General features: G+C 42.1%; 1 protein-coding gene across 1 annotated transcript; it reads right to left on the bottom strand.

The window, feature by feature from the left end:
* Positions 1 to 14,557: 14,557 nt before the first annotated feature.
* On the bottom strand, positions 14,558 to 60,006 carry LOC119658941 (inactive serine protease scarface). Its single transcript, XM_038066803.1, has 7 exons — positions 59,581 to 60,006; positions 55,799 to 56,138; positions 43,760 to 43,936; positions 16,016 to 16,711; positions 15,799 to 15,953; positions 15,480 to 15,727; positions 14,558 to 15,413 (listed from the first exon to the last, which is right to left on the bottom strand). Exons 2-7 carry the CDS (start codon positions 56,129 to 56,131, stop codon positions 15,076 to 15,078), a joined length of 1,947 nt encoding a protein of 648 aa, XP_037922731.1. The 5' UTR covers positions 56,132 to 56,138; positions 59,581 to 60,006; the 3' UTR covers positions 14,558 to 15,075.
* Between the last annotated feature and the right edge of the window lie 12,083 nt (positions 60,007 to 72,089).

The following is a 72,089-nucleotide window of genomic DNA, read 5'->3' as shown; positions in this document are numbered from 1 at the left end:
TTAGCAGGGACGGCCTTTGTTTCATTGCAGCCTTTCTGGTTACTCCTAACACATTACATGCCGGATAAAAAAAGGAAACCCGCAACATTGATAGAGAGTGAATGCAATCTAAAAACCCACTGTGCGGGGAATCAACAAAAAATTATAAATACCAAATTAACGATACACAAAATCAAAAATACGAAATTAATGATTCAGAAAATTTCTAATCCAATTTCGAAAGGCTACGCAATTCCTGGAAGTTGTGAAAATTAATTGACTCATTCATTTCCTTTGCATAAACTCTAAAATAATAAATCAGATGACAAAAGATTATTTAAAAATTTGCAATCTTTTAATGGGGAGTCAAATTTGTAAACAGATATCAACAAACTATTTGATAACAAACTACTTGGGTCACCTCATCTAATTTATGGTGACATTAACGATAACACGGAAGGCATTGTTGTGGTCCATTCATCAATTCATAAAACATTTGAAATATTTCTATTTAGCATTTTCTTGGATAAAATAATAAATGCAAAATGTGCCCTTAATAGGGGATTTAAAGATATGGAAATAATTTTTAACAAATTTCAGATATTCAGGGGACAGATACGACTCTAGGGGAGGCGTGGGTATTAAACTATGTGTGAATCTTGAAGTTTATGCTCGGATTAAAGTTTGAATTAAATTGACCCGGGACATAAATCTGTTTCTTCAACCAATTAATGTTAGATAGATTTTTATTTAAGAGGTCGAAGTGATGCACCCCTTCATTCTTGACACACTGAACTTTTCGAGTTTTCAAAGACCCACCATCCACCCACCTACCTTAAATCCAATTGCACTTCTTTGCCTTTCCTTGGTTTCATAATTTTAACGTGTTTGTTTCACACTATCTAAACATTTGCAGAACAAGCCGCTAAACATAATTATGCAAATTAGGGCCGGAAATTAATTAGTGTCGTCACTTTCAATCCTTTGTTTCATTTGGGCGGTAGAGTCGCTTAGCGTAGCGCCAGGAAGGCGTTAAAACCCCAATAAATTTGGTGATGCAGCATTTTGCCAAATGCAATAGTGAAAAAGTGTTGAAATGAATACGAATGCGGGCTCATCGCTATTATATCTATTTGCGAAAATTTACCTTCATTTTGTTTGTTTTGGAGAGACACCAAGTTGCAGCAGAAATTGGGGGACTCCGGTGAATAACGACGTTTTGTGGTCAAAGAACAGATTAGCATAATGTGGTCATTTGTTTTGGTTTCGCCCCCACAGTTTGACACTGATCGCATTTTTTCCATTGAGAAATGCTTAAAGGTTAAGCTGTTGTGTCGTCAGAGAACAGTAATTAGTTCGCGGATGAAATGATTGTTTCAAAAGTGGAAGTGGATGATGAGGTGAGGGTGGAGGAGTGAACAAATATTTTCAAAACAAGGTTGTAAACTATGGAGGGTGAAAGGAGGAACTAGATTCTTTTGGAATAGTTTTGAATTATGAGCGACCTTTCTGTTGGCTGAACATGCTTTTGCTTTTTTCGTAAGGTCTGTGGAAAGCCAATCATATTTGCATAATCACATAATGTATGTCTTCATTACTACTCTTGTGCTATATTGCAACTATCCCAGTGTAAATCATAAATATTGCCTGACTTCAAGTAATTTCTGAAGAACCAGGAACTGGTTACCATTAAGTAACTACTAAGCAAGCAATGCACTTAAGAGACTTCCGAAATCGAAAGAACCTTGATCTCATCATTTTAATCAGGCAAGAAAGCTCTTTTGCTGGCCCGGAGGAAACTACCTTATTTGCGGCACTCGAAACCTATCCTAATTCCTGGGTAAACAACAATTGAGTCTGCCTGATGATCATGTGGTGGTTTGTTTTTGGAAGGATCTACTCTACCTTAAGCAATAAAAGAGACTGGCCGACAAATAGTCCTTTAGAATTAGAATGAACAGGTCAGGCATTGAAGTCGTAACGAGCTCTGGAGTTTTCGCAAAAACTTGTGTGAGAGGAGCCTGATCAATCCCATGACTGACTGGTCTTATCCTGCTGAAATCAGATGTCTTTCAGTTTAAACTCATCCAATTCCGGCAAGAAAAAATCCTGGTTCATAGTCATGTAATGAGCCTAATTGTATTGACTTAAAATAACAAGGGCCGATGATCCCATTTTTTGGAAGGGTACACCATACTGTAACGCTGTCGGAGTGCAGACACCTCTGGTGGAGTTTCCTGGGGTTTGTTGCACTCCATTAGCGCATATTTTGTTTACTGACACATCAACTGAGGAGAAAATGTGCCTGGTCCTGAAAGAAAATGACAGCGACCCGCGATAGCACACAGGTATGCTTTTATAAGCAAGTTGCCTGGCATCATAATGAAATTGGGGCTTCCTTTACAGAGCATAATGTACAGTGGAAGTCTTGACTTTTGTGTTCCTGCAACGGCAACGATGGTGAGCTTTTCAATAATGTGGCGGCCATAGTTATGACTGATCTTGCTGGATCTAATGAAGCAAAAGACATGATTATCAATGCCAGACAAGGTTTTAAGGGATACTTCAATTATGCCGGTTAGAAGGCGATAAGTGCTAAATCAAATTCAGCAACGATGATACCTAACATCGGGGGCCCTTTATGTTCCGCAGGGTCCTCACGGGCAGAATAGGATGAGGATGATCCAGCCTGGAAAGTCTGTAAGGGCAATATCAATGGTAGAAAAAGAAGACGAGGTAGACCCTGCCTAAGATGGAGCGATAGCCTAGGTCAGGACTCCAAACAGCTTTAGGGATATCAACTTAGTGGACCTTGACGCAAAACTGGGATGTCTGTAGTTCCTTACTAAGGCAGGCCTAAACAGGGTTCCGGTTGTTGAGGTAGATATAATGGACGTGAGGATTTCCAAGAGAAGCACCTTGGCAAATGGGTGTCACAGGAATCATACGAAAAATGAACATCATTTTGAGGCTTTGACCATTTTTCGATGGGATCCATCCTTTACACAACCGGACATGACCAATGGCCGGTACAGGGTACCGGTTGTTGAAGTAGATATAATGGACGTGAGGATTTCCAGGAGAAGCACCTTGGCAAATGGGTGTCACAAGAATCATACGAAAAATGAACATCATTTTGAGGCTTTGCCCATTTTTCGATGGGATCCATCCTTTACACAACCGGACATGATCAATGGTTTGAACAGGACGAAGCTCCGCGCAAATTTTTGGTGCCAAAGATGTATCAAAAGAAGAAAATGATGACTGTTTGGGGGGCTGTGAAGGAAACGATTACTATGAATTACCATTCCAGCTATTGATATATGCCACTTTATTGGCAGTTGAAGAAGGACGAGACAGCTTCATCATCAGTTACTTATGAGCATTGAAGTGCAACGCTATGTCTAGCCATTTGCTGCTGAAAGTTATTGCATTGAGCGAAATGTTCCTGAAACGGACGGCAGAACCATTGAACGTGGAAAATAAAGAGGCTGACCGACTGGCTTACCAAGGTCTTGGCTTTACAATGGTGGGACCTGTCAAATTTACTCTGAAGTGTGTGGATTGTACGGCAATGGAAGAGGTGTCTGTTAACCTCTCCACAAGTACTAACCCCTTGCAATTTCATCACTTACCTCAAGTCTGAACACCGACAACATTTTCTGTAGGGAAATTCATCCTCCACCCTTGGAGTCCGTGATGCGTTCTAGAGAGGCGGAAGTCCCGCCTTTGTATGATGTTGAAACCCAGAGGAAGAGTTATCCGGTCTTAGTTGAAAGAAATAAGGTGGTTGAAGTTTTACAAGACCCGAAAATCCAGATGTCTTAACTGTGCTGCTAAAAACTGCTATGGGACCTGCGAGGTCAAAACTCCTTAATGTGTGGAGATAGTTCATACTACGCCAGGGATAGACGATACCCTAAGTGGGTAGAATAGGTCAATAATGTAGAAATTTCCTCAATCAGGAACATTACTGCTACAGAAGTTACTCGTGAGTCAGATAATTATTATAGCCTACTCCAAGGTTTGGACAGCTATGACAGTTTTTTTCCCTCTCTACCGAGTAAAGGGAGCTCAAGTATCAAAAGTACTACTCAGGACTCAAATAGGGTCGCTAGAAGCCTTACCAGTCGACTCAGCTGTAAATCAGTACCTCAGTCAAATCAGGGTAATAATATCGGGCGAGCGCAATGCTGACCACATTGCCTACTACAGTGTACTGAAGTGTACCGTTACGGTGTTGAATGAAGTGCTCTAACTACTCCAAACTATAATTTTATTTTATTGTGTATATATATATTTCGGGAGCACCTTACTCCCTTCATCAGTACAAAGCTACTAGCTACTATCAATTTTTTACTACAATGTCGTCTGTCCTGTGGCCCTCTATGATTCTGAGTGTGGGCCGACTATAAAAGACAATGAATGGCATCTTGCGGTAATGGAGACGAAAATGTTGTGTTGAGCTAGTGGTGTGACACGTTTTGAGCACTTTCAAAATAAGGATATCCGCGATCGATATGGGGTTGCACCGATCGTAGAAAAAACTGCGAGAGAGGCGTCTTCGATGCAATAAATTTATATGAAATGGAATAATTTGACTTCCAATAACTTTGTTTATAATAGCGGAATTGGGTTCAAACTTTCCACTTTGTGCTACATTTTTAGCTATACTGTTGACAAATTTGGTACTTCTAGGATGAACTTCAGAAGGGTTTTCGGGTAAATTTCTAAACCATGGTAATATACTATTATTACCTTTATTTGGGCAGGTATCGGAACGGGATGTATTTTGAGGTCTAGATTTCGTATAGATGCAGCACTGTGACTGTTTTCAGATTTTTCCATTCTTCTCGTTCCCAGAACCTACGAACAAGACCTGTTTCACTTTTTGGGACACAGATTTTGACCTCTCACTTCCTTATGTTTCATCTAATATCAAAAATAAGATCAGTTTTAAAAAGTACTGACCTGGTCCTTTCATTTGATACGTGATCGCACTCTTTAAAAAAAAAAATTACACATTCCATTCGTAGGTATGGAGAACCATCCCAAAGACACACAACACACAATGGCACCACTTGCTGCATATAAAGGGACACGCAGACCAAATGTTTTCACCAAATTTCGTGACAATTGGTTCGAGTAAATCGGCTGTGATTGATAGGCAGACGGAGAGACGGACAGACGGGCACACGGACAAACGAGCAGAGGGCAGACGGGCAGACAGGCAGACGGACAGACGGACTGACAGACATTGAACATATTTTAATAAGGTTTTGTTCCACAATAAACCTTAAAAATCAGATGGGCGAGACCATCCTGGCGACCAAAAGGGGAGAGCTATCCGGAAAACCTAAAAATTCACTGTGAAGGTCCGCCTGCAAATGTTGAACTTCCATCGAAGTGACGTGCTTGAATGCCTACGTGCTTTGCCGGGCTCGGGAACATGAGGGTTGGGTCCAAAGGACACTGTGATCTCTCAGTTGTCGTTATAGAAAAATTCACGTGTTTTTTAACCGATGCATAGGTTCACACCAGATCTTGAAAAATCAACCAACATGAGACCTCGCGTCCACCAATCGTGAGCTAAATTGGAAAGTTCAATTAAAGAAATAATGGCTCGACAGGGCGCCTGGAGCTGTAAGTTTTCGATGCTGAGTGCCGCGTTGTAAGAGGAAGATCCCCAAAAAATCGCATCCATAATCGATGTTCTTCGGCCTCAGATGTATTGTGAGGCGAGGCCTCGGAGGTTGCCTCCCTACTTGACATCCTCAGGCTATCAGGTTAAAGAGCAAAAAAGATAAGAAAGAGAAAGGGGAGTTCTCAAATTAAGGTAGATTTAGCAATACAATCCCGGCCACCATCAGGGAACGCGTTCGACTTGAGGTCATCGCGGAAACTGGTGATAGCGAGTCGATGGGGGCAGAGGTGTCAACAACACCACTCCACTGCAGGCAACGGTTTTAGTACTCGCCGAAGCACTCTCCGTTTTCGCGTTATTGGTTTCAGTGATCGTAGAGATCCCCAATGGAAAATTCGTCTGGAATGTTAGCGGGATTCAGTGAGGCAGGGCATTGCTAGGCTGATTCAAATCAGCATTGGCATCGCCAGCGGACCTGTGAGAAATAAATTGCAAAGGGATTACAAGAACTATGGCAATCGCAGTGAAACACCTGTACTAGAAATTCGAATTCGAAAGTCACTCCAGAGGTGTTCAGAAGGCAACTTACGCGAGAAACTAGCGGAGTTTTTTTTCAGATCACTCAACGAGTCCCAACAGAGTGTCCAGAGAGTACAGTCTCTTGGTGACGGAAGCGAAAAAATACTGGGGTGGACTTTGGGGTTTACCCGGCCAGCATTCTTTGCATGCTGAGAGGATCACCGCCGTAGGCACCCACCATGCCATGCGGATGTTATCGAAGACGAAGTTCGATGAATCATCAACAGCTTGAAGAAGTAGAGAGGGTCTGGTCTGGATCGGGTGCAGAGAAAAAGAGAAAAAGAGAAAAATTGATCAGTATACACAGTCGGTTGGCACATAGCGTAAATCAGGTGATTAGGCGACCGAGCGAATTTCCACGCTTCTCCATTGCGGGAATTACCTACCTTGTCCCCAAAAAGGACACGGTGCAGAACCTCGTGTGTACAAGATCGATTACTTGCTTACCAATTCACTACAAACTCAAAACGTCCATTAATAGTGGAAGGGTCAATGCGCACCTCGAGACAAACAACGTTGTGTTCGAGGAGCAGAAGGGCTGCCGAGTTAGATGAAGGGGTTGCAAAGAGAAACTCATTATCGAGTCGATAGTTGTAGGACAAGCATCTAGAGGTCAAAGAAACCTCTTCAGTTGTTATGCCAAGGCTGTCGCCAGCATCCCGTATATCTGGCTCATCGATGTCCTAAGTCTGTATAGCGTTGATCCGAAACTAATAAAGTTTTTGGCGCCAGTAGTATTCGGATGGAATTTGGATTAGGCAGATTCGGACTACTATGCCTAAATTCCAAATGCATCATCCAAACTCTATCGTGGAGCGGATGAACCTGCCTCGTGACATAGGTGTCAGGGGGTGTGATTGACGTGGCGGCACAACATCATTGTCAAGTTGTCTCGCTGCGGGCTGCCTGACGTACTATTAGTTGACGAAACTGGCCGCTCCGCGTATATTATTAATGTTGCCATCCCCCATAATAGCAACATTGAACGGAAATACATGAAGAAGAAGGTGAACTATGGCCACTGGGTCTGGAAATCAAAGAAATTTGGTGTCTCGAGCGGGTAGTTGTAGTCCCCATAATATTGGCAGCTAGATGTATTGTACCTAAATCCCTCACCGCCTTCTTTGATGTTCTGGGACTCTCTCACAGTCTGGTTCACACCGTGTACCATTCTGCATACGTGCCCGATGTTTCAGACGGATTTTCTCATTACCCCGGCCACCACAATCAGCGCCCCTTTAGTTTTTAAGTAGGTAGGATTGTCCGAATCTAAATGCTCGGCGTTTAGTGCTAGTATTAGGTAAAATATAGATAAAATATCTATAGCTGGGCTGGATTTGTCACAACCAGTGAGTATTCTTTTAATGTTTTTTCTATCCTTTCGGTCGAAGTTGACGAGGGGTTGTTTAGTCGTTTCTCTATAATCAGGTCCTCAAATTCTTGCTTGTCCATAATTATTATAGAATTGTCTTGATCGGGCTTCAGGCGGTAGACAGTTTTCCCTCGGAGGTATTTGATGAGTTGCGTTTCCCCGTAGTCATCAGTGTTCTGTTTACGCCTATATTGCTAGGGCTTCTGATACTAGCATAATTTTTTTATTGTTTTCTCTGGGAACACATGACTAATTTGGACTACCTCACTAGTGGTTTTCCTAAATGTTATTGTAGTATCGGGAGACCACTAGATGCCTAAATGGAGGCTGAGTTGATTGTTTCCTTGTTAGGCTAGGGACTTATTTATCTTCAGGTTAAGGGAATATAGTATGTTATATTTAGTTCATCTTTTCTAGATTTAATATTTGGGTTGGATTTCAAAGTGCATTTATCTATTTGCACGATAATTACCTAATACAAAGAATATCAGAGATGCAGCAGAAACTCTTTTTCCACCTCATTTTTAGTGTTTCTCTGGCTTTATTTTTGCATTTGCCTTTATATACATGACTATGTATGTATGATTTGAACTCAACTGTAATGCATACGCCCCAGACAAATGTAATGTGTTGCACAATGTTTTCCGGACTTTCGTTTTTCCTTTCGTTTCGCATCTGCGTGTATTTCCCATTTTCTTCACAGATTGCAATAAAATCTGATTTTTATGAGATTGGATGATGATATCATCAATTATTACTTTACTCTCTGTAATATTTTTGAAAATAATATTTCGACCAAATTGGGTGAAGGTTTTCCAAGCGGTAAATATTTTGAGGTGTATATGTTTGTTTCTACCATTTCACGAGCTTTTGACTTTTCCATTTCAAGCACTCGAGTTGTAGGTGTAGGTATCTCAAATAGAGTACCCATCTGAAATTCGAAGCTCGTTTTATGATATAAAAGTTCGGGATATGAATTGAAGAACATTGCCTAATTCTTTGATATTGTATCAAGCGCATCCACACCTCATAGTTGCTGGTTTTGGTAACGTGCTTCAATTGCCCCGATTTTCCGGGACGCTTTCTCTCTTCCTCCATCATTTTGGTTCGCGTAGCTCTAGGGTAAGCCATTCATCGGTATTCTTGGGATAATGAGTTTTCATACCATGGCGACGCTACCACGAGGCTTTCCAGAGTCCAAGACGAACAGTGCCGAAAGAGAGAAAGGAATATTTTTTTAAGACTCATCACCTTGCATCAGCCAATCCTTAAAATGTTGGACGTATACCGACAGGATCTATACCTCATACCCATTTCGGAAAATTCCATTATTGACATAGTCACCCTACTTTGATCCAGTTCTTGGAGTTGCGAAGGGAATTTTCCCATCGGGCTCTTTGTGGCTATTTCATATCCAACCAGAAAATGCGTCATTGTTAATATTTTGTTTAGGGATTGAGGGATCCTAAGCCCCATCTACTTGACGTCGGACAGGACCAAATGGTAAGTAGTTTACTTCCTCTTTGTTTTGGTCTACAGATCCCTCGTTTAAAGCTAAGCGTCTAAGCTTCAAAAATAAGCGAAGACCACTTTATAGTTTTGTACCAAAGCAGAGGCAACTGGCCTGAATTATTGGTGGATTTATGTTCAATATAAGTCGCAGTCACGTCATGCGAATTTTATAAATTGTCTAATATCTGTGAACCGCTTCAGTCACGCTGCTCCCAGGGCAAAGGTGAAGCAGCATCTGACGAGTTGACCAAGTCATCTTCGCTTATGCCTTTGTTGATACGGCATGCCTTGCTTTTCCGGAGTATAGTAGAAAAAGTTCAATCTTGATGGGGGGATCATATTTTTTCGAAAGATTTCTTGGGTATTTCCAGGGATTTGGTCTTTCATGAAACATATTTCCAAATGTGGAACGGATAAAGCCACTCACCAAACCCCAGCAAACTCTGCGACGAAAAACAGACTAGCTCACAAGCCATTGTATGGCTTGAAGTTATGTCGGTAGGGGAAAATCGGGGGCTGGAGTGGAAATATTCTTATTTCTTGAGAAGTTAGTCATGAGGAAGTTGAGCTTTTAGTTTGGTGTTGCAGTCTTAACTTTCACCTTATGTGAAATTCTTTCATTTTTTATCACTAGACCTTTCTTTTAGTAGTCTTACTTAGCTAGATGTGATATTCTACTGTTTTAGGAGTGCGACTTCTTCTTTTCTTCAGCCTTTGACCCATTCACAAGTGGGGTCGCTCGTCGTGATCGGTTTTTCATAAGTCACTCCCCGAAATCCACAATCTCGTGTTAGTAGACCGCCGATTAAAGGTGCGTGAGATAACTGAGCCGATAGACATCTCAAAAGGCAGCGTTGGTCATACCCTGCATGAAATTTTCGGGCATGATGTATGCCGCGTTTGCTCACTCCAGGCAACAAGCTGAACCGTGAGACTACTTCAGAGCAGTGTTTGAGGCTGCTTTAGCATAATCCGAAGTAGCTTCTAAGTCGTTTTGTGACCGTCAGCGAAACATCGCTCCACTAGTACACACTAGAGAGCAAGGAACTGTCAAAACAGTGGACGTCACCAGACAAACTTGTCCCAGAAATGCGAAGATTGCCCTACTGGTCGGAAAGGTGATGGTGATGGATCTGCATCGACTGGAGAAGCGAATGATTGGGCTGAGTCCATGCCGAATTGCAGAAAAAACGACGACAGTTGGCGAAGAAAAAAGTGGTCTTCACAATGACACCTCCGCCGTCGCAATGGCCGCATTGGTCGAACCCCTACAGTAATCTCTAGCCCCGTGCCCCCTTTTTTTCCAAACTTGGAAAAGTTGCTGGGCAGAAATTTGAATCGAATGAGGAGGTCATCGCCGCCCTGGAGGCACACTTTTTAGACCTCGAGAGAACATATTTTTCAGACGGGCTGAAGAAGGTGGAACATCGTTGGGTCAACTGTACCGATCTAAGAGGAGACTATTTTGAGAAATAAATCGCCACTTTTGCAACATTTTCGTTTTTCTTTTGTAGGCTAAGTATTGGTTCGACCGCCATTGAAATTGCAGAGTTTGTGCATCACTGCTCAATAAGTTGGTGGAGGTTAGAATTTCGTATCGCCCTGAGTTTTGCATAGAACTATGAATACTCCATTATCTTGTAATGACAAAAGTGATTTGGGATGGTCAACTAATCAGCAAGAGTGGCTGAAGACGACCTAAAGGGGAAGAGCTATCTCAAATACCTAAAAACAAGTCGGGAAACCGGAAACTAGACGCTTCAGGTATGACAGGTTTTGTGTATTTCTTTTATAAAAAGATTTGAGTGTGCATTTGCCTCATTGAAAATAGCCACTTTCAAGTGATATTGACATTCATAGTGTTGAATTTGCAGAGGAGCGACAGTTTCGACCTAGTATAACTTTGTTAGTAATAGTGCGATTTTCACCAAATTTGGCAGGATAGTGCTCTATACTGTAGCCTACATTGCTGCAAACTTAAGGGGGGTTTTCCTGTCAATTACTGAAAATTATAGTAATGTACTATTATTAACTTTATTTGAACAGCTATCGATATGGAGGGTATTTCGGAGCCTAAGGACCATATAGTGGCAGCCTCCCGATTTTTTCAGATTTTCCGGTTAGGTAGTTTCTGAGAATGGGTTCGTTAAAAAAATGACCACTTTCAACCCCCCACACTCCCCACCTTTTCAACAGAAGTCAAAACAAAGACCGGCTTCGGAAAGTACTAATCGAGACCTTTAATTTAATACCCCACATGACTATATTTGATGAAAAAAAAATGTACACCCCCCTTTTGCATGTATGGGGACCCCCCTTAAATTCGTCGTAAAAGGATGTAACTCACTATTTGCGTGAGCGTTCACAGTTCCCACCCTTCTACCAAATTTGGTGTCAATCGCTACAACCATCTCTGAGAAAAATGCGTGTGACGGACAGACAGACAGACAGAGGGGGATCCTATAAATAATCAGCAGGCGCCTAAGAGAAAAAAAGGTGGACAGGACATTCTAAAAACCAGCACCAGCAGTTCAGAAGGAGGAAAGCGTACAGCGAATGTTGGAAAGTCGACCAGCGTTGCGAAGCCCAAGACGAACGAAAACGATGGATGGACTAAAGTTACCAACAAAAAAGCGAAACGAAAAGCAAAAGTGCGAACTCGTCCAGATGCGATTGTTATCTCCAGTAAGGGCAATCTGTCCTACGCGGAGATACTCAAAAAGGTCAAAGCAGATCCCGACCTAAAAGATCTGAGCGGAAATGTGAACAGAATCCGAAGAACCCAGAAAGGAGATCTCATGTTCGAGCTGAAAAGATCCAGCGTGGGCAAAGCTGATGACTTTCGCGCTCAAGTGAAAAACTCACTCAGATGCAATCCACGGAAAGGGTGGTACCAGCAAATATTGCGTGGTAGTAACCCTGGATGTGAAAAATGCATTCAATTCGGCCAATTGGAATCTAATTCGGAAATCCCTAGCGAAGGTTGGTATTCCCGCCTATCTCGCCGCAATTGTCGATAGTTATTTAACTGAAAGGAGGCTCTGGTACGACACTGATGACGGACCCCAGGAGTACGTTGTTTCCGCGGGTGTCCCGCAGGGCTCCGTATTGGGCCCACTACTGTGGAACATCATGTACAACGATGTACTTAATCTTCCCCTTCCGGAGGAAGCCACAGTGGTGGGTTACGCTGACGACATTGCACTGGTTGTTGTCGCAAAGCATCTCGAAGATGCTGAGTTATGCTCAAGCGAAGCAATCAGTGCTGTTAAAAGTTGGCTAAAGAGCTCTGGTCTGACACTGGCGGAGGAAAAAACAGAAGCGTGATGAGGACACGAAGCGCCGGAAGAGAAACTACGCCTGTATAAGAATCGGAAATCATATCATCACTTCCAAGCCGACCATCAAATACTTGGGGGTGGTGATAGACAGGAAGCTGAGTTGTAAGCAACACGTGCAGTATGTTTGCGATAGATCGTCCATTACTAGTATGGCCCTGGCAAGGATGATGCCGAACGTGGGAGGTTGCTTATAGCCAGGGTGGTGACCTCAATCATGCTCTATGTGACCCCCGTTTGGAGGGAGGCACTGCAGATGTCAGTTAACACTAACAAACTGACTGCAGTATACAGGAGGACAGCCTTGAGGGTATGCTCTGCCTTCAGGACTGTCTCAGATGATGCAGCATTCGTCATCTCTGGAATGATGCAGATTGACATCTTGGCAGATGAGATGGCGAATATATACAATGCGAAGCCAATCTCTCCCTTATTGCAAACGAAGAACCCTGAGAGGGAAATATGAAATATGGTGGGAAGGTCCTTGGAGCATTTCGGTCTCTCACCTGTTCTTAAGCAAGATAAATTGCGAAAGGCAGAGGAAAGGAGAAAAGCGCGGTCACGTGCGCCGCGTGTGGAAGAAAGGTGACAAAGCTAGAGTGAGCTGACTCCGCCCCGTGATGTAATACCTTATGGTGGTTCCGCGGGGCAGGGAGGGAGTCGGGGGTGGTTTTAGTGGGTAAAAATCCCACACACTGGTGTGTCCAGACCAGTGTCTTTTGAAGATTTCCACCTCCTTAAAAAACAAAACAAAAAAAAAGACAGACAGACAGACAGACAGTAAACCGATTTTAATAAGGTTTTAGAAAACCTTAAAAAAGGATAAATTGACCTTGAAGGTTTCCCCCGCAAATTTTGAAGCTCCATCGGAGTGTACCATCGGCACGTGCTTGTACGCCTCTGTGGTAGCCAGGCTCGGAAATATGGTGGGAGGGTCCTTGGAACACTTCGATCTCTCACGTGTTCTTAAGCAAAGATTCGTGTCTTTGCTGGTGCGTGGGTCCGCGTGCGTCGTAAATCTCCGGTCTGAAATGCCGCGATTGAAAGGAAAGTTCCACGACGGATCACATCATCGATCATTGATCCTCCTGCATTAGATGTTTAGTGAGGCGTCACGACGTGTGACAATGGGCATGGGAATGTGTAGAGTGTCAGCGGTCTAAAATTGGAAGGCATACAAGGAAGACTTCAGCAGGTACACGTTGAAATCGTGGGTCCGCTTCTTCCGTTTGGAGGATTCCGATATTGTCTGACCAGCCTGGAGAGATTTCGGCGATGCCGGTGGTGTGCCCGTTCAAGGACCAGTCAAAGCAGTCAGTAGCTCGAGCTTTCTATGGACTTATAGAGCATAGGCACCGATCCGTCAAAGCGTCATTAATATGTCATGAGGGCAGAACCAACTAGGTTCACCTGCTTCCCATGATACTGCTCGGGTAATGCAATAGGTTTAAGGAGGATATTTGTGAGTCACCAGCGGAATTGGTGTTTGGATCCGTGATGCCGGGTGAATGGTTTGTACACAGTAGCAGCAACAACAACGGCAACCACACGGTGTTTTCTCACTGCTGCGAGAATACGCTCTCGAGAGTTACGTTCTCGTCGAGAGAAGTCCCTAAAGATGGGTTAGTCGGAAAACTGTAAGTATAAAAATGTTGGGGCTTTGAAATTGTATGCCTGGTGAGCTGGTATCTTGTTGGTAATGCCAGATTCGCCAAGCTAGGTTACCTTGGAAAGGTGATCAAATTGAGGTTGGGCTGCTCTTAAGTTTTTTCTGTTGTGACTGCTTGTGATAATCAAACCTATTAGGTCTTCGAAAATTAAGGACCTACAAATAATAACTTCGGGGTCACAATGGATGGGTGAACAAAAGTAGTGATTCCGTTGTTTGCGTGTTGTGTAGCTGAACCTAATTGAAGCCGAGGTGTTGATGTACTGAATTGTGGTTAACTCCTGGGGAAGACCTAATTTTAAGGACCATATTTGCGAGTCTGCATTTCTCGGTTCTTTGGTAAATGATTTTTTTATTTGTTTAGGGATTGAGAGATGCTAAGACCTTATCCTGTTGATGTTTGGGGCGAAATCGTAAGCAGTTTTCATCCCTTATGTTTGTAAATGAATGAAACGTTCACGATGCATTGTTTTTAAAAATTTATTACGAATACAATTAAATAGTCTTAGGGATAAATACAAAAACAGAAACTGTTTACAAAAATTTTTAACTCTCACATTTTCTATTATTCCTTAAACGCTACGCAAATTATAAACATTACACAGACGCAGGTATTTTGTTCTAATTAAAAAAAAAAAGATATAATTACAAAAATGAAAACAGAAATGGAAAATAAAAAAGAAATAACAAATCAAGAGTCATATATCCGTACATTCTTCAAGAGAAATCATAATCTTAAAATTACACGAGGAATTAAATTATGAGTAGTGGTGTAGGTGTATGTGGTGCAGTGTGGTGGTCACATTTTCAAAGTCAATGAAGGAGGGACTCAGGGAGATGAGTACACTTCTCTGCTTCCTGAGTCTCTCTCACTCTCCTATGGTAACTACCGTAAAAAAAATGTATCTCTAAGGAAATCTTAAAAAGATTACAAGCTACAAGAATTTTCCTTTTGTACGAATGGAAAATTCACGAACTTGTTTTAATGGCGTGGAGGGAGGTATTCGTTTGTGAATGGACGGATCTGGTTGGCGGTCGATGGGGCGCTTCCCTTAATCCAGGCGATATCGGGTTTGCCGAAGGAGATGGCGGGACTGTTGCCTCCGCATGCACCTGGGTTCAAGAAGATACCCTTCAAGACGTATTGTCCTTGTGGGTTGAGACAAGCCAAGGCACTGCCTTCATCAAGTTCGCATGCGTCAATTTGTGGACGACCGCAGATGGCTGGTCCGTAGTTGTAACCACTGCCTGGAGCTGAGCATTGGTCAGGTGATACAATTGATACTGGGGATTGGTGCATGATAGCGTCTTGGAGGTGAACTGAAAGGATAATTATAGGAAATTTTTAAAATGATGTAGGATTTTCAATGGTAGGGGCGAACTTACTGCTGATGGCTTGTTTTCCCCATCCAGTGGTAACACAGCTGTCAGCTGGGGTTGGGTCGCTGGCATCCAAGCAGATCGGAGCGATGTGTGGAGCGAATTTCAATTTTTGTTCCAAGTAGATGAGAGCCATTCCGTTGGATGGGTGGACGTCGATTTTGTTGGCGCGGACCAATTGGAAGTTGAGTGGTTCTTCGTCACGACCAAGTTTCCATTCACCGGCCTTGATGACAATGTCGTATGGCCGTTGTCTGTTTGAGGTTCCGTAGATTGAGGTTAATTACAGGTCATTGGATTCTGTTGTATTTGCGTCGATACTTACCCTTGGATGCATGAAGCAGATGTACCAACAAGATCATCAGCAATGATGAAACCGCCGCACAAGATAGTCTTGGTGGCTTCACGAAGGATCATAGTTTGCCATGGGAATTCACTGAAAGCAGCATCGTATGGTCCTGGACCGGTAGGGGCGGCATTCTGTTGGAGGACAACGGTTAGTATTGAAGGGTTTGAAAGAATGGTTTCTGTGATCAACTTACTGGATTCCTAGCTCCACAGGTAGCTGGAGCTGGGTAGATGGCTGGACTGAGTTGGGCAGAGAATACAGGTGCAGCGGTGACTGGGGCTGGTCTGTAAATTTCACGAGCTGGGGCGGCTGGTTTTGGAGGGATTTGTGGAGCCAATTGAGCAGCGAATTGTGGACGTTGTTGGGTGGCTAGTGGTCTGTACTGTCCATCATCTCCGAAAAGTTTTGGATCGGTATATTGTCCCAATTGGCTGACTGGCCATGGATCAACGTAGTCTGGATCACGACAACACTTGCCAACAATTCCTTTAACTGGATCTTGACAGTCGGTCAATGGAACTCGGAAGATTTCTTGATCTTTGGTCAAAACAACTGGAGTCTTTGAGATGACACCGCTAGCAGTACAATATTCAATTTCGGTACAGTTAAGGGCAGCAGCACAAGTGACTGGCAAGTTGGCGATTGGGTCATCGATGGTGTTCTTTGGTGGTGGGTTGATTGGCAATGAGAGTTGACCTTCGCCCGAGATGACCGGAATACGAGTGGGTGGCAAGTAGATTGGAGCACTGGTGCTGGGGATGAATGGACGAACAGATGGAACGATAAGTGGGTTTTGTGGAACACGAACTACGTATCCATCGTCAGTGAGGGAGGTGGTTTCTGGATCTGGAATTCGGCAGCAAACATCTGGGACGTAACATTTTTGGGCCTGAAAGCGAGATAAAAAGAAGAATGAAAAAATTGTGAAATATTTAACTTTTTTTTCTGAGATTCTTCTATCGATTTCAATCTTCGAAAGATAAATGGTTCTTAATATACCGCGGTAATCATTTCGATCGCCATTCGATGCCATCCATATGGTTAGTGTGAAAATGATGGCATGAAAAGCCATTCCGTAATTTATCAGCGGATCTAAATGACGCTTGGACCGCTTGTCCAATGCATTGCACGCATAGTGACCATTGAGTGTGTGCACAAATAATTGCTATTTGTACGATTCAATAATTGTCATTAAATGCGATAATCATGATAATTACGGAGCATAGTCGAGGAGCTCATGTCGAGAAATGTGCATAATTTACATAACTTCAGAGTGGATATATTGGGACGACCGGCCGATCGGTTGGCCTCTATTGAGCCGTGTCTTGGGGGCTTGCGGCTGCGTTTTCTTTGAATTCGTTTGAGAGGTGAATAATTTAATGAAGTGAAGGAAATCTTGGAGGAATTGGAGGCTCCGATAAAATGGATTTGTATTGCTGAATGCAAGGCATTTATAGCGAGTGCATGATTGGAAGTTTTGATTCAAAGATGGTATTTTGGGAACAGTTAATCACTTTCGATGAAAGCCTTTGTCAGTTGGTGGGTTTTTTGGGTCACAAGCGACATTTATTGAGCTGGACATTCTGCTGTGTATAAACCGAACCGAACAGCACTCAGATGTTGTGAAATACCTGTGAACTACTACTCAGCAGGAATTGAGATGAAAAGCCCCTTTACCATTCAATGGTGGCCCGGCTGGCAGTGCAGCTTCAAGCTGGAAAAGCTGTTGGCTTTTTGAGAAGAAGTGTCTAAAGAAATTTACATTATCTCGTGTTCGATTGTATGCACATTAAGTGGTAGGCGGCTGCGCATAGAAGACAAATTCACTTCTGGCATTTCGAACACTTCACCGATCGAGGCTGGTGCTGGAAGCACATAGTGGTATACTATCCGGTGGCGTCAGCAAGTTTCAGGTTAGGTTCAAGACTAGCTAGGCCACCGAGGAATGTACTTTATGGCTGCCTGGTATGGTCAAATGATAAACAGATTTGTCATGATAGAGGAGCTGTTACCCAATAATGTTATCGTGGCTTCTTTTGCGGTGCACATACGTTCCTGTGAGATTCGTGAAGTGAGTTTGCATCTTGACTTTTGTCGGGTGCATTGCTTGCAGAGGAGAAAGGAGATGATGATCTTGAGTACTCGGCAAAATAGTAATGCGAATATTGTGTTTTCAGATTCCCAAACAACAGTACAACATTTCATCGAGAAGACCATTTGACATGGTAACTTGATAGCCCAGTCATGAAACGAGTGGAAAAGTTACAACAGATCGGAGACGTTTGATTTCTCACACTTGAATTTGAATGAGGGAAACGACTAACTCGTTGCAATGACGTTTTGAAAACTCAGAGTGGTTTTATGGCTGGATTAATTGGTGCAAGTTGTAGTGGGAATACCATGGATTTTGAAATGTCGATTTATGATATGCTCATATTTCAGCCTGTGTTCTATGAACGGACAAGGGACTAGTGTTTCATAAACACTGTTAAGTAAGTGTCTAAATTCCGAGACCTTGAAGCACGTCTTCAGAAACGCCAGCAAAAACTTGTATCCGGTTGATCGCAATCGGGATTTACGACCGATTTGCACACTTTAACGAGTATTAAGGTCATCTAATAACCACATTCAGATTCAGATTCATACAGCAATTTGCATTTTTAAACCATGAATTAATTCATTTTTATTGTAATTGGAATGATCTTTCTGAATTAATTGAATGCAGATTGAATTATGAAGTGGTAAAAAACTGAAAGGAGTTGAGTTATGCATAATTTTGCATTTTTGAACAGATGGTAGATGTTGTGAACTGTTACAATTATGACATTGTGTAATGCCAATGTCATAGCCACTTTAAAATGGAATAAATTCAATAAAATTGAGTGAAGCGATCCTTAAAGCACTTTAAGTGAGAGTATCTATGTCACTTTGTTGATCCAAGGACATTAAAATTTGGCGCAATTAGACAGTTTTTAGGAGCATTTTTCGTCCTCATGTAGACGAATACATTCCCTTCGAGCTAGCGGGGGATTTGGCCAAATAAATACACGAAAACTTCAGGCCAGCTTAAAGATTGAATTAGGGAATTTAGGAGCGTTTTTGAAAGCCTAAATATGGAAGTCAATCGAACCCCCGAACCGTTCGTAATCAGTAACCAATTAAAGCGTAGTTTCTAAGAATGGGTTCGTTAAAGAAATGGTCATTTTCGATCCCCCGCAATCCTCACCTTTTCAACAAATGTCAAAATTAAGACCGGCTTCGGAAAGCACTAATCGAGACCTTTTATTTGATACCCCATATGACTATATTCGGTGAAAAAAATTTACACCCCCTTTTCCATGTATGGGGACCCCCTCCCCCTCCATTAAATCCTACGTAAAAGGATATAACTCACTGTATGCGCGGGCGTTCATTGTTTCCACCCTTCCACCAAATTTGGTGTCAATCGCTATAACAGTCCCCGAGAAAAATGCGTGTGACAGACAGGCGGACAGTCCGACCGACGGACAGACAGACAGCCAGTAAACCAATTTTAATGAGGTTTTGTTTTACACAAAACCTTAAAAACGGAGGAGTTTGGTTAGATGTGGGAGATGCTGGGGAGGAAAACCATAACTAGGCGAAGGGGGAGCGAAGCTTGAGTCTGATTCCAGCCTCTTTTATAAAGCTCGTCAAATCTATCCAGAGGGATCTAGCATCCGCCGTGAAGGGATCAAGTAGCGAGTTTAAACGCTTCATCCAACCGAGGTAGGACTAATCCGCCGAGAGAACTTTTTGTACTGAAAGATAGTGTGATCGTTCGCTTCGTCCACACCACAGCTTTCACAGACCGGCGAGGGAGCCACGCCTGTCTTGGTTAGGAGTGCTTTAAAAAAGGAAAAGTTGGAGACTAATCTGTTTAGAGTCTTGAGGTCACCCGTGTTGAGGGGCAATACCTGAAACCAGGGCTTGACGTGGATGATAGGGAAAATACGAAATAAGAATTTACCTTTATCTAAGGAGATGAGTTTGAATGTCTCATTCCTTCCAGAATGAATGGTGTTACGTGTTAGGTACCAGACGTCAGAAAAGGCAAAATGAGGGGGAGTTGGAGTGCCAGTCGTTCTTGCTTGTTTGACAGCATCATCCGCCATTTCATGGTAATAATTTCTGCTATAGCCAGTAACCCAGAGTATGAGCACTTTTTCCAGACAAGCTTTCCTTATTTTATCGTGGGCCATATAAGTGACTAGGGTTCTTTTAATGAGGGCTTTAATGGCATAAAGGGAATCCATGACGATTAGAATTTTCTTTAGTTTAGCCGTACCTGGCAGCTTTATTGCTTGGACAATGCCTAGACGCTCAGTGGAGCGGACAGAGTTTTTACTAGTCCTGCGCATAGAGCAGAGTTGTTGTACTTTTGAGAAGACCGCATATCCGGCATTTACAGCATCTACCAAGGCATCAGTGGCCAGGACCGTACAGCCTAGAGCTTCAATTTCCTCACGTGTGGCAAGATCCACTCTGGAGGGAGAGTCATCATCCTCATAGTGGTTTAAAATGGAAAAGCGTTTGAAAAGGACGGGGGTTACGTCTGCACATAAGTTTTCTTGGACAGAGTAAAATTTGTTGAAAACAACCATTTTGAGGTGATGTAATTGTTCCTGATGAGGGCATAAAAAGAGGGGTTGAACATTTTGGCATTGAGAATCTCCCAGACTGTTAGTAGCGATTTTCTGTAACGGGGAGGAGGTTCGCTCGTTAGCGCAAAGACAACATGCGTTGAAGGAGGTCTCAAGGAAGCCGCAGGGAAGCCGGTGTGATATATTCGATTTTCTTCTTGAGGTATTAGGGAGCGAATACTGAAGAAGAGGCATAGTCCAGGATTGGTTTGACAATCCCTTTAAATAAGTTGAGAAAAATTTATAATCCTGGTCGCCTTGATGGCCTTATCCGAGATGTAATCTATGTGCTCCTTGACTGAGAGAGAGGCAGAGATGGAGATGAGTGTGCCCAATTTTTGGACGCACAGTTTTGGGATATCCTGTTGTCCTGAATGAGGATAGGACCGTGATGACTGTTTGAGATCTCTTCTTCTAGAGTGTCCCAGAACCAGTTGGTTTCGACTGAGTTTGATATTGTGATGTCAGAGATGGAGTCTATGCGATGTGGACCGGCAAGATGTTTGAACAAAGTTGATTTGGCATTATTGAGCAGATGAAAAGATGAAAAGAAAGATGAAAGAAAATTGGTTTGCCATTATTGAGCAGATGAAAATATTTGAGTTGTTAATAACCTCCTCGAGGGCTCGGCCTTTGGCAGAAATGTAATAGTCACCAATGGAGTTTGAGCGAGCATTGAATCCCCAAGTTGTTTTTAACTGCCCAAGGTTCGCTGCACACTGAGCGGGGACGGAAATTGAAGCCGAGGCGCGGTTGTCACCTGAGAATATCATGGATGAAATGTTAGCCTTTGAAGAAACTTGGAGGGCGGTGTAAAAAGATAATCTACCATCTGTTGAGGAAAGAGGAGTTTCGGAGGAAGTAGGAATTAAGGAAGCGAGCCGTAGTTCGTAACTGATTCTGCTCCGCGATGAAATACCGAAATGGCAGTCCCGTGTGGAAGGAGGTAGTTTTAGTGAGTAAAAGTTTTACATAATCGTATGGTGGGACCCAACTGTAGGTTTTGAACCTTACCAGCTTCCAATGCCAAAAAAGACAGACAGACAGTAAATCGATTTTAATAACGAAAATTTTGAAGCACAAGCGATTCAAGAACGTCTAAAATACGCAATGGTTTTTTTCCACCATACAAATTTAAGTAACGCACCGGGAAACGAATCGTTACAATAAGACAACCCTGCGGAATATATCAGAATTCATCGAGAGGTTGAAGAAGTGCCGTATAGAGTACGATGGAATCTTAGTTTCATACGATGTAAATTTGTAAAATTTGTTTATTTTTGAGCGGATATAGTTACATCAAAAACTGTTCATAAAAGAGGCACCCTCACGTTATTTCTCTTTGTTCTTCTAATGGGCACTGTTCTATACATGAAGAAAACAGAATTTTTGACGACTGACACCAATAAAAGATGACAAAGGCCCTTCAAGAACTGACTTTTTGTCTGTGGGAATGCTCTAAGCCAAAAATAGACTGTTGGATGCGATCGACGCATCAATGAACGCCTTAAATAAAAAGTCCACCGCAATGTTGTTATTATTCTGATTATCAGTGTGATGGATCAGGGTTTGCAATGCATGTAATTGATATGGCGTTCCACCCATCGTGGAGAAATTGCGCAAGAAGGATCTTGTAGTCCACTAGCTAAGCGGAACCGGATCATCCAAGCTGATGGGAAAGGACCAAAGGACCAATCAGGAAGAAGGGCGTGGACCATTAATACATTGTAGGCAACGGCAGATGGCCGGAATTCAGGAGAGCCCCCAGCACAAATCGTAGACGAGGTTGATACAAATTAACCTCAACCACTGCCGACACAGGCGGCACAGGACCTATTCTCGCAAGCCATCCCTTCTTTCCTCCTAACGCACTTTCTTGCATATAATGCTGTACTGTCCCAGATAAAGGCTATAACTGGAGAACTAGCCTTTAGGTTTACCATCTCTCTTACCAGCCTAAGGATATTTATGGTCATGTGAGAGGTAATGCCGACACTTTTCTTGGTATAATGCAGCACTCCACAATCTTGTGACTAATTTCGCGATGGGGTAGTGTTCTAGAGTTTACGTCTCCTGGCTGTTCATTGTTTTCTTAGAACGTGGAAAGTGGGTCTACCAAAGTTTTTGTAGGGTTGTATGGGCTCCGTTTGGTTTCTTTCGTATTTAATGGGATCAGCTGAGTCCTTTTTGATAGTGTTTTGATTTCCTTTCACAATTTCCTTCATCACTCCCGGCTTGGTTTTCCGGATTTGTTTGCTATACTCCTGTATCCCTCCAATAGTCCTGGCTTGGGTCTGCTGAATAGGGTGGGCCGACATTTTGATTCCACCAACTAGACTTTACGTTCAAGGGGTTTTTTTGTCAGCTTACATTAATTCTCTTAAGAGTTGGTGATTATCCTGTTTAGTACATCTACAACCCCTTTAATGTCGTATGTGTTTTTGATTGCCCTCCTCGTGACCGCTACTCTGTCTGTTATTTGACAGGGTTCACTTAGCGGTTGCTATTACTCGTAAGTAGTGCTGTTGTGTTTGAATTTCTAATTTGGTGAGTTATGTATGGACTGAGCTTTTCTGAGGTCATGTCATTCATCAATCGTTTGCCAGTTAAAGTTAAAATCCTGCAGTGGAAGTGAATTGGATTTTCTGTGGGAATCATGGCGCATCTGGCGAAAGTGTTCCTTATACTTCTGGTTCACGGCGGTGTCTAGTTTTCAATGTGGAACTAGAAAGGACTAGACTGCGACTAGTATGCTCCGCATCATATAAATTAACATGCACCAGAGTGCAACCGCTCACGAGCTACTAGAGCAGTTTTCTGAGGAGGTAGAAGCTGATCTAGTGCTAATCAGTGAGAAACACCGGAACAAGGGTCCAGCTTCATGGCATCTCGACTTATCGGGTACCGCTGCCATCTTTGTTCGAGACGGCATTCGTTTTGGGTACGGAAAGGCGAATCCTGGTAGAAGGTGACTTTAAAGGTAGGGTCCTTGTATGAGGCATGCCTCGCCCAGACGCTAGAGGGAAATCAACCCTAAATATGGGACCTTGGCTCGTATTTTTAAACACCGAATCCATGCCAACGTTGGGCGCCCAGGCTGCGAAGGAATCATCGTTGACGTTACTTTCGCGTGGTTATCTCTGGCATTCTCGGTGGCCGGGTGGCCAGTTATAGAAGACTTTTCGACAAGTGACCATCAGTACATCGCGTTCGAAGTGGTTGACGCTATTTGTCGGCGTGCACTAACCCGGTGCTATCTCTCTGAGTGGTGGGGAACATCGAGAGATTCGTTGAAGCTATTTGAACAGGGAGAGTAGCGCTGTAGGGCATCTCGAGGGGTGGTAACTGATTTGTCTATAAACTTCTCACTCGGAAAATGGGGGCTCTGCGGAAATCCTGCATATTTAGGGCCGACCAGATATCCCGTAAGTGTTGATGCCAACACCGTGCAAGGGGTCCAGGACTGCCCCTCCAACATCGAAGAAGCAGTTCTCGCCATGACAAATAAGAAGGTGGCAGGTCATGAAGCTTTGCGAGTGGCGCCTGCTTATCGCACTGTCTCAGAACTGGCCGTGACGGTCATCGCGGTAGGGATCTCTCTTGACCTCCTCTCCCACTTGGAGTCTAACAAGCCATCAAGTGTGCTACTTCGAAGGCCGTTCAGCGATCTTTTTTCACCAATTCTCCCCAAGTCCATAAAACTGTCAACAATCAAAACATATCTTATAGATACGTTTCAAGAATGTGACACTCAGCCGTCTTCCACGAAATGCCGGTGGTCGACCTAAGTTTGCTTTCAATTAAAATTTCCAAGCGTATTCCTATAATTAAAAATGACTGTGACCTCATTGCTTTAAATTAGTCATTGAAGAGTAGGAAGATGGAGAACTACACGGTTCCAGGCGTCCGCGAGGCAAGTTGCTGACTCACCTACACCATAGACCACGGTCGATATCCAACGCAAATATTCTAAAATCTTTACTCGCATCTAACTCGGCGACGGATGGACGACACATACATCTAAAAGTCATTCTGCCAGTTATTGCCGTCATCAATTACATTCAAACAATCGTTAAAAAGTTATTAAAGTAAATTACAAAGGTGCACGTACTATACACACCAACAGCTGCTTCGTATCTTTTTTCACTCCTCTTATGTATAAACAATCTTTTTTTTTTTTGTTGCTTGTGCCGTTTTCCACCTGGAATTCTGCCGGTTTTTTCTACGATTTTCGCGGATTCAAGTCGAACCGGGGTGAAGGTGTACGAGACGCTGATTCGAAGAAGATTTAGCGTTAGCTTTAGATGGTAGTCGCCTTTACTACGATTAACCTTTGCTTTGCCATTTGTAGTAGCGCAATGTATCTTTTTGCGTGGCGATGATTATTCTTTTTCTATTGCTCAGTGTTTCTTGTCGATCTTCTTTCAAGCCGAGATGTAGACATAGTGATGTGAGTCTGATTGATATTTTTTTTTTTAGATTGCGCTCGAACGAAGTGCAGAATACTCGCACTTTTGGTTGGGAGATTATAACGGATTTAAGACGAGTATGGGAAGGTCGTTTCTACAGATGATGAGGTACTTTTTTTTTATTTCGAAGACGGTAGATTGGCGGTTTATTGGAATTTTGTCGGGTATACGTTATGTAATGAGTAAGAATTGAATCAAGCTACTGTTAGATAGGTCGAATTCATTGCGTCTGGGTTCCACTTTTGTTTTATAACTTTGTTAATAATAACCGGATTTCCACCAAACTTTCCATTATGATGCAATATTTTGCACTTCTAGAATGAACTTAAGGGCGGTCTCTAGTATAGTTCTAAATTGTAACAACTATAACTTTAAGATTCTGGAAATGATTCCTTCGCATCACCACTACTTTCACCACCCTCTTACTTTGCAATATTTGGTAAATAATGCATGCAGCTTTACACCTTAGAAATGAGTGCCTTCAATAATACCAGGAGTTGCTGAAAAACAGGTTCATCGCTTAAATCTTTTGATTTGTCTGGGGGCTTTTGGTATTTATTTAAAGTGACCTTCTGGGCGAGGCAATGATTCGTGGTAATAGGGATGACCTGTCCCTTCTATTTAAATCCTAGTCCCTCCATGGATATTTGTCTTTGGTTTTGTGTTTGTCTTGCTTCTGTAGGTTACCCGATTGGAGCAGAATTTGACCAACAATGAAAGGGAACGATTGTTATCCTACTCTTTCCGCTGAAAGGAGCGTCAATAATGCAGATATAATACCTTCGTAAGTTCTGTATGAAATAACATTGAAAGTCTCTCGTTGGTTACCGTGAATACTTCCTTTGAATGTGGATCACTTTGTACAATACTCCGGAGTTAAATTTTGATATTCACATTATGAGCTTCTGATTTGTTCTCTTGTACTTGAGGCGTTTAGACCCGGAAGATATTACAGAGAACCTTACAGACTGAGCGCTGCTGGAGTAGAGCGGTTTTGATATCATTGTTTGGGTTATTTTCTGTGAGTTTGGTGGCTGGGACCAATTTTATCCAGCGAAGTAGTATTGTCTTACTTGACCAGATTGTAGTTTGGAAGGAGCTTTTCTTTTAATCATGTACGTGACATCATATCACCTTTTGGGTATAACAATAGCGAGTTAACTGCTGATTCAGTGCAACATTTATATCTTTATAATCACGAGGTAGCTTCACTTGTCTCACACTTGGAATTTTGGAGGACAGGAGGGTGAATGACGTTGCTGTAAATATTAAGGGGTTCGTTGATGCGGTTATTCTGAGTGCCTTTATACTCGAAGTAATTTCTAGGCGCAATTCACCAATCTGGGAGTGGCGGGATATTCAGATGGCACAGTTTATGGGGAGGTCACCATCGCTAACAGCGGTCATACTGGTCCCAACAGGGTTGGCCATCCAGAATTTTGATTTTTTGTATTAAATTCAGCAGTAGGTCATGCTGGATGAAAATTCATTCAAATTCGTTGGAGACTTATCAGTTACAAATGCTCAGCATTAAGTGTGATGACAATGAAGCTTAAACCCAGTCTCTGACACTACGTAGCTGCCCTACACTCCCCAAAGGAGTGAACGGGTAGCATATATAGCGCAGTGTCTGGACAATATACCTCGAGGAAAGTAAACGCCATTCAGTCAACACACGTGATACCTCGTCAAAACTCAAAAGGCGGTAAACTTGAAAATAGGATTAGAGAGTGAGTGAACGATTATTTTGGACCTGCGTAGAATTCTAAAAGGCAAAACGGCCTCTCAACCGTAAGTAAAGGAGAACAAAGTTAAAAAAAATTGTGGAAAAAGCGGCGGCGGCTTTTATAAACAGAAAGGAAGCGAAGCCATAAGACGTAACTGCTGAAGCATGGATCAAGTTTGGTGTATAGAGAAAGCGAGCTGCAAAAGATGATTACGACCCGAATTGATCATTATTTCTTAAAGGTAATGTGACATACGCCGACATTCAGGAAAGTTTAATCTGATACGGAACTGATAGATTCTCGGGAAAGCATCATCCGAGTTAGACGCTCCCAAAAAGGAGACTTAATGCTGGGGCTGAAGAAGTCTTCAGGTAAGACGGATGGAAATTTTCTCGGTAAGGTGGAGAAGTCCTCAGGAGAAGACACTCAATTACGGGCTAAAAATAAGGAGATTGACGAAGTCGCGGCGAAGGAGGACATCCGCTAGACCCTTGAAAAATAGTTCAGATCACTCGGCTTGTAAGAGCCCGCGATCAGGGGGCTTGGGAAGGAGTTCAAACTGGTTCCCTTGATCAAGTGAAAATAGGCCACTTCGTTTGCCGTGTTAGAGAGCAGCAGATGCTTTGAATTTGGCCGCTCTGGCGATTGTGATAGGCCAAAATGGGCAGAAAATGTGGAGGAGAAGGCCATATATTCAAGGAGTACAAAACTGAACCTGAATGTACGCTTTATAAAGGGAGAAAGGCATCGAATGTCGGCATATTATAGGCAGCAGCAGATGCCCATTATTTATGTTAGGAGGGCTTTAATGCAATAAAGAAAATGAGTTGATTCAAATTAGTCTCAACCATTGCGAGGGAGCGTAAGAGCTACTCTCATAGACCATCTATTAGAAAGGAGTTGAAGTGGCCGTAATCAGCTAGCCTTATCGTAATAATAAGAGCGGATCCATCTAGGAAGCGGTGGAGTTTCCGGAAGTAAATATCTGGCTTCAACAAATATAGTTGCTATGCTCCGCCAAGGGCGACGTTAGCATAATTCGATTCCTAGACATGCTAATTTCGGATGCAAAATGTTGGATATAGATTAGGGCATGTAGTCTGTGTTCTATTGAACGGTGTCATAGGAGTGCCCGAGCCTTTCGCCGTACCCCCTCCCTTTCGGGATAGCCTGTTTACTGGGTTTGTCAGATGGTACATTTCTTGTAAGAATGCGTTCTTACAAGTCTCTCACCGGGAGTTGCGACTCTAGCTTGTTGACCTATATACATGGATCGGGGTAGTCATACTACAAAGACCAGGGGGCGATATTTTGCTGGAAGCTGTCACGGAGCTAGATTAGGCGATGGCGCACTATTCGAGGAAGAGACTCGTGCCCAATAGTCCATTTGACATATGTGAGCACCATGTTGGCGTGGAGAGGGGTTTGATTTGTCAATGAGCACTATACTTATAGCGAGCAGCAATTTTTCGCTAGATTCGAAATGGGCCATGCAGCGAGGTGTGTTCCCATGAAGCTGGAAATCAGGACTAGTCCATGAAAATCTTTGAAGGGGATGCATTCACAGAGATGACATTAGGAAGGAAGATGGTGGGGCTTCTGAAAAAGTAGTAAAAATGATGAGGCGTAAAATGAAAGCATGCGGTGTTGTTATGTCGAGGATGTTCAAACTATTGGCAGAACAAAGAAATCGCGGAGTTGGGTTCTGTATACGAGCAAGAAGGATTTACCAACCATCTAGAGGAAGGCTTGACTTCGACAAGAAATGGGAAACATACGTGAACCTTCGAGGTATGCTTAAAGAGATTATGCGGACCAGTAAGTGAGAATGCTTCAAGGAACTTTCGTGGAAGCGGATTAAAGTCCCTGGGAAGTTTTCAAGAATATGAGGGGCCGAACACTACAGCTGACATGCCAGTATCTTCTTCTCGGTTTAACGAGGGTGATTTTCCTCTCACATAAGGGCGAACGTGAAAAGTATAAACAGGCGTTGAACTTCTTTACTTGCGGTGATTGAGGAGGAACTTGCGAAAATTTGCCGGAGAATCAATGATAATGAAGCTCCCGGTTTGGATGCTATTCCCAATAGAGCCCTTAATCTTGCTGTTAAGACCAGACCCTACTGGTTCAACATATATGAGACATGCATGGTAGAAGGAATTTCTCCTGCTCAGTGGAAGAGGCAAAGAAAAGTTTAGATACCGAAGCCCAATAAGCAGCTAGGACTCCACCATCATACTGCCTGATTCGCCCGGCCAACATGGTGATAAAGATGCTCGAAAGGGTGGGTCTACAACATTGACTCATGAGAACTTTTGTTGTACCTCTAGTACCTGGGAGTAATATTCTTTGGAACACATCACTAATTTTGAAAATTGGTTTATGAAATTAGTGGTTTTTTGCTCAAAATCTAGGCCGTAAATGCATCGCTGGGTCAAATCTAGCTAGAGATGAGAACATCAAGTTCCTGGGCTCAGGACCACTCCATTCTCAAACAAAATATTAGGTGTCATGGTGCAGAGCGGTCAGGGTTGGAAACCGGGTGATCTTGGCCAATGTAATTGTTACCCTTGTCGGGTTTTTGAATTGGCATGTATGGGTCCAACAACATCTGCAACCGCTTTCGGTCACGCTGCTCTGCAGGGCAGAGGTTTGATGCAACAGATTGCTTTGGAAAAGCCATCGGCTCAGAAGACATAGACACTAGATACAAAAAGCGGTAGGTTCTCAGAGCATCATGAAAAGGATGATGTTGGTAAAACTGGTTCCACTTTCCTCCCAAGGATTCAACCATTCAGTTCAGCTCTACTGAAGAAAACTCGAAGGACTAGAATTGAGGGCGCTGGGTACAGATGTTGGTGGAAAAATATCTGGTGCGGAAAGCTGCCTGCTTTCACCACGGGGATCAATTCGTTTTAGTTTAAAAGTGGTAAAACTATTTATAAATCATATTTGATAAAGGACATTTTCCACAGGTAACTTCCAAGGCTGTTTTTGCTCCATACTTTGTTCGAAAGAGGAATTATTAACCCCAATTGCTTCCTTGGTTTTTTTGGAGATTGAGGAATCGTAAGTCTGCATCCAGTTCATGTCGGACCGGACCAAAGGGAGAGCAACTTGCTCCCACTTTTTATGGTCCACGGATTCCTCGTTTTGGGTTTAACACCCAAAGTTCAGCAATTAAAAGAGGCACGAAGACGGCTATGGTTTCGTACCCGGGCGGAGGCAACTTATTAGACGCTGCCTTGTTTCTGCTCTGGGAACAGCGTGACCCTTGTTGAGCGTATAACACCTACGATTTGCTTCGGTCGCGCTGCTCTAAAGGAAGAGGTGAGGCAGCATCTGATGAGTAGCTTCTGCCCTGGTACGAAACCGTAGCCATCTTCGTCCCTCTCACCATTCACATTCCCTACTTTTGATTCTGCCCTTGTTTCCCATCCAAAACTACAAAGTTAATAAAATCAACCACAGAATCACGTTATATAATGCATAACAACGTAATGCAGGTATGGTTACCGCTTTTTGTATTTACGTTGCGGTCATGAAATCCGCTGGCCATAAAAACGGCAGCAATGTAAATTTACATTTTTCCGCCACAGGCTGATAACGAAATGTTTTGTTGTCTGATCTCCTCAGGTTTGTTGTCTTTCTGCGAAGATACTTTATTTACTTTTCTGCTCATTTTGCGGTTAATTATTGCATACCTGCAAACATATGGGCGCCAGGGTGACAAAAAAGATTGCAAGGTACTGAGATGGGTTTGGATTTAGATTTCTTGGAATCTATTTCAGTAAAATAACTATGTTGAAAGATACTCTTGTATTTGAGAAGTCTTGCTTTTCTTTAAATATTCCAGAATTCTGAATCTATTTCCATAGTTTAGGGAACATAAATCAAAAGAGCTTCGTAACTACCATGTTTTTGCTTATTATCATCCAAGCGTGCCAAAAAAGCTGCCCAATAATATCTGACAGAAATAGAGGTCATTACAAATGAATTGAGAGTCGTAAATATTTAACACCCATCTGCATTTTTAATGTAGATTTTATCGAATAAATTTGAATTGAATTTTACTGAATAAAAAAGATACTAACATTGTATGTCCAAGATATCTATGCTATGGTCTTATATAAGATTGTAGCGGGCTCTGACCACGAAATATATGATTCAGGGTATCTGGCGCATTGCCTAATTTACAAAGGTCATGAACAGCATGGTCGACGGACTACGATGGGTCAAAGATGCAACTGTTTCTTGAGTAAGGTTCAATTCAGTCTATCTTATCGATAATGTCCACAGATTATTTTCGACAATAGCTGAGGTCGTATATTTTGTCAGCAAAGTATCTTTTTATTGTGGCAGGCTGTGTGTCGTTGGGAAATTTCGATTTAACGTTTTGGGATTGCTTTGAGATTGGTGTAAACGTGACTTTGTCAAAAAGTAGAATTGCGATGGAGTTTTTAATAGAAAGTTGAGGATTGCATTGGAAAATTCCTCGAATTGGGCTGCTGGAGAAGGTAAAGTGTTTCGGGGAAAAACTGGTAATTGGTGACGTGAAGGTATTACAGCTTATGCTGAGCCTTGGCCTCTCGATCCGAAGATGCCCCTGTAATTTGGAAAGCTTAGAAGCTTGCAGTTGCTGAAATAAATGTTGAGTTTTGATGGTATAGATTCTGTCTCCTCAACAGGGTTATGCTTTGCCAACCCCCCGAAAAAAAACCAAAATCGAGCCCCAATTTAATAGTCCACTCTTTCCCTTTAGAGTTCCCCAAGTTAATACTTCTACATACATGTAAGAGATACTATTTATCTAGACAACTGCTACTATTGGCATAGCTATGTCCTTTTGGCAATCCATCAATCTTTTCTTGCAGATATCTGTTGCATCATACCATTGACGTGAAATATAGAAAATTCAAATGACATTCAATCAGCATATTCATACTCAGATTCGTTATCAACTTTTCATCAAGCAGCCACCAACCATGCATTGAATCCAAGACGTCAGGCCAGATACAAGTATCTTTTAAGCTGCGTCCATAAAAATTGTTTCTTGTTCAAGTTTCCAATGACTATAAACACTAACGAGCCATTCTAAACAATATGAAGGCACTTGCAGGAAAGTATGTCTCGTTTGACAAGCGATTCATTGATTTCTTTCCTATGAGGTCTTGTGGTTTCCCACTTGAGTCAATAGTGCACCAGAGACCTCATGATGCGAAATAATCTATTGAGTAAACGATATTAATGCTTTGATTGTTTGATCGTTTGATTGTTCGTTTTCAAATAGCTCCTGAAGTATTGAAATGCTGTTCTTTTCATCTATTATGTTGGCAAAGTGAACTTGGCTGTGTATCTTTTTTTGTTTAGGATTAGCTTTGCGCCATTTATGGAAACATGCTTAAGAGATTCTGCACAATCCCTTTGTATATTGTTTTCAATGTTTCCAGACAGTGTTTTTGCGTAGTCCATTGTTTGCGGGTAGTTGCTACTCGACAGGTGTTGAGTCAATAAGTAACCAATATCTTTTATTGAATCTTTTTAATCTTGAAGATATGGTTTTTGTGCTTTTGTGCTTTTTTTTGGTTTATAAGGGAGATTGAGTAAATTGCGTAGCCAGACTGTTTGTCACGAATGGTTTGTTATGAATAATGACCGAAATGAGAAAACGGTTTGCTCTAGTTTCTTTTGCATTGACAAAAAGAAAAGACATTATAGAGCTGGAGAAACAATCCTTCCAAAGAAGCAATTTATGTGCGCCAACGGTGATCATGAGAAATGATGGTGGAAGCCCGAAAAATAAATCTTAGTTCACACGATTCTTAACACGAAAAATGGTATCAACGCTGAACAACAGATGCCCCACGCCTTTCCTTAGAGGCCCCATCTTTACACTGGGTGGTGTAGCATCCAATGATTTGTCTTTGACATGGACGAAAAAGTCAGCCAACACTTTTCTTAAAGGATACGTGCTTTACCCAAAACGATCGGTGTGTGAATCATAAAAAGGGCGCCCGGTTTCTTCTCAATTGCTTTAATTCTTTGTTGCCTCAACCAGCAATCTGGGGTTTCGTCCAATCTAATTCGTCAGCCTACAAGTTCCGGATAGCTACCACTGAACAGGATAGCTATCACTGAATCACTAGTACCACTCATTGGTAGACTAATCTTCTCACAGGAGTTTGCGATCTTTCAGCGTTCAAAAGGCAAGATCTTTAGAGCCGCAACAAAGGACCTCTGCCAAATACTCAATTGGCAAAAATCTCGATTCGGTATTCGGTTTGATACTACTGACTAACATGAGTTACTACTTCAGACTGTCCAGTCCTCACTATGGAGAATTTGGAGAAGATGGACTTATCCAAAATGCGCTGGGATTGGATGGTATCCCCAACGAGTGAAAGGAGATGCTCTCATTGTGTGTTTGCGAACGTAAGGGAGTCAATAATACTTGGCCCCGGCTACATTGCTCATATATCAGAGGTAGAGCAACATCCGATTAATCACTTCTGGCAAGAACCAAACTGTCAATAGGTATATGCATGCTAGGGAGGCGTTCGATAGAGGCAAAGGACGAAACCGACCACGACGAGCCGACCTCGCTTGTGAATGGGACAAAGGCTGAAAAAATGGGTCATGCTGACAATCTTCTTTTTCTTCAGCCTTTGTTCCGTTCATAAACGGGGTCGGCTCGTCGTGATCGGTTTCGCCACTTGATTCTATCAAATGCCTGATCTGGATGCAATTGGCGCATACTGACAGTGAAGTCACGCTATTGTTTTCTGTGCTTGGCAGCGATGCACATACACAAGACATGCTTTTCTGGAGCCTGACATGCTTGCCTCTGATAAGTGCGTAGTTGCCAAGCCAATTGTACAGGGTTTTTCGACGTTGACCGGCAGTTTGAAGGAGCTGTATTGGTTTATGAGGAGGTTGGCCTGCTGGTATCTGCCTCCCCTAGAAAATCATGTGATTATTATGTGGTTATGATGAAGAAATCATCTCCACTTTGTTAGAGTACTTCTTGTGGAGCTAGACCGGGTCAATATTGAAGAGGACCGGATGTGGGATCCACCTGTGTCTCCCGTAAGCGAAACAATTGTCAGGGAGAGAGTGGAGGTCCTTGAGAACTGTTACTTTAATTTGGAGGAGGGAGACCATTTTGAAGCTGTTTAGGTCATTTTTTTCTTTTTTTTTCTTCTTGAAGATCAGGACCAATTTGACCGCACACCAGTCTTTCGGTGGATTTTCGTTGAGCCGTCCGGAAAAATTCACGCGCCGCCGGGTTTAGCCCTTGAAAGCAGGTGCAGAAGATATCCTTCGTGCCAGAGGCTCAGCGCTTCTAATGCTTATCAAAGACCTTTTGAAATTCCAGCTAGGAGAATGGTTGAAAAGCGAACGAAATTAACTGGTTCAGGGAGATCCCAGACATCCAGGTGTTCAAAATGCTCCTTATAAGATTTAAGCTGGTTAAATGGATTCCCAAAATTCTTTTGATAATTTGCAGTCATTAATATGGTGAAATCCCGATAATTCGTACATCTGGTTAAGTTGTACAAATTTGAGGGTCTCTAGAGTTAATTTTCTTTATTTTGCACTCCCGATAATTGGTAATCCCGATATTTCGTAACAAATCGCCAGTCTCTTGTTCTACTGTATTTGATCATGTATTGTCACAAGTATTTCTCTTAACCTCGCGGTTCGAAACCAAGTGTTTCCTGGCTCAGGGAAGATACGGAAATTATCCTGATGTGCCAATGTGTGAAATTTCTGAAGACCTTCTGCTTGGCTTGGAAGATGGGTTGAAGCTTGGCGTGCCACCAATGCTTCGGGACACGGATTCAATTCAGTCTGTCGTTTAATATAAAAATCGAGAATGATATCTGAGGGACTTTTATTGTTTCGGCTACCTTGAGCATACCGGAGGAAAGTGTAACGTTGGAGAGGCTAAGATGGAGGTGAATGTGCCCAATTTTTGACGCACTGTTTTGGGTAACCTGGTTACTTTGGATAAGGATAGTGGTAGCTATTAGAGATTTCTTTCTTAAGAGTATTCCACAACCAATTCGTGGAGGCAGATGGGTGACAGAGTGATGTCAAGGGCGGAGATAGTAGGGTTTAGTGCGAGGGACTTGAAAAATGCAGGTTTGGTATTATTTAGCAGGCGGGAAGTACATATACTTCCGTGAAAGCTTGGCCCCTGGCAGAAGTGAAAAAGCCACCGCAGAAATCAGATTGGGCATGAAGCAATGAGGACACTTTATCGAGAAAGCTGATCAGTTTATTAAGTCCAGAGGTGCGGACAATGTTTAGCTTGGGGTTGAATTTGCTGTTTCAGGAGTAATAATATCCATGTCCTTATGGTAATGGACTTTGATGTTGAAAGCAATGGCGACCAGACCTTGCCCATCCATCCTTTTAATAATCCCAAAGCGATAAATGCAATCAAAGTTGCTTGAAATGAAAAAAAAAAGATTCTCCTTGAAAGAGTAAGAAAGAGACGAAATAGCCAACCTAATCCTGATTAGCTGAAGGCGCTACCGACCAAGACAAAGAAGATGATGGTGTAGAAGGGAGAGTCCAGGATAGGGGTGGACTGGGGGTGGATGTGCAACCAAAGTTGCTTGAAATGAAACAGGACCAATTAGATAAGCGAAAATAGTCGACATAGGACAGGGTGATTAGACCAGATGCTGATGATGAGGAAACCAGGGCATAGGGAAGCGGTGACGCTACGATGAAGAGAATAGTTCTGCTTATAAGGGTAATTCTAAAAGCTCCTCCTGTGATGAGGTCCAACAATTCCATGGCTCCTGCAGATGTTCGTCGCCTTTCCTGAGGAAATGGATACTTGAGTCACGAACGAGATTTTTTTTTAGGTAGTAATTGAAATTTGCCGGTTAATAGCAAAAGTAGGTCGTTGCATAACACAATTCCTTTTGGATATGAATCCGAAGTTGTAATTGTGGATGATGAAAGCAACAAACGTAAGAATTGTTGCGAGTAGCGTTAGTAAAAATTTTGCTTGGTTTTCAAAAAACATCAAGTTGAGGATGCCGATTCGGGGTCTCGATAAACCATCACGGACATTAAATCGTTTAAGCGTGTAGGGCTTTGAAGAAGAAAACTGAGGCCGAAAACTTCAACTAAGCTTTAAAACTCTTGGCTTCAAGTCGAGGCCCCGACAGCGGTTAGACACAGATTAAGGGTACAATGGGCCTAAAAACAGAACTGAAGTGTGATATGAAAACCGCCCCTAGGTGGAGTGCATAATAGGACGGAGCAGCACACCAGCCAGGTGATGACGTGCTTGATAAAGCATCAAACATTTCACCGAGCTTAATCAAAACGATAAAACTTGCTGAGTAACAAACAGATATTAGATACACGTACACTAAAACTTTGCATTCTGCAGATAGCTCACTAGTGTTCATAACGATGATGCGCATTTTTATTCAAAATACCACGATGAATAGTACAAAATATCAAGCATGGAAAGGATGCTATCAAATGCCAATCGCAGGAATGCGGAACCTGAAGATTAGCCTTCAACCGTCATCATTAGGTATGAAATATATAGTGTGTAATCAGCATAATTAGCGTAAATCCAGTAGACGAACGAATTCTATCACAACAGCCTATAATAACCATACAAACATGCTAACGAGAGAATAATCATTTAATTAATATTAATTCATGCGCGTCTAGCTGAACATGACCATGAAATTATCAAGCCCCATCTTCAGAAACCTTTGATACCACGGCCTAAAAAACACTGAGGTTGGTATTTATCATCTAAAAGTTCGTCGTATCTTTTATAAAGCCTACTGGAAGTGGTACGAAGCACGCATAAAAATGATATAAATCCACCCCGAATATTACCATAATATGTATGCAGAATATCTTCCTTACGTCGTTTCCTTATTAATCGATTCTACATGTGCCGCTGTACGTGGTTTGCTTATGAATAGATTTATAGTTACAAAAATGACAAATTGGTTCCTTCGATATGTATAGCGTCAAATGGCTTTGGAATTAAATCAAAACGCTAGCTTGGAAAGCTACCAAACCTTTTTTTTTAATGAAAAATTACACTTCCGACATGATTTCGAGAAAAGTGTCCCAAGGCGAGAGGATCTTTATGTAAATTTCTGAATGTTATCTATTCAACGATGAACACGCTTCTTGCCTTTTTCAAAAAAAGAGATAAAAACCAAAAATGAAGAACTGGAAGAATCAAGTGTTACAAAATATCTCAATAAATCAATTTATAAACCACTCTTTCATCATTATCGCGCGCCGGTAAGTAAACATAAATTTCAGAATAACGAAGAAGACGAAGAGGAGAATCAAGAAACGAGTTTTCTTCAGATTGGATGTCTTTGATTGATGTCCCCGGCCACATTTGGTGCCCTTTTTCGTGTTTTCAAAAGTTGTCGAGAAAGGGTCTGAGCATAAATACCATAAAAAGTTGACAACATCCAAGCTTTGCTGGTGGACAGAGTTGGTGTTATTGATTTCGTTGCTTGTCTATATTTTGTTGTGGACAATCGTGTGGAGATCATGGAAATGTTTAACTCCTCTCAATGGAGATGTTTTCCCTTTTGAATGTCTGCTGGAATGTATTTAGTATCATTGCATTTGCCTCAAGGATGAAATTGAGAGTGGCAGAAAATTATCGAGTTACTCGCTTAAGTCTTTTGTTTTTTGCGAGTTACTCGCTTAAGTCTTTTGTTTTAGAGTTGGTTTTTGGTTTTGGATTGATTTGTTCTTCAAACTTCTTTGCATTTGGGGTTTTGGTTTATTTGGGGAAAGTAGATATTTTGTAAAGTTTAGTTAATGGAAACATTTGTCTTGAGTGCATCTTCTGAGGAAGACATAGGTACGTAATTGCGCCATTGCATTCCTTTGGCAAAACCATCGTTTTAATGCATTCTTCTGTGAGTTTCTTTCGAGCTCGAAGGTTTGTTCAATGTTGACAAGACTAATACGTTGAATATGGGAACATCTGAATTTTTAATAGCAGGTGTAAAGTCGTTTGCGAAGTAAGGTCATCTCAGCAGTCATATAAATGATTACATGCGTGCTGCGTTCCACACATTTTTAAACCAGAAAAGATTGCGGTCTTGATTTTTTTAACTCGTCCCATTTGGTCTTGTTTATGCTTTCGCCAAGTACTCAAGTCACTGTAATTTATTATTGAGGGCCCTGGTCTGATTATAAACGGGACTGAGGTACAGAAGACGACTCTGAAACTTGTTTGCACTCAATATGCCAAAATAATTTGTCGAGTGAGGAAAAAGAATGCCGGAGCCCTGGTCCGGTCCGAGGGTGATACAGGTTTGTGATGCGGGCGACATATTTTTTGGGGAACTTGTTATTTAATTAGCGAAATTGACATGCTATTAATTATTATTGTTCGTGTCGTTATCAAGCTGTGGATTCTCTTTTTTTCTGTAGGCTTTGTAACTGATTATCAGTTGGTCCATGTTAATGGGATTAGCGAAAAGTAGCAGAGTTGCGTGATATGAATCCTGGACATTGAGCCATGCCTTATTGAGATTGCATAATGAAACCATGTATCTGATTGAGTTTCGTAAGATATGATTCAATTCAAAGCGGATTTTCGTGATTACACGCTCAAATTAATTCGTTTGTTCAATTTGTTGGAAGTTGTCACCAGTCGACAAGTAGACAAAAAAATTGGAAATAGTGACAATTTATTGTGCTGATGAAATTCACCAATTGCAAAACTGAAACATGTAAAGAAATGCCGCGAATCAATGACCCGGAATCAAACCAAAATATCGGTTGTCTAATCGAATTACCAAAGATGTCAACGGCACGCATAGTGAAGGTGTTAACAGAATATCGAGAGATATTGTGAAAAGCTTGTAGTTATCAACACTGTTGAACATTGGGGATTACTTAGGCGCGGAAAGCTGGTTTATGTGCAGTTTTTTGGCATAAAAAATAAGATTTTAGTCAACTACGATGACACTAAAAACAAAGGAAGATGAATCGAATACTTTGTCCGGGGAAAATCTTAATATTTTTGTAAACTAAATGATTGATTAAATAATCAATGGATTGATTGAATAATCAAAGGATTGATTAAATAATCAAAGGATTGATTTAATAATCAAAGGATTGATTAAATAAGCAAAGGATTGATTAAATAATCAATGGATTGATTAAACAATTAATTGATTGATTAAACAATCTATTGATTCATTAAGCAGTCTGTAAAATTCTATTGCAACTAATCATTAAATTTGATACCCTTAGGCATAATTTAGCTCCGCTTTACCAACTGCTATCTTTTCATTTTGTAAAGAAAATATCTTATCTAAAATTTGCATTAAAATGTAGGCGTCTAATCCACCATTCACCATGCTCTTGAAAGACCTACAAAATGAATACAAAAATTTCTCGAATCGAAATATATTCAACAACTAATTTAAGATAACAATGGACAACATGATTTATAGATCGTTTACCTCGTGGATAAAATTAACTATGTGAAAAGAGAATATTTGAGTATCTTTAACATTTGAATGGGACAGAACGACCTGTTATGTGTGAGGTTAAGTTGTATGACCTCGTGTGATTTATAGCCAAACTTTTAATGGGATTTTAGCTGAGAATTTGCTATTTACGGTCAAATTTTTCGGGTAAGATTATGGAGGTAAGGACACTTGACGCGTGGCTACTTTTGATTTGAGGCTGAAGAATTTTGTTAGTGAGAAAAATAGATAGGAATTTTGCGTTATGTGATAGCATTGAGCGAGGGTGGAAGAAGAAAGCAAGCAAATTCCGGGGTTAGGATGAAGGCACTTTATTAGGAATTGATGACGATGGCGTGCAGATGCAGTTAGTGGTGCGTATGTAAGCCTCCATTGATGGTCCAAATTAACGCAGTTAAAGTGACGTAGCTAGACAAATGCCTAGTTGCTTGATAAATTTTGCAACTCACCTCTCCAGTAAATCACTGATAAAAGTTATTCAAGGCTACGAAACCCGCAACATGGAGGTTGAGTTTAAGCGCCTTGCGACGCGATTGTACGGCAGAACGAACAGCTTGGAAATGAACTTCAAGAGATAGATGACCGAGTTATTAGGTAGCAAGATATAACGATAGTGAAGAATATTGGTAAAACCAGGTCAAAGATGTGATATCTTTATTGTCTATAAACGCAAAAAGTGCTAAGAATGAGGTAGTAATATATTTGGGGTGAAATGAAAGGGCGGGCTGAACTTAACCGTTCAATGACAGGAAGTCCCCCTCAGAGAGCGAAAGGTACACCAGAATATTTGAGCAGCAGAACATCTGACACTTTATCGAGATGGGAGACTGGGCAAAAGCATGGAAGATATGCAGAGACTGTTACAAAAGGGTGACAATTTGAAGGAGTAAAATAAACAACAAAGGAGTCATAGAGGCGAGATCATAAGGAGCTAACAAGGACGGTTTTTAGCTGCATTAATGATACCCCCCCATAGTTTACATGTTGCCTGAAAATCACGATTGGCGAGCGCATTGAGGTGTCGACATTGAGTATGAAGAAACTCTAGCAGTTTGACCCTGAGGTTCTTTACATTCTGATAATATAATCAAAATGGCACTAAGTGTGACGTCGAAAGCAGAGATCTTTTCGAAAATTTGCAATGTAATGCTGAAAGAGTAAATTAAAGCCCTAGTAGTCCATAGTTCATCATGGGTGATAAAGAGCCAGCTAAAGTAAAGCAACCCTGATTAAAGAAATCATTGTAGACGATAGCTCCGGCCGGTAACTAAGCTGCTAGCTGAGTCGACTGGTTTCCGACATCCAGTCACGATAAAAATCCTTCTGCCACCAACATGATTCGAACCGTGGCCTTTCGGTATGAGAGTCCAGTGCTTTAACCTCTTGAATGATCCGAACATCCAAGCTATTTGCAACCGTAAAAGAGAGATTTGTCGGAGCGCAAAAAGACGGGATCGGTCCTTTCAGTTGCTAGCTGCATTAGGCGCTATATGCTGGAGAGAAGCCCGGGAAACTTTCCCTAATTGTATATTGTAGCCTTTAATATGGTATTGAAGGAAAACTAGGCGATCGTGATAAGAGGTGTAGGAAAGATTCTTTTCACAAAAGAGAGAATAAGTAAACTTCTTCCTTCGAATTCACTCTACTGTATGACAATCGTAATTGCGGTAGGGGAAGTCAGACATTCTGGAAGCTCGACCGAGAATGTCAACATAATGAAAGTAAAAAAACCCAGTATCCAACGTCATCTCGAGATCCTTATGAAATTGAATCCATGATGAAGGTTAACCATCAAGGTAACAAATGAATGTCGGAGAAATAGGGTGTGAACGACGGCAGCTTTATATAGTCAGTATAGATTGTGTGGGCATATTTTCTATCGTTCAGAGACTCCGCGAGAAAGTCAGTAAACTCTAGCAAATAAAGGACATTTGAGCGCTGCGACGGAAATCCATGTTGTTTCCTCACAATAAAGTTTCCAAAACGGCATGAGTGGCAGTCTTTTACGTGCCTCTGAAGAACCTCCAATCTCAAGGAAAGGACAGATATTAGGCGGTAATTTTCAACAAGTGTGATATCACATTTTTTTACGAAGGGATGATGCAAGGTTCCTTCCACCTGCATGGAAAGATACCCTTGAATAAACTCCTGTTAAAAGGGGGAGAGAGAAATCAGTGGGTAACTTTTTTTAGAAAACAATTGCGGACTGTCAGAACCATAACTACCGATAATATCAAAACTCTCAATAAGAAATTTGATTGGAAGTGTTTAGAACAGAAATGGGTGATGTGCCGGCTATGGATGGATCATCTATGCCGACAAAGGAGTCGACGAAGCAACGGGGCATATGACCAAAATGACCTGAATTCCCAGCGCTCAATTGAGCCTTAGTTCTCCCTAAATACCACCAGGACGCTTTCTATTCAAGAGTTTTAGTAGGTGGAGGCTACAAAATTGGATTGATTTTTGGTGCCACTTAGTGTTTTGCACGTAGGACATCACCGACATCAGCGGTAAACCAAACAGAAAAATAGAGGGAAGAAGTTTTTTGAGTACTTCATAAAGCGGCCTGGATGCATTATTACTTTTACAATTCACCTCTTCAGTCAATTATTGAAAAAAAGTTATGCAAGGCCACGAAATTGGGAGCATAGAAATTAAATATAAGCGCCTTGCTACGCGAGTGTATGGTGGAGCGATTAACTTTGAAATCAACTTCAAGAGGTAGATAGTGGGCACCAATTTTAAGGTTAACCGAATTACTAGGAAATAAAATGAAACGATTTTGGGGAATATGTCCGCGTCTGATTACCGGAACCAGGGACCGGCTGATCAGAAGGACAGCTGATGAGTCGGACCGGCGGTTTTCAGCTTGTAAGTCAGTCAAGTGGTGATATCAGTGAAAGAGCATTTGCAATTTTGTGAAAATAAATCCTTGAGTCAAAAAGAGGAAAATCGTTCAAACGGTTAATGCGGAAACCAGATTGGAGGCAGGTTCTCTGAAATCATCTCCGGTGAACATAGTGTTGATGCAAGTGGTGCCTGTCATGGTGTTAATGATTTACAGATGGAAAGCATCAATGTCCACCATAATGAAGCATCCGACGGTGTTGGTTGATTTAGATCCCGGCACAATGGATTCAGTGCGTCAAATTTTCTGATTAGATAATTTCGTATTCGGACAATCCGGCCTGGTAATAACTGGGCCAAACTCTTGTTACAATAAGGAACATCCTCCAACATAATGACCTGAGGATATCAAGGCAGGGTGAAAACGTCAGAGGTCGCGCCTCACAAAACATCTGAGGCAGGGCAAACATCGGTCGAGGATATGATCTGTCGTAGATCCTCCTTTCGATCACGACACTCGGGTCAAAAGTTTTACGGCTCCATGAGAGATCGATGCGTTCGAAGGATCTTCTCCATATTCCTGGTCAATTTCACCAATTTTCTAGGTTTTTGGGACAGCTCTTTCCTCTTGTTCGTCTCTGACCACCCAGGATGGTCATTTGACCATCGAACTCTTCATTATCCATCTGATATTTTATTGAGAAACTCTTGGACGAGTGACACTGTGCAAGAGCATGGAAGGTACACAGAGAATGTTATGAAAGGGAGGCAGTTTGGGAGGGTAATATGAACAATAAAGGAGTCATAAGAGCAGGCTCATAAGGAGCTAGCAAGGATGACAACAATATGGTTTTTGACGGCAGGAAGGACACCACTGAATAGCTGAGTGGTAAGAGTACAAGGCTGTCGTGGTTCAAATCTCACTAGTGGCATCATGATTCGATGTCGGATACTAGGTCTATCTATCACTAACAAACCACATTTAACTTTCCGTGAGCCGGTTTATTCAGCCATCGCGACACTCATTTCAAAGTTCTGCTCTAGTTGCACTTTCCATAAAAATATCGTATGTCCACCTTCAACTTCAACGAATTCAAAAAACAAATTAGCATCGGCCACTGGCAAGGTTACTCGCTAATTACATTTTGAACAGTCTCAGGTCCAGTGTAAGCGACATTGCGCCCATAGCAAATTTAATTCGCGTTTTTGCATTAAAAGATACTCAGTGCAAGTATCTTACATACAGAAATAATACTTCCTGAATTTACCTTGTCGTAATATGACATCATCATCATCATCATCATCTTTCCCTCATTTAGCGATAGCGCATCTTCTTGGCATCGTATCTTCTCTTCGACTCGCACTATACTTCCAAACAACAACGGTATAATACCAACAACGAATATCAACTGGGATTTGCTTATGTTATACAACAGATTTGACCCAGACCTTGATGGTACATTGGTGCGTAGATGATGCACGGCATGATGTGTACTTAATGCGTTTCTATTTGTTGTTATAGGTCCCATAGTAGGTTTTTAGGTCGAGATTGAATTTATAACAAAGTTGGGATTTCGCAAGGGGTTTTAAGGCTGCCCCGTTTGGTCAATAATTGCCTTTTAATGATTGACAATTAATAGCTGAATGTCTTATGAGGTTGGTTAATTTATTGCTGTAAAGATTGGGATGTGATATGTACTTACATATGGGGGTGTTGAGAGTCCATTTGATTGCCAAACTCCTCCGATACATTGTTGTGGTGGAACACAAGCTTCGAAACGGCCAACACAGGCGACTGCTGGTGGGGTTGTTGGTTTTGGTGGTGGTGGTGGTGGAGGTGGACGGTAGGTACAGCAAACTTCACTGTCTGGGATACATTCCTGCAAAATAAAATAAGACAAATTTAGTCCTGAAGACTACATTTGGGCTGATTGACTTATTCACTGTTGCCACTAAACTCCCTCTGTTTATTTTCAACCCCTGATTCCTGAAGACGATTTCGGCATAGAACCCTTGTTCCTATCAACCACTTAATTTTGAATTTGTCTGTCTAGCAATTAAGATACGATGATGCAATTAAAGATGTTGATTGCCTACTTAGAAGGCAGGATAACATTTAGCACTACCTGAAGTGCATACTATGCATAATTCCACCCATTTTTATGCAAGTTGAATGACATATCTCGAATTATTTGTATAATCGCCACCAAGCGACATCATCCCAGGCATATAATTGCTTAATATCTAGCTAGGGCACGTATAGCCAAGTTATGGAAAACGTGCGAAAACCAATTAAATAGCGTCGCCATCATCAAGATAAGTTATGTGCACTTTGCGGCGATACCACATCTTTGGAGGTTTTTGCTTCGGGGTTATTTCGAAGAAATTACATACGTACTTTGTGTGGTAGCCAGTTAGGTATGCTGTTTGGAATTTTTAACGACTAGTCAAGCTTTTTTTTTTTTTGCTGCATTTTTATTCAGATATTTATAGTCAGGCCTATCAAACGATGCAACTGCATGATAATAATATGCGATCGCACGGAAAGTATCTTTTTTAATTGTCTTTTGTTAGTTTATATGATTGCAACATAACATAAATCTTCCATATTTAACATCTGAATATGAACTTGGAAAGATCCTCTTTCAGACTGAATAAATTTTAGTTACGGTTGTGGTTTACAGATTGCCTTAACCAATCTTGGACTGGATCTATGAAAATAGTCAGCATAAATTCGCCTTAAGATTTTATGTTGAATTCAATAAAATGTCCATTTTATTACCATTTTAGTTTAATTCCCAAGTTCGCCAAAGAAACTTCTCAAAGAACTAAATTTGCATTTATGCAGATCAATTTCGATACATTCCAAATAATCAAGTTGCTCGCTTAAGTCTTTTGTTTTGCTTAGATGCTATGTTGCTATCCTGCTATGTTGACCGCAGTCAACAGAGAACCTGGAGATGAAGCGTCAACAAATGATCTTCACAACTACCTGAAGAACCTTATCATGAATACGGCCACAAACATACTTGGCCCCAGCCGCAAAAGGAGTCGGAACGGCTGGTTTGACGATAAATGTAAGCTAGCAACGGAACGGAAGAATGCTGCATACCGAGTAATGTTGCACTTTCAAAGAACTCGGGCACGCGCAGGGACTTATCACGAACTCCGTCGAGCGGAGAAGCGACTTTACAGACGGAAAAAGGAAGTCTTGGAGAACCAACAAGTCTGTGAACTAGAAGAGTACAGGGAGCAACCGCACCAGGCGCGCAAGTTTTACCAACAAGTTAGCAGGATGCAGCCTTATACGCCTCCATGTTCATCCTGCCGAGACAAAGAGGGAAATCTGATTTCCGACAGAATGGGCATATTGGAGCGATGGGTTGAGTACTTTGTTGAGCTACTGAACAACCAGAACATCGGCGAGTTGGAGGCCCCGCCAACTGAAGACGACGGACAAATACTGCCACCACCAAGTTTAGGAGAAACGGTCCGTGCAATTCATCGGCTAAAAAATCATAAGTCGCCAGGAGCCGAATTGGTTAAATATGGAGGCGACCAGTTACACCAAGTAGTTCATCAACTTGTGCCCAAGGTATGGGACAGCGAATCAATGCCTAACGATTGGCAACGAGGCATTATCTGTCTCATACATAAAAAGGGAGATATCACACAGTGCAGCAATTATAGAGGTATCACGTTGCTGAGTACCATCTATAAGATATTCTTCACTATCTTGCTAGGTCGGATAGCCCCATACGCCCAGAACATCATTGGCCCATACCAAAGAGGCTTCCCTCCGGGCAAATCAGCAACAGATCAGATTTTCTGTGTGCGGTAAGCGATGGAAAAACTGTTGGAATATGGACAACAGTTGCACCATCTATTCATCGACATTAAAGCCGCCTATGATAGCATAGCCAGGGTAAAACTGTACACGGCCATGAGAGAATTCGGTATCCCGGCGAAACTAATAAACCTGACTAGGCTGACCCTGACCAAAGTGCGAGGTCAGATAAAAGCAGCAGGATCACTCTCAAGACCATTGGACATCAACAACGGTCTACGAAAAGGCGATGCCCTATCATGTGTCCTCTTTAACCTGGCCCTCGAGAAAGTGATCCGTGAAGCTGAGGTAAATGCAAGAGGTACGATCCTCTTCAAGTCCACCCAACTACTGGCCTATGCTGACGATATCGACATCATGGGAAGAACCACCCGAGACGTACAAACTGCCTTCATCCAGATCGAGCAGGCGGCACGTGTGGCGAGATTTTGGGCTGCACATCAATGAAGGCAAGACAAAATATATACTGGCAACGTCAGCACCGAAGACGAATCAACCAACAACATCAAACCGCACTGGTCAAACACGAAGAAGAATAAGGATAGGAGAATACAACTTTGAGACCGTTGACAATTTCTCCTATCTAGGGTCGAAAATCACAACCGATAACAGCTACGATGATGAAATCCGCGCATGATTGTTGTCAGCCAGCAGAGCCTATTTCAGCTTGCAAAAACTGTTCCGCTCAAAACGTCTCACCATAGGGTCAAAGCTCTTACTGTACAAGACTATGATCTTGCCAGTCCTCATGTATTCCCCGGAAACTTGGGTTCTTAGCAAGAAAAATTGCGAACTCTTGGCCGCGTTCGAGAGAAGAATCCTGCGAAGAATTGTTGGCCCCCAATATGAGGATGGACGATTCCGTAGCCTACACAATGACGGAATCTATGAGCGATATCATGACCGTCGGTTGTGGATAAAATCCGGCTTAATAGGTTACGGTGGGCGGGTCACTTAATCCGTATGGATGAGGATGAACCCACCCGGAAAGTCTATAAGGGCAATATCTATGGTAGAAAAAGAAGACGAGGCAGACCCTGCCTAAGATGGAGCGATGGCGTAGGCGAGGACGCCAGACAGCTTTTAGGGATATCGACTTGGTGGACCTCGGCGCAAAACCGGGATGTCTGGAGTTCCTTATTAAGGCAGGCCTAGACGGGATACCGGTTGTTGCGCCGTTGATGATGATGATGATAAATTCGCTTTAAGATTTTATGTTGAACTCAATAAAATGTCCATTTTATTACCATTTTCGTTTAATTACCAAGTTCGCCAAAGAATCTTCTCAAAGAACCCAATTTGCATTTATGCAGATCAAATTCGATATATTTCAGATAATCAAGTTGCTCGCTTAAGTCTTTTGTTTTGCTTAGTTGCTATGTTGGTTGGAAGCTCTTTGAAATCGTAGATTTTTTCTTTTTCTATGATTCTAAACCTGAAGCGATCAACCTGAAGATCACGTAGCACAAACCAACTTAAGAAGGTTCACTTCATTAATCTAATGTTTGGAAGGAGGCCACCTCGACTTTGTGATTCGCTTCTGTTCATCATCAATCATATATCACGGATTGTCTTGCATTTGATCATCAATTATTATTTCATAAGAGGAATAAGATAACGACCACAGGTACGATGCCAAGGTAACAGGTTTTCACGGATTCCGCGACAAAGCATTACGTCCAACATACCGCAATACCTGAGTAGATAAAGCAGGTGCACTTTTTCGTCGCCCATCAGTGTTTTAGTCTGCAGCACATTACTAGGTAAGTGATATTCATTGGAATTCCTTTCCTTAAATGATCTCTTTTTTTTTTCTGTGTTTATTTTGTCAATTTCACTTTGGTTAAATTATGCCATCAGGTCAACTACTTTTTATGTAACAATCTGGTTGGGGATTTTTTTATCTTCATAACCCACTACGAAGTTGATATTATTGAATAAGATTTGCAGAAGTGATCAAATGCTTGAATGCAAACAGAGTTTGGAGGAATTTGATTTGAATGAGGCAGCGATTGGATTGAAGTGGACCGATAAGAGCGATAATTCCAAATATGAGTCGTAAATCATTGCAATTAGTGCGTGAGAGTTGTCATAACATCGATTGAGGTTGGTTCTTCAATTTTTTTTTTCTCCTTTCATAAGGACCAAACCACTTTGGCAACAAGTGTATGTGTCTGCAATTTAGAAGATCTAAGATGTAAAGATCGTGTGATCGTGGCATTTGCTGCCTAAGGCTTATAAAATTTCTTTCGAAATATCGAAGACTTGCTTGCCGTCTTCCATACAGCCTTTCACTAAATTTAATTAAAAAGCAATGAGCGAAGATTTGCACTTGTACTGCATTACTTGCTTATGCTGGTGTCATAAAATTTTGTAATTTCTTTTAAAGTTGTGGTTAATTGAAATTTTCGCCTCGTTGGGCCAAGTGAGTAGGCAGAGTGGATAGGCCGGCGAATGTTGGGAAAAAGTTGTTTTTGTGAAGTCTTCATTTCTCCAATGCATTTCGGTTTGAATTTCTGTTTTTCTTTGCATTTATAATGAGCAATTGGGACGCATTTGAAATGGAAAATTATTTAAAATCTCTTAGTGCTCGTTGATACCGCGATTCAAGTCGGTCTTAAACGGCACACAACTTCGCCCTGGAGTCCTCTTTTTCTTCAGCTTTTGCCCCGTTCACAAGAGCGTCAGCTCGGCGTGATCGGTTTATTTTATCAAAGATCAGGCCTGGATGTAGTCGAGAGGCTTTCAAATCACCACCCAGGGAATTAAGCCACCGTTGTATCGGCCGGCCTTTTCGTCGCTTACCATCGATTTTGATGTTCAGACCAGTCTTGGCAAGTGAATTCTCTTTAGCGCAAATTACGTGACCATACCATCGAAGACGTCTCTCTCGCAATTTTTCCACAGTCGGTTCAACCACATATCGATCGCGGATGTCCTTATTTCAGGTGTGGTCAAAACATTTTACGCCACTAGCCACTGTCCAGTGAGATAGGATAGAAAAGCCCAAGTACAAGGTAATGAATACAATAAGCTCAGATTAACGCTGTGGTGATCTAACTAGTTGAGCGTTGGTATCTTGATCACGTCGCCCTGGGGGTCATTGCTTTCCTATTTATCTTTGTGCTTTTCCGCTGCTGTAGGCTTATCACTTCACAATATTTTAATTGAAAGATGACTTGGAGCTACCTCCCTCCCCTAATCTTTCGTGAATTAGATATCCACCAATAAAAACCTAATGTAAGAGCCTTCGAACAATGTGGTGACGAGGTTCTCGGAGATGGTAGTTAAGTACTTGTTGCATCACCCCGTAGAAACCTCACCGGCATCTCTTTCACTCGTTCCAAATTCCCGAGGATCATGCTGCCATCTTCAAAAAACAATTCTTGTGAGATAATCTCGATCAGCGATATTTAGGCTAAACTAAAGCGTAAACCCACAAAAGACCAACAATGATGGAGCTAAGTTTATTTACCCCTACACCCTGGGAAACTGGGCACTTGTCAAAGAAATAGAGTTCTAGAAAATCATCCAAAATATCCCCATTCCTGTTAACAGGGTAAACGTTCCGGCATGCATATCAACTATTACTGATGAAACTTGTGCTGACGAAAACGGCATGGACTAATCTTTAGCATTTGAGGTGTGAGCCTTACATTTGTGTTGCGAAACCATCCGCTTGTTTTCCGCCAAAGATATCAAAATAGCTCTTGTTCAGACGACCTAGGTCAAGAATTCAATCACCAGAAGGTTCCGAGATTGACGTTTCAACCTATTTTTTAATCGACGCTACATAGGGAACACTAGTAAGCACATAAAGACTTTCTTGGCTCCAACCACTATACCATTGTCAAGCTGGAACTCGATTTGGCGAAAGACTTTGTGAATTTGTATTTGTAAATTCCTTGGCCTACATAGGCACGACAGAAAACATCACGCGAGGGGAATCCAATATTTAGAGTAATTTTGTTGTAGAGGCAAGACCAAGTGTGCTGAGGTGGCGGTGAGGAAAATGGGTCAACAATCCTGTTGATCAGATAAAAACTAAATGGCCGAGGAGAACCTCAACGTGGTGAAACCGGCAAACGCTGTACTTACTTTGTGCTGGTTGTGATGCAGTGGGCGAATGTTCTAAAGCTGAATGAGAGTAATCAGACCCGAGCCTGTATGGAGGTTCATCTGAAGTCGTTTCGGTCACCATTTACGAGGGGTGTACTGATACCATGGAAATTAGGATAGCTCTCTCAATTTACATGTGCCAGGAGAATATTTGGTTCATTTATTTTCAACTCGGTTGTAGCGATTGGCCCCGTAGTGTTTCATGGGGGTTGTTGTTAACATCCAAGCGAACAACCAACCTTCGGGCCTCACACGTGGAATTGAGTTTCAACTCTGTTATCATATTCCGTAGTTCGGTAGAGATTTAGATAAGCCTTGCATCCATCAATATAAATGCTGAGTCATGCACTCAGACTGGTACCATTGTGCTTGATACAGCGGGGCTCTGATTGTGGTCAGAAAATCAATCTGTGCCTCAAGAAGATCGTGGGGTTAAGCCTTAACTCTCTCGGAAATGCCAGGCATATGTTTTGGGGAAGATCCAGAAACAATGGGCAAAGTAATTGACGTCATAGTTTGGAGGGTGTTTTTGATGCCACTCTTCTCAACAGGCAGTGGAGTTTATAGATTGGACAGTTTGAGAGTGTACAAGAAGGTAGGTTTCCTGTCCTAGTAGAAATAGAATTCACACCGATTCTTTTCAAGATAGTTCATCACTAAGCGAATTTTTGTCTGTTGCCAGTTAAGATTAATCGCATGACTTCAAAAAGAAGGCGGATTTTCCCCAATTTGGTTTGGACATTTTTGTTGTAAAATGTAAATGCAAAAGGACTAAAACGTACTGGAACAGCGTTTTTTCATGGAAGGAGTGCAAGAATGAACTTTGTGAGTTTCGGAAAATGCGAGCTCTCATAAGGGGCAGTAAAATGTCTTCTGTTAAGTACTGCAGAAGAAAGGACGTCCAAGCGTTAATTGAAAAAATGCCACAACATGCATTTCACAAGATAAGATACGTAAAAAGGGGGAAAATGAAGTGGGGAAGTGAGCCTTTGGGGTCTATGCAGGCTATCAACGAAAAGCCTCTTTACCAAGGAAAACTTTCCTATCGAAATTACCCCCGGAAATCAGTAGTTTGAAATTGCAGCATCAACTATGCCAAAAGTGGAAAAAATCGGACACTCAGAATTCCGAACAATGAATAAGGGGACCAAAAATCGGATAAAGGTCAAAAGGAAGATTCACCTGATCTCATAGACCTTTTGGTTCAACAGGATGCTCTTTTTATTCCTGAGATTACGGAACAAAGTGCATAAATTGGCTGCTAAGGTCAGTCCCGAGTTATTCAGAAGAGTATTTGAGCTGAACATAGTGAAAGAAGTCGAGGACAGGAGGCACAGGTTCAGCGATTGAAGCTCCACTTGACTTACTCTCGTTTTATCGACCTATCTGTCATTTTGGCATTATGACAAGCTGTTGGAGAAATGATATACACCAGGCGACTTCTATCCATTGAACTGGCGGGTGGCCATCAAAGCCACAGCGTGAGTTTTGACGAGTTTTGTCGATGCTATAATAACGGTGGTGGATTTAGTTTGGAAGGTGGTGTCTGTTAGCAAGTCCTGTGCGGTGGTGATGCCAGACGTTAGGAATGCTTTTAGTTCTGCCTACGGGTGTATTGAAGGTGTTTTGTCCAAAATCCCCCGTCCCTGCATAGCTTGACTAATCCAGGTTAACTTTTTTGAGGCTTCTCTAGTACAAGACTGCTCATCTGGTTAGGTGTTCCTCAAGGTCCTGTAATATTTGCATAGCTTGGGAATCTATTCATCGTTGACTACCTCAATTTGGATGTGTGGCTTTTGCGGGTCAGCGCAGAGCAGAGCACTCTGCTCCCATCTGTCAAGTAACGCTTCATGAAAGAGGAGGGAAGCAGGAGGAAGGACACCAAAACCTTAATTGACGAAGTAGCATAGTCAATACAGGTGGCGTTGCACCAATATAAGATACGCGAAGAGGCGGAAAAATTACGGTATTAGTGAGCCAAGCATTCGCGCATGAGTAAGGTGACCGAAAATAGGAAAAAGGATGTATAGAAGATTTGCCTGCTTTGTTTCAGCAGGACGCTTTTTCGACTCCTGGGATTACCGACCAAAGGTCCAAAATAGGCTACTAAAGCCAATCTCCAGTGATTCAGAAGCACATTTATGTCGCATATGGTGGAAGAACAGTCTTCCATCCAGTGCAGGCAGCTTCACTTGCTTCATTTGGCATGTTTTCTTCATATTGGCGTGTCTTTTTGTATGCTAATATGCTGCCTCTATCCGTTGAGCTGGCGGGGGGGGGGGGGGGTCATCGGAGGCACAACGTGGTTTTTGCTGTGTTAAATTTACTGTTGATGTGATAGTATCGATGGGGATCTCGCTTGGAAGGCGATGGTTGTTAGTAGGTGCTATGCGGTGGTGATGCCAAATATCAGGATTGCTTTTAATTCTACCGCTACGGTTGTGTTGAAGGAATTTCGACAAAATTGGGTGTCCCTGGCTGCATAGTTCGACAAATTAGGTTTACTTTTCAGAGAGGCTTGCCTGGTATATGGACGATGACATAATGAGGTGTATCATACTGCGTCAGAGTTCCTGTTGTGGAACATAATTTATGACTTTTGCATGCGGAGGAGGTTTTATTGGCAAGCTACTGCGCGGTTGCACTCCAAAAACGTTGAAATAGACATATGGAAGTGAAATTTTCTTACTAGCAAATCATCGTTAGGAGTGGTCAAACTAGGCTTGCTTGACGAGAACGTCATCGGCCGGTAGGGCAATTGTCAACTCCGAATTAAATTTCAAAGGTGACTTGGAGTATGCGCTAGCAACGCCGGCAAGTTCTAGTTGATTGTTAACATAAATGGTGTCTAATATCGTGAGCCAAAGTATACCCCGAAGTTTTTATCGCCGAGATGGTGGCACGTATCATCTTTTTTGTGGCAACTGTCTGAATGGGAGTATAGGCAATGCTGTGAACTGGAGAGGGTGAGTTTGGCATGCTGGACAATTGCGTGTAAAGGACGGCATTCAGTAAGGTGGTGTGTGTCATCACGGGAATGATAGATTTTTAAGGGTGCTCAAATGTAGAGAGGGGCCAAGGGACCAAGTGGCCAAGAAGAAAAACCAAATGGTGACATCAGGAAATGCTGTATTCACATTGATTTGTTGCTTGTGTGGGTGAATCATCTGAGGCTTTGAGCGATCAGACCCGAGTCTACAAGGGAGTCATCTGAAGTGGTTCCGGCTACAAAGCCTCACCAGAGGTTATCTGATACCATGCAACTTGGATAGTCCCCTGAGTTCATATATCTCAGCAGAGTTCCTTGGAGATATGTTCTCGGCACAATTATTTGTGGTTGGCCACCATGCGCGAGTTTCATTAGGGGTTGTAGCTGTGCCTACATTGCGGGTAGAGCTCCTTGAGGTTCAAGCGGGGAGCTGTGTTGTATAACTTGGGAGCGGTACTCCTTAGTTAAGGCCGAGGTTTTTAAGAAAGTCTTGCATCTACCAATACGCATGTTAAGCTACGTTAAATTATGCGAAGCTCCGATTGTGTTCTCCAGAAGAGGCTTAAAGAGGCAAATCGAAGTAACCACGGTCTTTTGAAACAGAAATTAGAAAAAAACTGTTCAGGAGGAGATTGTTAAGGTCATTTTGGCTAAATTAGTTCCTCCTGGCTGCATAATAATTGAAGTTTATCTTTCTGATACCAGAGAAGCGTGCCAGACTGGCAACGCAGCGAGGTGTTTCTTAAGGTTCTGTATCAGGGTCTCTGTTGTGAAACAGAAAGTACGATTGAAGGATTAGCGCTTGCTTGCGAAGGAGGTTTTATAGGAAAGCCGGGGCGTGCTTATGTTGGTATTATACTCCAAGCACGTCGAACTATACGCATGTAAAACCATCCCTGCCATCAAATTATCGTTACGAGTGGTCAAACAACGAAGACGAAAAGTTAATGGCAAAATTTAAAAAGCTGACTAACTCACATGCTGGAAATGAAAATTGCTAATAATTTGGCCAACGGGGTAGTCTTCTGAGTTCGGCCTCAAGGTCCTCAAGGATATGTTCTCGGCTTGGTTATTTGCGCTTGGCTCCCTTGTGCAAGTTTTATGGTGGTTGTAGCTGTGCCTACATTGAGGGCAGTGGTCCTTGAGGCCCAAGCGTGTAGTTGTGCTGTACAGCTGTCGCGCCGTACTCCTTAGTTGAGGCTGAGGTTTTAAGAAGGTCTTGTATCTATCAATATGAATATTGAGCCTGCACACAGTATGAAATGGTACCGTTATAATGAAAAAAAGACAAATTTGATTTTTTAAGTGCCCAATCATGAATTTTATTCCTCATATACCGGTATTTCGAGGATCAGTTGTCCTATTTCTCAGTGAGTTTTGAACTTGAAATAGATCTGATATCGAAAGAGGCAAACCATATCTACTGTAGAAGGAAGCCAAATCTGTTCGAAGTGACCGCAGTCTTCTAAAACAGAAATATTGTTCAGGAGAAGGTTGTCATGTGAGGATAATTTCGAAAAATTCTACAGGACTAGGATCTTTTCTCCTGAGGAAAATGTCGGGAGAAGAGCACCTCTCTCCCGTGAAGTAATACTTCATCAGGAGAAAGGAAGTATGGGTAGAAATATGAGGGCGGTTTTACTTATTGTGCATCAGCGGTCTTTCAAAATTTCCATCTTTGTCTAAAAAAAGTTTTGGTCTTTCATACAGTATAGTCCCAAATTCTGGTTGGTTTTTTGTTGTCCTCAGCTAGTTTAGGAGATTTTTTTGGATTTTGGTCTACTTCCAGGAACACCTGTTCCCATTTTGACGTGGTACAGGTTTTTCAATTTTCTATCTTTTAGTGGGTTTTGCTATTTTGCCTTTGACAAACGTGGGGTTATCTTTTGGTTGTTATCTTTCTTGGGTATCACGATTATGATTTTTAAGATTTGTAAGGAATTTGACAATGTCATAACCTGCTGTGGCAACATACATTTTAGTAGTTCGTCTGGCCAATTTTAGGTACGAGAGATCCTCGACAACAGGTTGACCAAGCGGGTCTTTTGCCGAGCTATGAGGCAAACAGTTTTTTTAAGTGGCTAGTTTAGAGTAGAAGGAACCCTTCTTCACTTCTTTGTTGCGTTCTTTCCAGAAGAATATCTCCGGATCTTCAGTACGTTTTTCTTTCCTCTGATGGAGTTAGTTAGATCCTTTTCTGAAGAGAATTCATTGAAGGACGAAATAGTTGATACGGTTTTTTTGGAAAATAAAAAAAGATTTTGGTTAAGCAATGCCTAACGAACTTCCTCCAAATTTTACCTCTGGAGTTTGAATTGTTTTTCAAAAACGCCGAAGATACGGAGAAAATGAAGTTGATAAGAATGAAACATTTTATGATGGTCCTTCACTGGCAGCTCGCAGCTGCTTTTTTATGAGCGTGCCTTAAAAAAAAAACGCCAAGTCACTTCTAAAGCCAAAGTTCCGTTATCATTACTCATTTGGCGTATCATACCACAGCTACTGCCGCAATTAAATATGCAAAAATTCAATTAACATGACATTTAAAACTGAATTCCCGCAGCTATTATTTGGTAATATCATCAAACATAGCGAGGTCAGCAACGTCTGCTAATGGGTGTCGAACAGTAGTCGTACATTTGCGTAAATACCTCACACTGTTTAATACGCGCTAACCGCCTCCTTCGTCTTCAGTTCAACTGACCATCATCCCATTGAGTTCTTTGCGGGCAAGTGATGTTCTAATACAACTAATTAACTGCATGTCGTATAGACAAAAATACTTACTTGTCTTGCGAAACTCAAGTCTGATGTGAAGTAGCCACCTTTGCAGAGGAATGGGCTCACACAGACTTGTCCACCGCTGCAGATAAGTTTACGTTCAACTGGTGGCAGGTAAGTTGGAGCTGCATAACCATCGATAGCTCGGTTTGCAACTGAATGATCGGGGTTCGCCTCGGCACCACTATCAACTGCTGCCAAACGGGCTTGATCTTGGATGAAGGCGTTTACATCATTTGCGAAACCATGCAAGAAAGGGTTCGCTGCGTAGTTATCAGCTTCGGCGAATGTTGATCCAAAGAGCAGGAACCCTAAACAAAGCGTTTTCAGCCAAATCATTGTACCTGAAATTGGAAATTGAAGATGGTTAGTTACACCTGTAAAAGCCTAGGACGACTGTGTAGAAATCTTAACTAATCAAATCCTCAATTTTCTGTCTCTGCCTCATTTGTCATCAAACAACTCCTAATTAATTGCTAACAGAATTTTATGGAATTCTTGGATTGTACGACATGTCTTGCCGTAAATACACGTTTGTCTGAATGGCACTGTGACACAGCCAGCAACATAGTCAGTGGTAATTATCAAGGTAATGACTAATTAATACTTGGCGTCAAATGTATCAGTAGCGAATGGGTACGGGGAGAACATCGAAAAACAACGATTGGGCTTTGTTACATGGTTTGAATGATTGCCAGTGTTTTGCAGATTGCACTTTTTTTGTCTGGTGGTGAGAAAATCTAATTAGATTCACAGGAGGGGGCTCTGAATGAAGTGTTTGATCTTTAAGAAAGGCCTTTGAATAGGAGAAGATTATGGGGTACGTGATGAGTTTAAATTAAGTTGGAATGATTTGTTTGTTGTGAAGTAAAGGCTTGTTTTCAACTGTTGGAAGTGTGCTCTTGGGTTTGTTAAATCAAGTGGTTTTTCAGTAGATTTGCAGTTCAAGACAAGATTACATCTTAGAGACGAGAAATGCTTTTTAGGAGTCCTGAACTGAAATTCGTGAAAGGGGGTGGGGAGGGGGGCATATTTTACAGTTAACAGAAACCCAATCTGAGTCTATCAGATCCTCAGAATTTTATTTCCACTGCCACATCAAAATATACGGATAAAATTGCACATCTTTGCAATCTGTTTAAATATGCATTCATTATATCAAGTTGCTCGCTTAAATCTTTTGTTTGAATTTGAAGATGTGAGGTTGTGTGTAGGTCCGGCGACCAACTGAGTCTATCAGATCCTTAGAATTTGATTTCCGCTACCCGATTAAAATATACGAATAAAAATTGCAATCTGCATTCATTATATCAAGTTGCTCGCTTAAATCTTTTGTTTCAATTGGAGATGTTACGCTTTATATAGATCCCACGACCAGATTTAGGGGCTTTGGGCAAAGAATTGACTATTGGGTGTATAATATGATTACTGAGGATTTATTAGAATTAATAATTCTCATCATCAACAGTGCAGTTGCGGTACGTATTGAAATCCAAATGTTGGCTCCTATACATGACCGAAATTAGTTTTTATTAGGCCACTTATGCACAGATATTCTCACCTTAAGATACGAGAAAATAACTGGATAGTAAATTATAGATCTGGAGCATTATAAAAAAGGCAAAAAATACTTTTAAATCTCTCAATACGGCTATGTATATTCAAAAACCCGAAACACAATCGTCCACTAATTGCCAATAACATTCATCCAAATTTAGTGTGGTCTACATCGTCAGTGTCACTTCATTTTACATGCATTGACGTCATTTATTTCTTTACTGCTGTCTCTCATCTCTCCTCTTACCAACCTTAAAATGACCAGTGAAATTCCGAAAATAGATTAGGTATGCGGATTACATAATCTTGACCGATTATAGGTATTAGCATGAGCAACAATGACCGCAGCAATAGTGTGATCGATATTATTGCTTTTTTAGGAAATTAAATGGAAGAAATCATAGAAGAAGCGAAAAGCGTATTAATTTTAGATGAATATGGTCAATAGTGCCAATAACTTTTCTTCTGGAAATGGTTTGAAATGTAATAAAAACAAAGGTTTCTGCTCTAATTTATATGATGATGGCCAATGATATGGTTTTTGAAGAGAACTAAGGCTCTGTTTTAGGCTTTGAATATTTCAGTGGGTTTGGTTGTTTATGATAAATTAGATACTTTTATAGGAGTAGAAAGGTGGGAAAATTTTTTTGGAATGATCTACAAAATACCGTAATGAAAGGCGAACTGTTGTAGGCCCCATTTTTAAAACACTAACTATTTTGCACAAGCATGGATTTCATCCACTAAAAACCCTTTTAGCTCCTCTATCAGCTGATTTGACTTTAAAAAATCTTTTCAAAATAATTGACAAAATTCAGATTGATTCTGCATTATTATCCGCCAAGCACATGCTATTGCATGTAAGCAACTACCAAACAGCGGAAATGCAAATAAAACTATTTATTCATGTGATTTGTACATTCCTCGGAAGAAGTGAGACCAGTTGCTACTGTTTATTTAATAAATAGTCTGAGACCTCATGTAAATGTGATTTTTCTCGGCTTATGAGAATGGAAGTTAAAGGTGCTAATTATTTTGTTGATTACATCTAAATAAAAGATGGTAAGATAGTAGAACATTCCTTCAAGTCATGGAGGAAGTGGTCTGTTTTAATTGAATCACGAATTCATTCCGTAAACTTGCCAAATTGCCTTATTATCTGGTTTTTCATTTATAAACCCTCATAGGCTCTTTTAAATCAAAGCCTTTGTGGTGAATTACGTGCAGCCCAAAGGGAAATAGCTTAAGATAACTCAGCACAGTTTTTATTCACATAACTAACTACTCCTCTTTGCTTTGAATTCTTCCATCTGAAGATCGAATAGATTTAATTTCTTAAAACTAAATCTTAATTTCCAACAACTCAATTTTCATCCCTCATGCCTCAAAATTACCGCAAAAATTCTTAATTGGAATCGAAGGAAACCCCATAATCGTGAATTTCCAACAACTACTTGTAAACATTTGAGTGTATCTAAACAATTCAAAAATTCCCTGAGTCGTCAGAATAAACAAATTGTTCACTCACTAGAGGAAAGTATTTAGCAATTATCGAATCATCCGCAAATAGATTGCTTCCCACTCAAAGCACACAGTAATTGCGTAAATAAATACAGAAAATAGAATAAAAAGTTCTAATTGGCATCTTTTTATTGCGGAATTCCCCATCTTTTTCGTTAAATAGGGGCTAGTGATTAAAGCTGTGAGTTTTAGAAATATGCACGTCAACAGTAGCACCAAGAAATGATTGTTTTCAGTGGTTAATTCAAGATAAGATTAAGGATTAACTATCTATTTAGCACCCAGCATAGCAATCGGAAAGGACCCTTAGATTTTCACAGTCATCTAATCTACGTGGCTTGATAATGTTAAAGCAAAAATAATTTACTAATATTTGCCACGAAACCCACTAACAGTTGTCCGTACTGCTCCCGGAAAATCTAATGAAAAGTGCGGAAAACCACATCATCTATTTTGTGGCTAGAATAATTTGGTGCAGTATTATCTGACCACAAATAATTACTACAATAGATTGATTGTCACTTATTAGTTGCGGAGAACTGATAGCTAAATCCGTTTCCCAGCTAATTAGTTTTAACTTCCTTTCCTCATTACTCACAATACTATCCAATTAAGAATGCTATTAGCAATTAAATTGAAGAACTTTGCACACTATAATCTGTATTTAATCCTATCTCAGATGGTAATCACTCAGTAGAAAATATTCTTACTTTTTTTTTAATTCTTCTGATAATCCTTCGGATATGAAATCACTTGCTGTTGTAGCAACACTAGAACAACACTAACTAAAACAGAATTATCCTTTGCGATTTTCAACGGGCCCTCGATACACGATAAGTTCTTATGTCCGCACCACGGGTGCACTATTTGAACACGATCACGATCGTTTTGTAACTAACTCGGAATGCACACTGGCCGCAGTATATATATATAATATCTGTATCTGTATCTTTTCGTTCAATTCTTAGACGGGTTTACTTTATCACCAGCAATTAAGAGATATTAATCCACAACACGATTAGAAGCGAGAGGGGGGTTGATATCGATTGCTGATCTATTTCCCGAAGGGGTGTACAGGTGATTTGGTGAAATTGGTGATGATCTTGCTCGATGGAGCGATCAATGTACTGTGATTATGAATTTCGCTTAAGTTCTGCTTTTATATACCATGCATGGGGGGGCGCATGTGGTGTGCTGGCTCTAGACGTTTTGGTCTGAGATGATCGGCATCGGCCCAGAGTCGCTCTGCAAACAACATTGAAATATTGACCGGGTACCGGACTACTGGTGTGGTGTTGTTTAGAGTGACTACTCGCCACGGTGCGATCAGATTTTTGGTTGTCCAGTTACTCGGCGGGGTAACAAGATGATAACATACGAAGCAGATTATGTGGATAATTTTCAAGTTTTGAATTTAAAAACAAAAAAAAAAACTATTTTTTATTCAATTGTAGTTTTTATTAGAGGCAACACATTGTACTATAGCTTAGATAAGTAAAAACTGCAAAAAGATATTCCAAATTGACGTAGTAATGTTAAACGATTCAAGTTTCTCGCTTAAGTCTTTCGTTTTTGTGTACACATTCGGATTAGGATGAACATATTACCATCTTTGTGCGTACTTGAATAGCGACACGAAAACATTTCCACTACTTTAACAGTCAACCCACCAAGATCCTAATGTACAACTACAACTTACCATGTATCAACACATTTCACAGGATGCAGTCATTCAGGTTCCATCTACTCAGACACAACATTTCTCTAGAATCATAAAAAAAGTCTCTTTATCTCAAAGTGCTAAAATCAACTCAATATTATAAGTTAATAACAGTTGTCTCAAATCTGGGGTAGTTGATTTATGACAATACCCGATCTGATCAAGAAAAACAAGAAGAACATGCTCATAATGCAGCAAAATGCAAAAACAAGAAATTTCGAGTCCTGGTTGCATTTGATAATTCAAAGTGTCTCCAAGTTTATTATAAGAAGATATGATGTGATATCGGTGGTATGCATATTTGCTCAATATCTAATCTATTTTCTGAAAATAGATTTCAAATTGTATAACAACTCATAGACTCAGTCGTCTCTTCCATGTCTGAATAACAGGAATCAGTTTCAGATATTCAAATCGTCTTGAGAGATTGTGTTGAGACCAAATGTCATTTCAACTCCGTCGCAGCCTGTCTCAAGTCATGGTTAAGAAAGGAGGAGAGAGGGAAAACTTCAGCCTGAATAGTTGAGTTACACCTAAGCGTTTCAGGTGAGTAGGGTGTTACGAATTACCTAGCCACCCCTGGATAGATGGGCCTGCGATGGGCCGACAAACCATCCATATGAAAACTACTCCATCTTAAGAAACCTGGAACATTTGCCTCGAATTGGACAGATAAACGACGACGACCAAGCAAACGTCTAACACTCCCTGAACAAACCAGGAGCCTGATAAGATAAGAATACCAAGGACTCCCGCCTTCAGAGGCTGTCCAGTCCAGTACATTTCTTGCATTCCTTTAGCAAAATCAACCCCTAGTCGCACTCGTCGATGCTTCAGATGCTAGTAGCTGGCGAAAAGCTAATGCGGATTAGACTCGCCGAAGCGATATGTTTTGCCCGGGACTTATTCCCAAGACAGTATGGTTTTCGACTAGGACGATCCAAAGGGTATGCTGTTATGGCAGTGCAGCGGAGGCGCGAACTTTAGGCTCCATTGTGAATTCGCCTCCATCGTTATATTCATGGTCGCAGCAAAATAGGTGGCCTGGTAACGGCTGAAAGAAATGTGATTTATGACATTTGTCAAAGAAGAGTTGAGGGCAAAGTATGTGATATGTAAAAACTAAGGAAGTGAAGAAACTAAAGTAAAACTTTCAAGATAGACCCCAAAGTTTACTCGAATTTTACTTTATTTTCTTCACTTCCTTATTTTTACGAGGTAGCGAAACTAATATCGGCGACTATTTCATTTCATTTAAGGTGCCTGGTCCAAACAAACATTTTCGTGTTCACGTTGAAAACGGCATGTACTGCATCGGGCCACTGGTAACAATACGACCCCGCCAACTGGAGGCGCATTTTGTGCTAGCGGGCGTCACGACGGACGCCACCCAGTTCAACCATGCACTCATCGGGCTCGACGAGGAAACCATTGAACTCATCACGGACCTGCTGGAGGAGTGCACCTACGTTCGTCTAAAGGAGCAGCTGATACGGCGACTTTCAGTAAGTAAGGAAGCTAAGCTTAATCACTTGCCGAATGAGGTGATGTTAGCGGCCGCACCCCAGGTTTCCCTAGACACGGCTCCCGAGGTCGATGAGCTCAAGCCCATGGTGACGACACTGGCCGACTTGGTCATAAAGCTCGCAGCGACGGTTGGTATTTTTCGTTTGGAAGGTAGATCTCGATCGCAATCACGGTCGATATCTGCTTTCCGAAATGGGCGTTCGGGTAATCGCACGCCGGGGCTCTCATCGGGCTCGAACATTTGCTGGTACCATCGTAAATACGGAGTTTCAGCGACTAAATGTACCATCGGATGCACGTTTAACGCAACGAAAAACTAGACTCGCTGAGGGCCTTGCCCACGGCTACCCGAAGTGCAGTACCACATCGCCTTACAATCTTCGATCCCCTAAGCAGACGTTGCTTATTGGTACACACGGGCGCTGAGGGGTCGCTTCTCCCTTTATCCCGTCGAAACACCCAAATTCCGCAAAATCTACGACTGGTGCCGCGAATTCTTCCCCCATCCGAAAATATGGCTATAGGCATGTGGACGTGAGTCTTGGACTGGGCCGAACGTTTTCGAGGCATTCCGTTCTGGCGGACATTAGCATCCCCATATTAGGTGCAGACTTCCTGTGTTAACATTGGTTTGCTGGTGGACTTGCAGAATAAGGTTTTGATAGACCCGCAAACTTATTACAGACGTCAGGGAAAATTTCTACCTGCCAAAATTACACTCTTTCGATAATTTTCGAGGACGTGGCCAACCACCACATTCGCGCACCCCTCAGAAAGTATCACAACATTACTACCGGCTCTCCAATCTTGTGCATCGACTTTTACCCCAAAAGCTTGCTGTTGCAAAGAAAGAGTTCAATGATTTAATGAAACAGGGTATTTGCAGACCTTCCAATAGTTGTTGGTCCCACCCTAACCCAAGTCTCCAAAAATTTATTAAACACATTCCAAAAGAAAGTCTCGGGTGATAGCACATCCGGTAATACCATGAACTGCACGATGGGTTAGAAGTTTCGAAATACGTTAAACTACAACGCCTGCAGTGAACAAGGCATATTCAATGAAGGAGTGACGATCGCATTCCTAAAATGGTTATGAACGGACGACGTGTCGACGGAGCGAGACTACGAGGAATGGCGAGAGGACGGTGGGAGAGTACAATTTATACGGGCGCCGGGCAACTACTGGGCTTCTAAAATTGGAGGGCGTGGTCACGTGACCGTGGTAATTGAAGGACAACGATCCAGGCGGCCAGGGCGCGACCACCATGAAATATCATTTCATGTGGAAAATCTATGCAACAATATTCGATCCATCTAGAAAGTTGCCTTTCTTCAGCTCATTTGAAGCAAAATCCGCATTGGGAAATATAACATGTCAATCCATTGGTCCCCTCCTGAACGTCGCCTCACCACTGAAGCAATTATTCGTTTAGAGGCTAACGTACTCCATCACTTCCGACCATATTTTGACCTACATCAGAAGCAGGGCCAACTCAATTCTATCAAATCTTCCATGCATGAAACTGACGAAGGAGGGTTTTACAGACCAAGTGAGAGCTTTCTTCAAAGTGATATATCCCCAAGAATTTGATGCCATCGCATAATCTTCCTTTTGGTCACAAGGGGTCTTCATCAAGCCTTATCAGAGGACTATGCTTCAAAAAAATGTCTGCCCTGGTCGCCTGCCTCGCCGAACTGGAATGAGTTTCATATTTTAAGACTCTTTCTTATCAAAATGTTTGGGGTTTAGGTACCTGCGAAAATCGGCCGGAATAAATGGCCCCTAATAAAAGGTCCCTTGTCTGAGGTGGAGTAAGTAGGAGTTTGCGCCGAAGACAGGAAGCTCCTTGAACTTATATTTGGAGTTTACCGTCTTGTCTTTCTGCGCCTCGGCGATTGTCGTATAATCGACCGCGGCGAGGACTGTGACCTTCGAGATTCGTGACAAAGCATCCGCAACGATGTTGTCTTTACCAGACATGTGTTGGGTTTCGAAAGTAAACTGCCTGATGAAGCTCAGATGCCTAAGTTGGCGAGGAGACGGTTTGTCGGGCTTTTGTTGAAGCACGTAAGTAAGGGGTTTATGGTTCGTGAACACGGTCAGCGCCCTGCCGTCAAGGGAGAGGCGGAAGTATTTGATGGAGAAGAATGCAGTGAGTAGCTCACGATCGTAGACGCTGTAGTTAAGTTGAGCTGGCTTAGGTTCACTCGTTATTGAAAAGCGGCTAAAAACCGCTGTGTCGGAATCATCGATAGACACGGCTAGGGGTGTATCTGGCCGAGGAAAGGCCAGTAATGTAGCACCAACAAGTTGTTCTTTGACAGTTTCAAACGCCTGGGCGACCTCAGTAGACCACGCAACCTCGCGGGAATCTTTCGTTTGAAGCCCAGACAAGTAAGCTTTGAGCGTCGACAATGTCCTCGAAAAAAATGGAAAGAGTGTCCTTTGCGCAGGTGGAAATTCTTCCTGACGACTTAAAAGATGTTAAGGGGTCTATTAAGACTTTGTCTTGCAAGTCCACCAAGAGTCCATAGTGACTCAGGAAGTCTGCGCTTAAAATGGGGGTATTAAAGTCAGTCAAAACGCTACGAAAAAGTTCTGCGCAGTCCGATACTCACGTCCATGTGCATGTAGCCATAAATGCGGATGGGGAGGAGTTCGCGGCAGCCAGTCGCAAGTTTTACGGTATGAACGTGTTTGGACGGGGTATGGAGAAAATTGACACTTCTGTGACCCTGTCGACCAGAAAGCAACGCCTGCTCAGAGGGTCGAAAATTGTAAGGCGTCGTGGTACTGCGCCTAGTTTTTTGTTGTATTGAAATTGCATCCGGTGGTACATTTGGTTGCTCCAGCTCCGAATTTACAGTAGTACCAGCAAACCGTCGTGGCCGATGAAGGTCTCGGCGCGCGACTACCCGAACGGCCTCGACTGTGACGGCGATTGGGATTTACCCCCTGAACGCAAGGTACCTTGAGTCGACTGACGCTGAGAATGAAGAAAGGAAAGGAGTGAAATCACACCTCCCCCAACGCAACAAAACCAGCGCTGCCATACAGAAAATGACCAAGCGGAGACCGGAGTGAAACCTTCCACTTCAAAATCTTCCGCCGGCTCTGGCTCTCGTCGGATGTATTCTAGATTCCAATGCGCTGCTGCCTGTTGAGTATGGTGACACTGAGACTTCTGTAAACAACGCCTCAGAAGCAGCTCGCAGCCGGCGTGAGCCTTTCTTCGAGACACTGTGTTGGCACAACTCTGGTTTTGTTGTGGACGTTTGCGCGGTTGCAGGCATTTTCAAGGGGATGCACAACTAAGGGTATGTTCCGAAACCGGTTCTGCACTGCACTTGTTTCTTGTTTTGGTTACTGGATAATTGTGCGGTGGCTCTGCGACTTGACAAGTTGAAAGTGCATAATCCGCAAGAAGCGAACTGGTGGCACTGTGAATACGTACAAGGCCAAGGAAGGCTGGTTGCGGTGTCTTCGGCTTGCTTTGTAGCAGAGCAAACTCGACTGCAAGTGTCGATGGAATAGGCGTAAGCTGATCCGGCGAGTAGTTCTGAAGATCTTCCGACGTAGATTTGTCAGTTATAACCTCGTTCCAAAAAGTTGTAGTGCCGTTTAGCCCGCGAGGGGGGGGGGGGGGGAGATTGCCACTAGAAAACGAACGGCGTCCAATTAACGGACGACCCTGAATATATCGCAGCTTTCTTTTTGGACGGTCTATCGACAGACCCAAACTGAGAGAAATGCAGATGTCATTGTTTTTAATACAGAGTCGATTCTTCTGTCCTGCGTTTACGGTTGAGCTTGGCTTCGACTCGGGGGAAGTGGCAGCTTCATTTTGTGGTTTAGTGATGACGGACACCTGCTGCGAAATTGAGGTAATGTTGTGGAGAGGCAGATGCAATAGGTGGCGTGAATCCTTCCGGATTCTTTGCAATAATTCTTTTTGTTGTCGTTGCAGATCACGTTGTCGCTGCTGACACTTTTCCGTTGTATTTACATCATTTTCGGAAGGCGCATGATAGGTCAGTTGTCATGGGAATGCAATGTCTCCCCGATCGGGCGCGTGCATAATAGTGCAGTCACTTCACACGTCCACTATACTGCGGGGTCACCTTTAGTCGTGAAACTTCCGATCTGAGTGCTGTGATCGACAGTGAAGCCCATGGTGTTTTACGTAGGCACCTGTCGTGAGACTTAATCCTATGGTCCTCTTAAGATACGGATTGATTTTGTGACCACAATCAGAGCCCCGCTGAGACAAGTAACAACGGTACCAGTCTATACCAAGTGCATGGCTTAGCATTCATACTGGTGGATGCAAGAACTAACTAAATCTCTACTGAACTAAGGAGTGCGGCACCCGTGTTGATACGCAACACCACGTCGAGGCCAGAAGGTCTCTTCTCGCTTGAGCATAACCACAACCACCATGAAACTCCCACTAGGGGGGCCAACCGCAAATAACCGAGCTGTCCTCACATACAAAAGGAGTTCTCCCGAAGTATGTGAGTCCAGGGGCTTTCCCGGTTCCCATGGTACCAGTATACCCCTGGTAAGGTTTCGTGACCAATTTGCTACTTCAGATGAGTCCCCGTGCAGACTTGGGTCTGATCGCCCTGATTAGGCTTTTGGAGCATTCGCCTACTGAATGACGGCCAGCAAACCAAAGTGATTACAGCGTCTCCCGGTGACACCACTATGGAGGTTCTCCTTGGCCACTTGGCTTTGGTTTGGCCGATAGGGTTGCCGCCCCATCTTCCTCGCCGCCATATCTGAGCACCTGCTGTGATCGACAGGTAAAATCCATGATGGATCGTATCCTCAATCAAGGCTTCTCTTGCTGACATGTACAATGAGGCCCGGCTTTTGGGGCTCCTCCTGCCTCCTCATGGATCCGGAGGATGCGTCACGTAGGGGGTTATGCGTAATGACTACATGTAATTTCGGTGATGGAAATGCCTCCGCTCTTGGTTGTTTCCAATCTTTCAGGATGCTCTTTTTCATTGTCCAAATCACACTAAGTTATTTCAAGATCAGCAAATTATTTGCGAATCAGGTGAGAAGTTGTTGAGGATCAATAATCGTGGGTAGGCGACCATAGTAAGTTGAATTCGTGCCTTGGTAACTTACTTACAATGCTCACTTAATATTGGACAGGAACGTGATTGTCCATAATTTAGACAAGAGAGGAAGAAAAAAGGAAATTTCGGAGTGTGAAGTCTTACAACTTCATAAAACGGTAAGTTGAAAAAGAAGCCATGGCTGGTGAAGAGAAGATTTGAACACTCAGCGCATTTCAGTGATTCAGGCAGAACGAATCGAAGGATACATGGTCGTAGTCAGTGATATGCCACGTTGGTTTAGGCGACTATAAAGCAATTTATTATCTAATCGCAGAGGCACCAAAATATTTGGTTTTAACAACAACAACAAAGGCTTATTTTCCGCTGCTATTTTCCCGTGGTGGTGCGAGTAGCACAGCTGAACTCAAGAGTATTCTAGTTCTCCATTTTCGGGAGATTTTTCCTTGTCATGCAATAAATTTGCCCAGCATAAATATAAATGCCCATTTGCCTACCAATTACCAACAGTCTGTGGATAAGGAATAGGAACGTTTTGCAGCAATTGGTTCGAGGAGTGATAAGGGCTTTATAATATGGCAAATTGACTTGCGAAGAGGTACCAGCTGCGGACTGTGGTTTTCATCATTTAACTTGCACGGAAAATCCACAACTAAAAGTTAAAAAATTGTTGGCAGTCAGCTTTTTATCGAATTTTCTCAACATAAGCTCCAAGACCGCCGATAGCCAGGAGAACTCCCGGTCTAATGCCCAACAGTATGCTGACTGTCGTGTGGAGACTTTTCTAAACATCAAGCTGTTTCAGAACCTCGGCTCCTTAATTGGGAGCCAATGAAAATATTTACTGAACGAAAGGAATTTAATAATTTTGAGAGGGTTTGTAGCTTACCGCGTCACATATCACTCCTTCCACTTTCACCACTCGCGATTAAAGTCTGGTGAATTCATATCGTCAGATAGGTTCCATTCATCGGTCTTCAGAGCGTTATCTGAAAATGAAACCTTCTCCGTTGCTAGTGAAGTTTTTTGGCTGCCAGTTGGAGGCGTTGCAAAAGGCTTCTTACTGCAATAGTTAGGCTGGCAAAAGGGCCTTGCTTTAAATTGATTTTCAGTATCATTAAATTTGTGGGAAAACTGAATCTACACTCAGATTTTCCATTGGTGACGGGTGGGGTAACTCCTCGTTCGATATCGGAAATTGGAGTGGAATTTCTTTTATTTCATCTGCGAGTTTTTCATTGATCGTCGATTTTAAAGGTGGAACTGCGTTGATTTCAGTTGTGCTCTTTTTGTCGAAACGAGACTCTCAGAGATCGTGGTTGTTGGCACCACACCCCCTGTGAGGGCTCAGACTATGGCACATTTTACCTTAATACTGCTTAACTTCAAATTTCCCCCTAGTTTCCCCTCTTCTGAAGTCCTCCCTTTTTTGAGCAGCCAACCAAGGAAACAAAAACACATATTTATTTAATCATGTTGCATATTACGAAATGCAAAACTAACGCTTGTTTTTGACTAAAGCGAAATATTGTACATGGGCATGCTAGGATCTAGCGGTCCTGTCGATGGTTGTATGCAGTGTCCAACAAGAGGGGATTTCAGCTCCACGCGCGTGGATTTTTTGTTTTAATTTCCAGATTTATCTGGCACTTCATATTCCAATAGGCACACGGGCCCACACATTAGTATAAGGACACGTGGAGTTTCATGGAATAGCACTTGAGGGACTGAAGTGTTCAAGTTCCGATGATAAGCAAGTGCGTGTCGAGCTTGGTGGACTTTCATGATCAATTCCGCCGAGTTTTCTGACTTTTGGGATAGCTATGCCCTTGCAGTCGACTCCGGCTACTCAGGACGGTCTTCTGAAGACCGCAAATTCATTATAATAATATAATTTTTAATAAAAATATCAGAGGTAGATAACGTTCACGTGTTGGTGAAATATTAGCTATTGTCATATAGCCTTGTTCATTTGAAAATGTCTGGGGAAAAAATTAAAGATAAATTCCACTTAATTGCAAAAAAACTTTAACTAAAAATTTACAAAAATAAAAAGTTGAATCCTACTTTGGTCTTTAGTTCTAAATTTGTGGTTATTGTCGATGATATTGTGATGCTCCTAAGAAAAAAGTTATTTTTTGTTGCATACAAATCTTCAATAGGGAGTTTACCTGGTCGTTTTTTCTTGCTTTTGGACAAAGTGGTTTTTCTTACATCGAAATTTATTTGATTAATGTCGTTTGGATGGTAGAATAAACCTTGCCTGGTTTTTCTGGCTGCATTTTTGGTGTATTAATTTCTATTCAAACAATAATAACTTTTTTTTTTGTGGGATATCAACCAATGACAAATTCCAATCGTAAAGTTGCTAAATTTTTGATAAATTGAATAAATTTTTAATCGGTTACTTCATTTTATCTTTTTACTCGATACTAAATTGCTATTAGATACCCCAGTGCTGACTACTTTCAAAAATCTATTTTGTAATAATTGGAAAATTGAGTTGCGCTATATTAACAGTGTAAGGGGAGTTAATCCCAGGTGAAACTTCTCAATTTTGGGGGTTGGATTATGGCGGATTTAAAGACTGCATTGTATAGTTATTGGAGCAATCAAAATAGCTAATCAAAGAATAATACGGAATTAAATCTAAAGAAACACCCTAAGTGTGTTCCGTATTGTTCCCGGTATCATATCTCTTCAGTATTAGTTAAAAGATGAGCTTCGGTAATTAGTATTCTAACAGTTTTGTCAAATGCAATTTTGAAATGGTTAGAAATAGTTTACTGTTTATTATCTCAGTTTGCCATTCAAACCCCAATAAATCATCAGTTCATAAACCTACATAGATACAGTTGAATAGAGTCAAGTTTAATAGCTTTTAGAGCATTTTATTCGATCGGACCCACGTCATCAGTTACTTTTAGATAGATTGTCAACATATTCGTGAACATTGGTCATTTACTATGCAAACTTTGCAGAAATGGACCACCGTTGCAAGACCAATCAATATATTTTATGTCCTCTTGAAATTCATTCGTTTAGAAACTCATTTTAAGGTTTTGTATGAAGAAAAATGTCTGGCCGTCTGTCGGTTACCTGCCGTGATGGAATTAAGATCTATTCTGCTTCAGGAAGCTAGCCAGGACTGGCTGAAGAAGTGTAAACCGGCCATAAAGATTGCTAAGAAGCAGTCCTGGTTGGACAATTGCTTGCTGCTAGTTTAGACGCCTCCGAATAAGATCGGTAGGGCTATCAACACCTTCTCCGCATATAAATCTTGGGGTTCAGATGGCATAATGCTAGTCACGCCACAGAAGCAAGCTTGTCGAGATATCTTTGGGGTACGCACCATAGTCTTGGAGACGGGCACGAGTGGTTCTCATACCGAAAGCGGACAGGATCGGCTATGAGTCTGCGAAGCTCTTTCGACCAATCAGCCTCATCTTTTTCGTATTGAAGGCCCTAGAATGCGTCCTGAACATCCACCTAAGGGCGGTTGTAGGGAGAATGCTTTGCTTTTAGTCCCAGCATGCCTACCTCGAAGGTAATCCACAGAAACCGCTGACCACGAGGTCGAGCTTGAGGCCCAAGATGCTTCTTTGGATGTTCCCCGTTGTGGTGCCTCCCATCCTAACGTATGGATTTATTGTATAGTGAAAGTTTTTGTGCAAAAAGTACAATAGAACGAAGCTTAATAGGATTCAAAGAATCGCATGTGCAGGGGCTGTTCTGCCCGGCAGATGCTCTCAATTTACTCTTGCATTTTCTCCCCTAGATCTCCACATTAAATATGTTGTAGCGTACAGCGCCGTCAGACTACGTGAGTCCGGATGCTGGACAGCAAAGCTCAACGCCCATAGCAACATTCTAGATGATGTATGTCGGGAAATATGGGCATTCCTCACGTACTACGCCCCACGCTTGTGGAACTTCACGAGAAACTTTGCTGTGGACTTTCCAAGCAGGGCAGAGTGAAAGACTGGGGGGGGGGGGGGATTCAAGGCTATGACACAGTATTCATCGTCGACGGCTTAAAGATGGTCTGTGGAGTAGGTGTGGAGGTTTTCTCAAATACATACCGTGTATCCGAGTCGTATGGTCTCCCAGGCTTCACTAGTGTATTTCAAGCGAACGGACTGGCGATACTGAAAGCCTGCCGATGATTGGGGCATGATCCGAGCCCTAAGCGTAATATAGCCATTTTGACCAAGAGCCAAGCCGCCATTAAGGCCTTGCACTCAGCAACGACATTCTCCAAGCGTTTGGGGCAGTGCAAAAACCCGCTGGACAGTGTGGGCGTTACGCTCAAGGTCACCCTTCTCTGGATTCCTCTTCATAGGAAGATAGAGGGGAATGAGTGGGCTGACGGAGTGGTGAAGCGGAGCTCGGCTCGTGGCAGTCGTTCGGCGGGTACTCACACTGCTTAGCAGCCGTGAATTTCAGATGGCGAAGATTCTCCACTTATGCCAAGTCAAGGAAGATTTGGCCTGCTTGTAATAGAACTCAATCACCAGAGTTCCTGTGCCAAACCCAGGCAAATGTGTAAAATATTACGGCGGTCTACACGGGATACTAACCCATAGGAGATCATGCTGCCAGACTCCGCATACACTACAATTCTCATTGTTGAAGCTGCAGAGAAGAGGGGGAACTCTCAGGCGCTTCGCCTGTCATTGCCCAACTTTAGCTAGAGTTAATTTACGGACACTGGGTAGACAATTCTTTGGGGACTTCAGAGAGACTTATGGCCGCAGCTTCAATACACATCCGCCTGAGATGTACGGATTTTCTCTTCATGATAGGGTAGCGCCACATCGGAGGCGCGAACCTGAACCCCATCGTGAATTTACCTCTGCCGCCGCACTGAACAGCCCTG

This window comes from Hermetia illucens, chromosome 1 (assembly GCF_905115235.1).
Source record: "Hermetia illucens chromosome 1, iHerIll2.2.curated.20191125, whole genome shotgun sequence".
NCBI lineage: Eukaryota > Metazoa > Arthropoda > Insecta > Diptera > Stratiomyidae > Hermetia > Hermetia illucens.
Note: the sequence above shows the minus strand (reverse complement) of the source record. Positions and strands in the feature narration are given on the sequence as shown.

Coding starts and splice junctions, on each gene's coding strand:
- LOC119658941 (XM_038066803.1), bottom strand. CDS start 56,131: ATGATTTGGCTGAAAACGCTTTGTTTAGGGTTCCTGCTCTTTGGATCA. Junction 43,937..55,798: donor ACTTGAGTTTCGCAAGACAA/GTAAGTATTTTT, acceptor TTTATTTTGCAG/GAATGTATCCCAGACAGTGA. Junction 15,414..15,479: donor GGGAAAACAAGCCATCAGCA/GTAAGTTCGCCC, acceptor TTATCCTTTCAG/TTCACCTCCAAGACGCTATC.